Source organism: Rhinopithecus roxellana, chromosome 10 (assembly GCF_007565055.1).
Source record: "Rhinopithecus roxellana isolate Shanxi Qingling chromosome 10, ASM756505v1, whole genome shotgun sequence".
NCBI classification, from domain to species: Eukaryota; Metazoa; Chordata; class Mammalia; order Primates; family Cercopithecidae; genus Rhinopithecus; species Rhinopithecus roxellana.
The window spans coordinates 98,656,905-98,728,993 of NC_044558.1; the positions used below are offsets into that span (position 1 = coordinate 98,656,905).

Consider the following 72,089-nt stretch of genomic DNA (forward strand, 5'->3'; position numbering starts at 1 on the left):
TCTAGAGATCCTTTTTAGAATGCATCACCCTGGTAGAAACAGGCTTAACTGACCAGCAGTGCAAATTCCAACTAACAAAGAAGAGGAAAAAATCAGTCATATTTGTGGTCTTAGGGCTGACCAGCATGTGGCTTCTCTCATGTGTCTTTTTGATGGGGCAATGTGCCAGTGAGATACTCTTGCCGGAATTTTACATTTTAAATGAGTAGCACAAATTGCAGAGCTAGTAAGCAAACATTCATGGTGGAGGTAGTATTGGAGTTTGCGAAGTCATCAAAGCTGATCACAAATATAAAAATTCTCCTTGGGGATACTTAATAGATTTGTACTTTCCCACCCCTTATGAAATTAGGCATGGCTATGTGCCTTCATTAATGAAATGTGAGAGGGAGGTAGCGTGTGGTACATCAGAAAGAAGCTTCAAGAGCTGATGTACAAATGGCCTCATGCTCTTCATTTTTCCAGCCTCTGGGATCACAAACACCTGAGTTGAGCTGGAGTCTCTATCAGTCTGGGATCTTGAACAACTCTGATGATCAGAGTCATCCTTCCCACCGTGGGAGACAGATAATGGGAGTAAAAACTTAACTTTTGTCGTTTAAGACATTAACATAGGGCTGTTTGTTACTGCAGCATAACCTAGCTGATACAGTAATCCAGCAGTGAACATCAGCATTCAATATCCAGCAATGATGGACTGAGTGTCTAGTAGGGGTAGTGTCAGTGGTGGCAGCTTAACCAGCCATGACTTTGGTTGTATTCTTGCCATGTAACCTCTTTTAGTTCCTGTCAACATTATAAAACTGATTCTGCGGGCTGTGTCACTCTAATAAATCCCTTTCCTGCTTAAATCACTCAGGACAGGTTTCTGTTGCTTGCAGCCAAGATCCCAGTCTCATACCAATTCTGTTTCATCCAACAGGAATCTATTGAGCTCAGTGTGTCCATTAATGTCTTAACTCCAGGCAATGCAGGCAAGTTTAGGATTGGAACTCAACAATGGATAAGACATATTCTCTAATCTCAAGTAATTTACAATCTCATTAAACAAATTAAAATGCACGTAAATGATGCTAGTTGAAAAATTTAAAATAAGCATGTGACAATAAAGGTACATGGGTGTGTTCTTTACCTGGAAACTTTCAGAAGAAAACATACAGATAAAAACAGATTGGACATTTATATTTTAATTTATTTGTCTTAACATTTAACTATTTTGATTTGAGAAATATTTTCTAAATGACAGTGCCTGGCACACAGTAAGCACCAAGTATACATTTGTTAAATGACTAAATGAATGATTGTGATCACGGGTACATAGGCTTTAGAGTCAGTGGCCTAGGGCTTTGAGTCTTATCTCTATCACTTATTAGTTCCTGCAAAGCTTCCTTAAGGTTACTGAGCCTTGAAACGGAGACTTTTATAATTCTCACCACAAAATGGGGTGCCAGTCTTGGCTTCACAGGGTTATTGGCAGAATTGAATAGACGTTATACGACTAATATAAAGGAAGCATGGAATAAATGGAACATAGGCATTTAGACACCCACATATAGGTACCTATGTGTGTATGTACACACTCCCCATAATGAAATTTCACTTTGCTTATTATAAGAATAGTTCCTGAGCATCTACCACAGGCTACATGCACTGCTAAGGACTGAGAATCAATGGTAAGCCTGATGACAGAGGAAGGTCATGAGAAGTGATGAGACGACACTGCAGAGAAGTTTGGGCTGACCTTGGAAAATTAGCATTTCTGCTTTTTGTGCTTTTCTGGAGTCCTAGGAGTTCTCCAAGTTCTACCCTCTAAATACTTGTCCCAGTTGAGAACAAAATCAAAGGCCAGATGTGGCTGATGGTATAAGTCACCTATTTGATATCCATTTCCCCTTTCACCTTACTACCAGAATCTTGATTTCCTTTGGGGTGTTAATGCATCCTTCTATGAGACTATAATTCCTATTCTCCCCCATAGCTTGGGGTGACTCATTTCTGGCTAAAGATACACATGCAGAAATGTGCTAGGCATTTCTAGAAAGTTTTGCTTTCCTGATGTAGGTGGAACCTCTTCCTCCCAGTCACTTCCTTCTTTATAACCTGGAGCATTAAGGGGAGCCAAGAGGTGAGGCGAACATTCCCATGCTCATGAGAACACCATGAGGAGAAAGAAAGCCACCTACCAAAGATGGCAGAGAGGAAAGCTGGATGGCCAGGCCCCCTGATGGCCTTGTGCAGCCACCCTATTGGCCTGAACAGGCCCCTGTTGTTTGAGTTTTCTGTTGTGCAGCAAAATTCTAAACCTATAATGTTATATTCATTCATTGGACATACATTTATTGAGCACCTACTATAGCCAAGGCACTAATTGAGACCTTGGGGATATAGCAAAGAGCAAAACAGACAAAGATACCTGTATTCAAGATGCTTACTTTGGGGTGGAGGAGTAGAGACAAGATAAGTAACTAAAACATACATTATGTTAGTGAAAAATCCCTCAGCAAAACACAAATCATGGAAGCAGGATAAAGGCTGTGAAGGATGGGTTATAATTTAAATAGAGTGACCAGGGAAGTCCCTGGGAAGAAGGCAGGTATCAAACGAAGCCCCAAGGGAAGGAAAGGAGCAAGTCATGAGGATACCTGGGGAAAAACATTCCCAGCAGAAGGACCAGCCAAGCCCAAGGCCAAGATGGAAGGGTGTATGATGCTTTAAGGAAGGGGGGTCCAATTTTTGTCTTCCTTAGACCACGTTGGAAAAAGAAGACTTGTTTTGGGTCATACATAAAATACACTAACACTAATGATAGCTGATGAGCAAAAAAAAAAAAGAAAAGAAAAATCTCATAATGTTTTAAGAAAATTTACATTTACATATTTGTGTTGGGCCACATTTGAAGCTATCCAGGACCACATGTGGCCTGTGCATCATGGGTTGGACAAGTTGCTTTTAGGAGAATAGCAGAGAGCCTAGTGTGGATGCAGCAAAGTAAGCAAGGATGAGGTAGGGTCTGAGAGGCAACAGTAGGGAGTGGAGATGGGGCACAATGTAAAGGGCTGATAGCAAATACTTTAGGCTTTGCAGGATGCAATGGTCTCTGCTGTAATGGCTCAACTCTGCAGCTGTGGCAAGAAAGCAGCCCTAGACAGTAAATAAACAAATGGGCATGGCTGTGTTCCATTTAAAAAGACTTTATTTTTTAAGTGGACAGCAGGCAGCCAGATTTGGAGCATGCTTGGGAGACCCCTGATGCAGGGCCTTGTAGATAAGTGCAAGGACTTTGGGTTTTACTGGGAGTAATTGGTTAGGTGTTGGAAGGATTTGAGCATACTGACATGATCTGAATTGCATCTTAACAGAATCACTCTGGATGTTGGGTAGAGAATAGAAAACAAGAGGAGACAAAGGTGAAAGTAGGGAGGCCAGTTAGGAGGCTACTGTAATAATCCAGGCTTATGTCACATAAAATATTTCCTTGGTTTCCAAATCCTGGGGAAGAGTGTGACGGTGTTACCAGAGTGATTTATTCAGCCCCGCACAGCTCTTGTATAATTAACAATACCTGCCTCCCCTCCAAATCAGGAGGACCCCAAGTGCTTTGCAGCCTGATTTGCCAAGCAGAACATGAAGAACACTTCATCTAATTGAAACAGTGGGGGTAGATTTTAAATAGGCAACATGCAGTTAACCAAATAAGGACAGACACAGGACACCAAGACTCACACCCCAACAGAAATAAAAAACAAAAGCAGTCTAGCCCCAAGCTCAGGAGATTGGCAGAGAATGAGACCTGGAACCAAGCAATTATTGGTATCATGGCAGAACAGGTTCATCAAGAATATTGAGACTGGGACAGCAATAATGGAGCTATTTTCTTCTCTTCTACCGCAGACATGGTGCTGGCCCTGGGATCAGGGAAGGCTCCTATTTAGAGAGCAGCCGTGTCTGCGTGAATTCGGGCTGAGATGAACTTGCTCAAGGGCCACCTGTTGGGGCAAGAGCTTTCTTGAGGGGTGAGCTTTCTTGAGGCAGTGGGACTGACTTGGCCTATGGGCCACTGTTTGATGACCCCTGTGCTATGTCACCACACACTTGCTTCTCCTATTAGTACTCCATGGATTCTACCACATCTGCTACTGCTGTGCCCATTCCCAGTGAAACAGAGTCCAGACGACTAGTTCAGTGTGACGGCAGAGGCTGATTACCTACCATGAAGCTATTGAAGCTTTAGCTCCACAGGCTCACTTGAACAAGCTCCTGCTAAAGCCCTGGGTGGGTCCCCAACAATGGGATTGCATGGTTTTATTTTATATATATATATATAATTTTTAAAATTTGCATAGGGAAGGTATTTTAATAATATCTCCTCTCCTTCTTGTTCTCATGTTGGTGGCACTGAAATGGTCCAAGGGTATTTTGGGGGATGTGGTGGAAGAGAAACTTGAGTCTAGAGAAGCATCTAGTTGAGGTCTAGTGAGATATTTGTGGGATCACAGTCAGTTGTGTGTATCATTAGGCTACTGCTTGCTGCCCTAGTGTGGGAATGGCTTCCAGGATGTTCTTACCACCCGCTGTGACACCCACACACTCTTCTAACCATGAAGGTGCAGGGTAGAGATCCCAAGGTGCTATGACAGTGTCCTACAATGGCTGGCACTGGGGGGAGGGAGGAAGAGGAGAAAGAAGGCTTGAAATATGGGAAGGCAGAACTCCAACTGTGAAAAATTCCTTTAATCATCAGACATGTAAAACTCTAAAGGGAGGATTGGGTTCTCATCCATGCCCAATCAAAATAGTTTCTCTCTTTTCAGGCCCATACTTAATAATGCAGCATCTGCTATTGTGAACACACTACAGATTTTTTACGGGTATTGCACAAGGCAGTAAGGTGCTTAATGAATATTAGCTGTTTTATTCCATTTTGCTCTCACTGTTCTATAAAAATGAATGGAAAATAGAAAACTGAGAATGTTGATATGAGCACTAAGAAATGCAGGTCTCAGAAATGTAACACTATTAAGAAACAAGAGAAAGCACATTGAGCAGATGAAATCGGTGAATTGTTAGCTTCAATTTGATCCTTACTGATGTAAGCTGAACAACCCATAGTCATTCAAGAAGGAAAAGAACAAAATGAAAGACCATGTACAAAACATACGAGGCATGTCCTTGAAGATGATACATAAATAGGAATTCCACAGTGTTTTTGTAACTGGGAAGCAGTCTCCCTTCCTTAGTCTCCTATGACATTTGACACACACACATTTTGAGTAGCTCATTTATATAAAAATCAGGCACTGACTAAAGACACTTCATCTCCCGGAGCCTCAGTTTCTTGATCTGTAACATGGGGTTTGATAACATGACTATCGCGAGACTTCCACTAGGAAGTGTTCGTGAAACTGCCGAGCAGAGGGTGGGGCCCCCTGTGGGTGCTCAATACATTTAATTCTCTTCCCCATACCAGGTTGTTGAATGTGGAATGAAGACTTGGGAAGCTTTGAAGGCCTTGTTTGCCAGTGTCCACATCATTTATTAGTCCAACACTTGGCTTAGGCATGATGCTGAGTAATATCCTGCATTTGTTCGGAAATGATTTAAATCCTCTGCAGCCGATGCAGACCCCTGGTCTGAAACAAGAATGTCTGGCAACTCTGTGCTGCTAGGAGTAGGCCCAGGGCAATGAACACTTCAGAGGAGGTGTGAGAAGGAAGAGAAACACCTGTAAACTGTTTGGGAAAGAGGAGAGAATGGAATTCCCTCCTTTGTAAAACTGCCCCTGCACTTGATCCTATGAGAGACGCACTGAGCCGTGTGCATTTCACCCTCACGTCTATCCTAAGCTGGGGATTATGACCTTCATTTTACAGATGAGGAAACTGAGGCACAGAAATTCCAAGGGTTTGCCCAAGGACACATGGCAGGACAGGGCTGGGGCTCCAATTTCCTGAACCCATCTCTAGCGCTCTGTGGCACTTGCCTCTCCCCCCGTCACAGATTCCATGGCTCTTCCACCTGCTCATGGTGAAGGCTTTGGGATGGCTTCTCTGGTCCTGCTCCTCACCTTCCCACCAAACAAGAAGAAAGACACCATGTAATTTTGCTTTGGTGAAATTGCTCTCACTGATAAGCCAAATTTTGTCTACAAATTCTAAGGTCATAGGAGTTTTTCCGAGGATGCAGGACATTGAATCCCAAGTCCAGAGAGGTTGATCTCTATCTTTAAGAGTTTATCTGAGGCTGGGTGTGGTGGCTCATGCCTGTAATCCCAGCACTTTGGGAGGCTGATGTGTGTGGATCACGAGGTCAGGAGTTCAAGACCAGTCTGACCAACATAGTGAAACCCCATCTTTACTAAAAATATAAAAAATTAGCTGGGTGTGGTGGTGTGTGCCCATAATCCCAGCTACATGGGAGGCTGAGGCAGGAGAATTGCGTGAACCCAGGAGGCAGAGGTTGCAGTAAGCTGAGATCGTGCCATCGCACTCCAGCCCAGGCAACAGTGTGAGACTATGTCTCAAAAAAAAAAAGTTTATCTGGAAGAAAACACTCTATCCCAGATCTTCACTCACTCACTCACTCATTCATTTACTCATATGTGTATTGAGTGCCTACTCTCCTGTTAGGTGCTATGCTGGGCACAGGCACACAATGATGGACATGACCAATGATGTTCCTGTCCTACTGGACCTGCACCCCAGCAGGGAAGACAGACCAAAAGAGAGAAAAACAAGTAAAAAGTACTACTGCAAATGGTGATGAGAGTTAAATAAGAATGCAAACAGGAAGCTGAGGTAGAGGCTGCCACTTTGGGTCAGGTGGTACAAGAAGGTGACATGTAAGCCTCACCCAAAAGGATGAGAGGAAGGCAGCCAGATGAAGGGTGAGGGTGGGGTTGGGATGCTTTGCAGGTAAAGGGAGCATGTGCCAAGCCCTGACCTGGGAAAGTGTAGCCAGTGTGGCTGGAGCACAGGGAGAAATGGAGAGAATGGCCAGAATTGAGTTTGGAGAAGTCATCAGGGACCCGCTAATGGCAAGCTTTGTAGTGACAGTAAGGAACCAGTGTTTTACTCTGGTTGCCATAGGAAGCCACTGAACTTCAAAAGCATTGCTGTCTAACTGTACTTTAGTGGAGTAGAAAATGGATAGAAATAAGGTTTTGATTTGGACATTCACCTTGAGGTAGGCTGATTGCATTAATAGCTCCCAGTCTTCACCCTGTCTATATCCATTTGCCATGTGACTTTCCAATTCCTGCCAGTAAAGATTCACCTAGAATCTAGGCGTGACGTGTGACTCATTTTGGCCAAAGGACTGTAGGCAAATGTGATGCAAGCAAAGATTGAACAAGCACTTGCATGTTTCTGTTTGTTCTGCCATCACCATCAAACATCCAGCCTAGATGGAAGAAGAAAGACATGGACCAGAGCTGGGACCTAATCATCTCATTCGATGAATAGATGACCAGCCAGCTCTCACACCAGTGAGTAAGCCTGGCCAGGTCAGCAGAGCTGACTAGCCGAAATGCAACTGACTGCAGGCACATGAGTGAGCCCAGCCACGCCCAGAACAGCTGAACCATGCAGACTTGTGAACTAGTTAAATGTTTATTGTTATATGCCATTGAAGTTTTGTGGTTGGTTATTACATAGCACTGTAGTGGCGATGGATAACCAATTCATGCCTCAACCTCAAACTGCTTATATCTAAACCCCTGAAACTTAAAAATCAAAGAGTTCAGGTGGACTGTTTGGATGCTTTAGCTCCTTCTAGCATGAGCTCTGGAGTCATGGGGACTGCTCTGCTGTTTATTCCTGGTCAACACTTGAGCAAGGTATTTTGCTTCTCTGAATCTTAACTTCTTTATCCATAAGATGCATTTAATGACCATACCCACCCAGTGAGGTTATTAGAGGAGTCAAAGGAGAAAACACTTTGTAAATGTTAAATTCTGTCTTTGCATTTTCAAGTTACAATCATCGACATCTTCATGTACAGAGAACAGGGAATCAAAGTGAAAAGGAAATAAAAGCAGCTATGGAAAGTGTGGCACAGAGAAGAGATATAAGAACTTGTGCAGAGTTGTGTGTTGAGTATGCACCCTGGTTAGTAAGAGGACTTCTTAGAGCAGGATTCATCTTTTTTTCGGGGTTTTTTTTTTTTTTGGTTGGTGTTTAGTTGGCTGGTTCCTTGATTGGTTGGTTGGTTTTTTTGAGACAGGGTCTTGCTCTGTCGCCCAGGCTGGAGTGCAATGGCACAATCTTGGTTTACTGCAACCCCTGCCTCCTGGGTTCAAGTGATTCTCCTGCCTCAGTGTTCTGAGTAGCTAGGACTACAGGTACATGCAACTATGCCCAGCTAATTTTTGTATTTTTTGTAGAGACGGGGTTTCGTCACGTTGCCCAGGCTGATCTCAAACTCCTGAACTCAGGTGATCCACCCACCTCGGCCTCCCAAAGTGCTGGGATTAAAGGTGTGAGTCACAGCACCTGGCCAGGATTCATCTTTGTATCGCCACAATACTTAGCACAGTACAATGTACACAGCAGCTATCCAATTACCATTTCCTGAACAATAAATATACTTCAAATTATTGGCATAAAGATGGTTGCCATAAGTCATAATCCTAAACTATTTTGCCATATGGTAAAGTCATGTTTATCATACCAGTTAATCTAAGGGTTGTCAACCCAGATGATGACAGGGGCCAGGCAAGTAATATAAATGGTAAAATAGCTGAGTAGGTCCTGTGGCTAATGTTATAGTCCCTGCCACATACAACAGGAGCAGCAGCTACTTAGTACCAGCCAATTGTCACCATTTGGAGATGTGGGTCCAACATTACCAGGTCATTTGATTATTAGAGATGCAAGAAATCTGAATATTATGTGAAATTGTTCTGTTTTTAAAAGTTGGCAACTAGCTCAATTTTTAACAATTGGGCTGCCAATTTGCAAGTACTGGGCTAGAGAATGCTGCATTCTGTTTAAATGCTACTTAGTTGACTTACCAGATAAAATATAACCAGGCAAAGATGGTTGACTCTCAAGAGAATCAGAGCATCCTGTAATGCAGTTAATGCTGGCTCCATGGTTGATTCAGAAGCCACTTTGTGGCTTTGCCATGTCTTGGCTTCTCATTTCCAACATCAGTCATCATCAGGGAGAACAGAGAGCTTTCTGGGAACTGGAACTCTCTGCTATCTGTATTCCGGAGACAACTGCACTGCTTTCTTCCAACTGCATCTATTTCTGAGACTGCTTTCATTTTCCCTGTCTTCCGCACTGAGCAACCACTTTGTGGGCCTCTTGGCAGGTGTATTAGGGTTCTCTACAGGGACAGAATGAATAGGACAGATGAATATATGAAGGGGAGTTTATTAAGGAATATTGACTCACATGATCACAAGGTGAAGTCCCACAATAGGCTGTCTGCAAGCTGAGGAACAAGAAAGCCAGTTCAAGTCCCAAAAACCTCAAAAGTAGGGAAGCCGCTAGTGCAGCCTTCAGTCTGTGGCCAAAAACCGGAGAGCATCTGGCAAACCACTGGTGTAAGTCCAAGAGCCCAAAAGCTGAAGAACTTGGAATCTGATGTTTGAGGGCAGGAAGCATCCAGCATGGGAGACAGATGAAGGCCAGAAGACTCAGTAAGTCTGCTCTCTCCACCTTCTTCTGCCTGCTTTATTCTGGCCATGCTGGCTGCTGATTGGATGGTGCCCACCCAGCTTGAGGGTGGGTCTGCCTCTCCCAGTCCACTAACTCAAATGTTAATCTCCTATGGCAACACCCTCACAGACACACCCAGAAACAACACTTTGCATCCTTCAATCCAATTAAGTTGACACTCAATATTAACCATCACAGCAGGTATCAGAGAATTCCAAGTTCAGGTCTCTGATCCTCTCCAACTCCAACTCCATGTGATCTCAGTGGCTGGCAGGGCCCAGACTCAAGGAACTGGGAGTTGCACAGGAAACAGCCTGCTCCCCCACCCCTGAAGCCCCAGATCATTTTTTTAGCACCATTCCTATAGGACTTACTTATATTTTTTATGTAACAGTGACCATATATTGAGCACCTAAGCTAGGCATTTCCCCAAGTATGTTGAATTCTTATGATACTGCAAAATAGATAATTGCATTAACCAGGATAAGTTAATGGCTATAACAAGACCACCCCAAAATTTCAGCAACTGGACACAATCCCACATGATTTGTGTTAGGAGGGAGAGCTCTGCTCCATGCAGCCATTCAGGGACTTAGGATCCTTTTGCCTTGTGGCAAGAGCTTCCTATAGGATCTAAGGATTCGCTGTCTCTCTCCAGGTGGCAGATGGAGAAAGAAAACAAGGATTGCATATGGGAGACTTTTATTGATCACACCTGGAAGGGGCTCACATCACTTCTGCCCACATTGTGTGGACCAGAACTTTATCATGTGACCATACTTAACTGCAAATATAGTCAGGCTGTATGCCAGGGTCAGAAAGAACAGGGGAACAAGATATTGGTGAGCTCTAGTAACCTCTACCATAGTGGTCATTCCCATTTCCCACATAAGGAAATTAATTTTAAAGAAGTTACTTCATTGTCTAAGGTCACATATCACTAAGTGAAGAACTGGGCCTAAAACCTAAGCTCGTCTGGCACTGACATCCACCTTTTCCCACTGCTCCACTTGGTCCCTTTGGCATCTCCCGTTGTACACTTCCGGCATTAATAAACATGATGTGCCCACTCCAAGAAGAACATTTGCTTCAAGGGAGTGTTTTATTGGCATATCTCCATAGGACTTTGCCTAAAGATGCTCTCAATCTTTGACCTTTCCTAAAGAGGTACACATTACCTTCTTCTGGTAGAGAAGGAGGACAGAAGCAGGCCACAGTGATGTACACCTCACTTGCTCATCAAGGCCACTCTCAGACTGACAGTGTGCCACTTCATATCGTTGATTAGCTTGTATTGTGTTTGTATATTGCTTCCCCCACCCCCAGTAGCTTGAGAACATGTTGAGTCTCAGGCTTCCAGAATGTTCCATAGTCCCACCATGGACCTGTGTATATCATAAATACCTATTAATACATTTTGGTTCATTAGTTTCTTAGAGTTAAGGTGGCTTACAAGGTCCATACAAATGCACAGCATTAACTATGTGAGAGAATTTGGGAGTACAATTAGCTGCAGATAATTATAGATAAATTAAAGATAAACTTGGCTGGGTGCTTCTGTTCCACACTCTGCCAGCACTCTAGATTCGTATAGACTTCCTTCATGACTACTGATCACAATTACATTTTTGAAAATTGTCTATATAATTATTGATTTAATGTCTGCCTAACCCCCTCAGGCTATAAACTCCATGAGGGCAAAGATCATGTCTTTGTCACTTGCCACTACTTGAACTGGTCAGTCGATGTTGCATGATAAACAATCCCTAAACTCAGTAACATAACAATTATGTATTCTCACTTGCATATCCACAGGTTCGCTGGAATTTCACTGATCTAGGCTTGTTTCCACCGAACCTAACTCCAAGCTAACAGTGTTCTTATCCTTCAGAGATCTGCTGTCATGTTTTTCTTATGGCAATGACAGAAGTGCAAGAGGCAATGAAAGCAGTCTTTTACAGCCTGGTCTAGGAACTGGCATACAGTCACACCTGCCCACACTCTGTAGGCTAAAGTGAGCCACATGGCCAAGCCCAATCTCAGTGGGGTGGGACAATATACTCTGCCTCTTGTAGGAGCAACTGCAAAGTCCTACAACATAGGACACAGATGTAGATAGGAGTGAATGATTTAAAGCAATAATGCAAGGTATTACATGGCTGTATCTCCATTAGCCAGCACACTACATTGTACATCAGAGCTGTGAAATAAATATTTGAATAAACATATAGGATATTCTAAGAAAATTAATCTCTCTGGGTTGAAAAAAAAAACCCAACCACTGGTTGGTAAGGATTAACTATGTGACAGTATAATGTATTAAGAGATTAATTAATTGTATGTTTAAATTGCACTTTGTATATTAATTATATTAAGAGATTAATTCCCCCCTTCTGTTTCAAGCAGGAAGCCAGGTGGAGTTTGTGTGCCTGCTCACAGGGCAGGAGAGCAGAAGCAACCTTGGGCCAAGAGCTCCTCTGATGTTTTGTTTAGGTCTCAGTAGATGCAGAGAGAATGTTGGTCTCCCTGAAAGTGAAGGTAGAGAGACTATTGAGAGAGGAAGACTTGCCCAGCTAGGAACGGGGGAGCTGACCGTGGATTTGTCATGCAGCAGACACACACACACTGCTCTGTGCCCTTCTTCAGCACTTTGAGAGGCTGAGGTGGAAGGATACCTTGAGGCCAGGAGTTTGAGACCAGCGTGGCAAAGAAAGCAAGACCCCATCTCTACAAAAATATTTTTTAAAATGAGCCGAGCATGCTGGTGCATACCTAAAGTTCCAGCTACTGGGGAGACTAAGGCAGGATACCTTGAGCCCGAGTTTGAGGTTACAATGAAATGACTGGGACACAGCCACCAAACTGGGTGACAGAGCAACACTCTGTCACCAAAAAAAGGAAAGTGACTCTTGTGTCAGGGGAACAAAAATACTCAGACACAGACACACTACTCTGTGCCCTTCTTCTGGGAAAATGCCTCATAAGAAAGGCAGTGAGGAATCTTCAACAAGGATAGCTGGTGGGTGTGCCTGAGGCAAGGGAGACCCTGAGCCCACCTGGAAAAATTTCCAAACCCTATGAATGGCCCAGAAGCAGAGACCTGCAGACATTGAGGGCCCCATTGGGCTTATACAGTGAGAACACCCAACCACTTAAGCCTCCCAGATCCTGTTAAGCCCCTGGGACATGAAGGAGTCCCCAATATGGTTTGAGATTAAATTTCCCACATCCCAGTGGCATAAGGGTACAGTGTCATAATTAAGCTGATTTAAAGAAAGGAATGAGGCCAGGTGCAGTGGCTCATGCCTATAATCCCAGCACTTTGGGAGGCCAAAGCAAGCGGATCACTTGAGGTCAGGAGTTGGAGACCAGCCTGGTCAACATGGTGAAACCCTGTCCCTACTAAAAATACAATTAGCCCAGTGTGGTGGCAGATACCTGTAATCCCAGATATTAGGGAGGCTGAGGCGCGAGAATTGTTTGAGCCCGGGAGGTGGAGGTTGCAGTGAGCGGAGATCCCACCACTGCATTCCAGCCTGGGCGACAGAGTTAAACTCTGTCAAAAAAATGAAAGAAAGAGAGGGAGGGAGGGAGGAAGGAAAAGAAAGAAAGAGAAAGAAAAAAAGAAGAATGTTATTTCCTATATATACACCTGAGTTACAGGATAGTCATCAACAACTATTAAACTATAAACATTATAGCTGGGAATCAGAAAACCAAGGCTTTCTGAGAACTTATAATAGTATTTAAATGTTTTGGGGACATTTGTTCACATTTTCATGGGAAACCTTATAAATCCATATAAAGGCCTGCACAGTGCACCAGGGGAGAGGTGCCCCGGTAATAAAACAAAGACCTTTCCCCTGTATTCCAGGTTTTGAGTACTCTCTTATAAAGCCCACATAATCCCAGATTGTTAAATTAAATTATCAATAATGTTTAAATTATGTGGGTTCCCAACTGTGCTGTGATGTTTGCACACTTTATAGGAAGTGACTAATTATAATTAGTGCTTCAATACAAAAGAGCTGCTGTCATTAAAAGAAAAGGAGAAAAATTCATCTTATGTATTTAGATCTCAGTCTCCCAGCACAGGCTGTTTGCTTTCCCTTAGGCTGGGGTTGCCAGCTGAAGGACAGGCGGGAAATGAATGCTGGTTTCCACACGATGTGTGAGAAGATGGATTTAGATATCCATGGGTCAAGTGAGGATGCCAGACACAGAACAACTTGTAACACTGAGAATCTGATGTCAGCAAGCCACCTCATCAGAAAGGCAGTGAGGAGTGGAAACCGGCAGCAGGTCATCAGCATCGCTGGTTCTTGTTCCCGCTCTGTTCCTCATTATTTGCAGAAGGTCATTTAAATTCTCTGGGTCTCAGTTTCCTGAGTTGCAAAGGGGAGCCAACAATGCCTGCCCTACATCTTTGACAGGGTTTTTTTGTTGTTGTTGTTCCCCGACACAATACACTATTATACAAAATAATACACAAAATAGCCACTATTTTTCTTTTTCTTTTTTTTTGCAACAGAGTGTCACTCTGTCACCCAGTTTGGTGACAGTGGCCCAGTCATCTCACTGTAACCTCAAACTCTTGGGCTCAAGGGCTCCTGCCTTAACCTCCTCAGTAGCTGGGACTATAGGCATACACCAGCATGCTTGGCTCATTTTTAAAAATATTTTTGTAGTGATTGGAGGAGGGGGGCTGGTCTCCAGCTCCTGGCCTCAAACTCCTCAGCCTCCCAGACTGCTGAGATTACAGGCATGAACCATGGGCGACTATTTTCTGAGTGTTTGCAAGGTCCCAGGACCTGGGCTGGATCCTGTGGGGTTGGGGGTAAAGAATAAACACAGAACCTTCCCTCCTATGCTCCCCAGACTTCCTGACTAATCATTATCATGGTGGTTTTCTCAATTGATCTCCCTCACTTGCCTTTGCCCATGAAGGATAGCGTCCAGGTCTTATTCATTGTTTACTGTTGCATCCCCAGCACCTCCCATAGTGTCTGTACATTGTAGACATTTGAGAAACATTTGGAAGAAGGAAAGGAGATGCCTTGTCTTATATTAACAGAAAATGATTTGAATGTATTAGTCTTGCTTCATTTGCACCACAAACTCCTTGAAAACAAGGAGTGTGTCTGACATTCCTTTTGGTATTTACTACAGTACTCAGCAATTCTGAGCTCCTCTTTCAAAGAGGAAGACTCTTTGGTAGGTGTTGAGGGCACAGCACAGAACAACACAGCCACACATCTTGCCTCATGGGAGTTACATTGGAAAGGAGAGTCAGATCTTAATGAATCATCAAACCAACAAATACTCAACCACAAATTGTGAATAGTACTGCAGTAAACACTGCAAACTGCCAAACACCATCACTCCCACTTCTTTCTTTTGCTAATAGAACCCTGATTTGATTTGTGAGGTCATATCTCCAGTACCAAATGATTCATCACGATTTAGTTGACTTGGACTAAGCAGTCATGATACTGCTGTTTCTCTTTGCTAGCCATTGGTCTGGATGGACATGTGACCCAGCCTGGCCAATTAGACAGTAATGGCAGCACCGGGTAGGGGGAGCATTCTGCTAAGTGGCTTCTGGTGAATATTTCCCTCCTTGATAAAAGAGAAAAGCACCTTTGCCTCCCAGTCCTTCCAGCTTGGATGTGTCATGTGATAATGTGATAGTTGCTGCTGTGGCAGCCATCTTGCGATGCTAAGGGGACACATCTCCCAGGCACAGTGGGCAAATTGAAGGTATCTGGGCTCTTGATAGTGTCTGTTGGAGTCTCTAAAGAAGCTTAATGAGTAGCTTCTCTCCCTTCTGAGTTCTGAGGAAATTGAGAACTCAGGCTTCCAGGTCATAGGTAGATTCAAAGATTTTCTTTCTTGGCCAGGTGTGGTGACTCACACCTGTAATCCTAGCACATTGGGAGGCTGAGGTGGGTGGCTCACTTGAGGTCAGGGTTTCGACATCAGCCTGGCCAGTGTGGCAAAACCCTGTCTCTACTAAAAGTACAAAACTTAGCCAGGCATGATGGCACATGCCTGTAATCCCAGCTACTCGGGAGGCTGAGCCAGGAGAATCACTTGAGCCCAGGAGGCAGAGGTTGCAGTGAGCCGAGATCACACCACTGCACTCCACCCTGGGTGACAGAGTGAGACTCTGTCTCAAAAAAAAGATTTTCTGATTGGCAATTGGTTGAAGAGTTGAGTTATTGTCTAAAGACCTAGAATCAATAGAAAGGAATGTCTGGGTTAATATAGAGGTTGTGGAAACCAAGGTTCCCATTGTGCAAAGGAAGCCTTTGGGTAGCAGGCTTCAGAGAGAATAGATTGTAAACATTTCTTATCGAGTTGATTTTCTCCTGGATCAGGAGAAAGGCCTATAGCAGGAAGGGAATTCTCTTCACAATGTAGATTTTCCCCCAGGAGACAGACTTGCAGGACCGTGTCAAGATATGGCAAAGAAGCATAATTTGGGGTAAAATACTTTGATTTCCTTCAGGGGCTGCTGTCTGTTGGGTGATGCTATCCTAGAGTGAGGTTGGAATTTGGTATCTTATTGCTACAAAGAGTCTGCTTTGTCATTCTTAAGATCTGTTTTAGTGTTAATGCTGCACAGCTGGTCCTGAATTCCGAAAGGGAGAAGGGTATAATGACGCATGTCTGACCCCCCTTCCCATCATGGCCCGGACTAGTTTTTCAGGTTAACTTTGGAATGGCCTTGGGTGAGAGGAGGGGTCCGTTCAGGTAGTTGGGGAGCTTAGAATACCATTTTTATTTACAAGACCAAGCACATATTCTCTGAGTCTGAATTAACACGCATTGTGCCAACTTCTGTTCCTGCAGAGAATGAGCCATCCACCAGCTTTTTCTTTTCTGAACCATTGCCTCTGTGACAGGATGAAGCTCTCAGAATCGTAAGGAATGCTTGAGAGTACAGACATTTAGACACTGGAGGCTGGGTTCTGTAGCTGGCATCTCATGGGGATATTTGGGTCTCCAATAGCTCTCTCCTTCAAATAATAACTATTCCTCCCATCTCTTAGGGAGCCACTCCTTGGTGGAAGCTACAGGTCCTGTTCTATCCTCTGGTCTCTCAGTTGCCACTGTCACAGAAGATGGACCAATAAGAGGGCCAAATTCTCTGGTCTTATTGTTTGGTTCAATGATAGGCATGTGACCTCAGCTGAACCAATCACCGTTCAGCTCTTCTTTCTTTCTGGGCACAGAGTTGGATGGCTCAGGGGTTGCAGGTATCAGCTACTCTGCCAGAGGGAGAATAGAGCTCACACAAAGAAATAGCAGAACAAGAGACAGGGAGTCATAACAGCATTTGAGACCTCCTGTGGCAGAAGTTTTAGAGGCCAGCCTATCTGTCTCCTTGATTATGCAGAGCTAAAAATTCGATGTCACTCCACTCTCAACATCTTTTAATTTTTTTTTTCTTATACTAGTTCGATTTGGATTTCTGTTTCTCAAAGGGAAAAATTCCTGACCAATACAGATTAAGTCACAACGCTGTATCTATAGCAGTATGGGATATTAGGACAGAAAGGGATAGTTTTGTTCACTTACTCATGTGATCACTCAACAAATATCTACCTGTCTACTGTTTCAAGACAGTCTAATAGTAGTTAAGGCTGTAGCTTAGGAGTCAGAACTTTGGGTTCAAATCCTGACTTCATCTCTCTGTGACACTGGGCAAGTAAACTGGCTGAGCCCTAATATCCTCATATCTTCATATCTTCAAATAGAGGTTAAAAGTATCTATATCAGGTTGTTGTGCAATTTAAATAACCTATTTAAACATGTTCAGCATTGAGCCTAGCATTTTCTAGGTTCTTGTAGAATAACAGTTCTAAATGTAGATAACATATCCTGCAGAAAAAGCAGGGAATTTCCCAAGGTCACGCAGCTATCCAAGGACTTGATTTATCCCTGTTTTACTCAGACTTACCAAATTCCCTTAAAGAACCAAATAATATAGATCTAGTTCACCATCCATTACTTTTAAGGGGTTGTCATTAACTTAAACTTAGTCAAGTAAAAGGTGAGGTTAAGAAGGCTTCTGAACCCTCCAATACCCTGATATCAATCAGTTTGTATCAGCATACACTGATGCAAACTCCAAATTGCAGTAGCTTAAGCACATAGGGATTTATTTTTCTCACATAATCAAATATAGGAGAAAGGCAGTTCAGGTCTGAATTGCTCCATAATTCAGTTCAGACTCTGCAATGCCATCAAGGATCCCAGATCCTCCTGTCTGTCTTCTGTGTCATCCATGCATTGTGGCTTTTGTCCTCATGGTCACACCATGGCTGCTGCACCTCAAGGCATCACTTCTACATTCTAGCCAGGGCAAAGAAGACGGAAGCAGGAAGAAGTGGTACCTATATAAGAAAAATAAAAGCTTTCCCAATAAAAGCTTGCCCATCCAGTGTCCAAATATAGCCACAGGAAGTCTAGGGAAGTGACTATTTTCTTCTGGGTACATTACCCCCCTAGAGAAAACCAGGCTTCTTTAGAAAGGAAGACAGAGAATAAATGTTAAGTGGAAAACTTGCAGTGTTCACTGTATTCCTATCTTCCACTTGGCAGCTAGGTCCACCTAAGCCCCAAAGGACCTCACCTTTTATATCCTATCAAGCTCTTAGTTACAGACAGATAGGAATTAATTACATTGTTTATTCATTTTTTTATTCAGCACATTGTCAGATACTAAGTTAAGCAGTGTGACGTGACAAATAACAAGAGATGGTTCTTGCATCAAAGGAGCTCTCAGGCTAATGGAGAAGATAAATAAAAACAAACGATTACAATATAAATACAATAAATAGGGTATTAGAGGTAGGTTCACAGAGCAACTGGAGCACACTCCAGGGAGTGGCGTCTGACTCTGTCTATACAGGCAAGTAAGGGGAAGCTTCACCTTTGGCCTGGGCCTTGAAAAGTAAGTGAGCATGTTAGTTAGGATAGGTTGTGCTTTGCTATGGTAACAAGTAAATCTCCAAATCTCAGAGGACTAATAGTAAAATTGTATTTTATACTCATACAAAGTTGAATGCAGACACAAATTATCAGGAGGCTCTCCTGGCTACCTCTACACTAACTGGTGACTTGAGGGATGCAGGCTCTTCCAACTAGGGGCTCCACTGTCACCTGGGGGCCTCAGAGTCCTCTCCAGATACTCTAAATCCAGCTGGCCATTGAGTGAAGAGAGACTGTGTGAGGAGGATTGTGAACCCTAAACTGAATGACATTACCTGCAAGTGTCACGTGCCAATTCTGCTCACATTCTATTAGTAGGTGCTGGTTACATGGTCCCACCTACATGCAATGGATGCTGGGAAATGTGATCCCTGATTGAGCAACAACTCTGCAATATGGAAGGGTTATACTGCTTTTGTTGACCAGCTAGCCATCTCTGCTACTGTAGAGTTTGGTAGGCAGAGAAGGGAGATAAAAGGCATTATTTGAGAAAGAGGGGCTTATGCAAAATCTTGGAAGTATGGTTAAATTAGAGACACCCAGAGTAAGTTTCTGTGACTGAGTTTCAGGTTACGAGGAAGGTAGGAGTAGTGTGTAAGGAAGAGACTGAGAAAGTAGATATAATGGGGAAGGTCCTTGAAGGAGCTGTAACTACATGCTAAGAATTTGGCCCTGTCTTGTAGACAGTGGGGAGACATTAGAGGTCTTTGGTATGTGAGCAGGACTTTGGTGGCTACTTGAAGGATGAATTAGAGGATGCGGAGAATATAGGCAGGGGCCACATTTGAGAGACAAAAGCAAAAGCCCAAGTGAGAAATGATGAAAGTCAGACCTATGCCAATGGCTGGGAAGTGGAAAGGAGAAAGCTTTGGGAAACACTGTGTAGTAGAGTTGCTTGGACATACCCACAATGGAACAAGGAAAAGGGAAGCTCCAATTTAGTACAGGGTGCACCACTCAAATACTATTCTGTTCTGTGCTCCCATCTTATTTCCTACTATGGTGATCTACATAGGGTCTAAAGGAAAACAAATAACTCCTTTCTCTCTCTTGTCAATTTGGAACATATCCCTGCAGCCTGGGCATCACCCTGTCCCCTGTCCTCAGAGTGAGCTACCCTATCCCAGTGCTCTTTTTGCTCCATAATTCAATAACAACACAAAACATCATGGGGCAGTGATATGGTTTGGCTGTGTCCCCACTCAAAATCTCATCTTGACTTGTAATCCTCATAATCCCTACTTGTCTTGTCAAGGACAGGACCAGGTGGAGGTGATTGGATCATGGGGGAGGTTGCCTCCCATGCTGTTCTCATGATCATGAGTAAGACTCATAAGATCTGATGGTTTTATAAGCATCTGGCATTTCCCCTACTTGCACTCACTCCATCCTGTCATCCTGCAAAGAGGGTGCCTTCTTCTTTTCCTGCTTCTCCTTTGCCTTCCACCATCATTGTAAGCTTCCTGAGTCCTTCACAACAATGTGGAACTGTGAGTCAATTAAACCTCTTTTCTTTATAAATTACCCAGTCTCACGTATTTCTTCATAAGTGTGAAAATGGACTAATACAGTAAATTGTTACCGAGCTAATTAGGCACTGCTATAAGAATACACACAAATGTGGAAGCAACTTTGTAATTGGGCAACAGGCAGAGGTTGGAACAGTTTGGAGGGCTCAAAGGAAGACAAGAAAATGTGAGAAAGTTTGGAACTTTCCAGAGACTTGGAGGGCTCAGAAGACAGGAAGATGTGGGAAGGTCTTGAACTTCCTAGAGACTGTTAAATGGCTTTGACTCAGATGCTGATAGTGATATGGACTGTGAAGTCCAGGCTGAGGTGGTCTCAGATAGAGATGAGGAACTTGTTGGGAACTGGAGTAAAGGTCACTCTTGCTATGCATTAACAAAGAGACTGGCAACATTTTGCCCCTGCCCTAGAGACCTGTGGGACTTTGAACTTGAGAGAGATGATTTAAGGTATCTGGCAGAAGAAATTTCTAAGCAGCAAAGCATTAAAGAGGAAGCAGAGCACAAAAGTTTGGAAAATTTGCAGCCTAACAATGCAATAGAAAAGAAAAACCCATTTTCTAGGGAGAAATTCAAGTCGGCCTCGAGAAGAGAGCTACCATCCTCCAGACCCCAGAATGGCAGATCCACTGACAGCTTGCTCCATGCACCTGGAAAAGCCTCAGACACTCACCACCAGTCTGGGAAAGCAGCCAGGAGGGGGGCTATACCCTGCAAAGCCACAGAGGTGAAGCAGCTCAAGGCCTTGGGAGCCCAGCTATTGTATCACTGTGACCTGGATGTGAGACATGGAGTCAAAGGAGATCATTTTGGAACTTTGAGGTTTAATGACTGCCCTATTGGATTTCAGACTTTCATGGGGCCTGTAGCCCCTTTTTTTTGGCCAATTTCTCCCATTTGGAATGAGCGCATTTACCCAATGCCTGTACCTCCATTGTATCTAGGAAGTAACTAACTTGCTGTTGATTTTACGGACTCATAGGTGGAAGAGACTTACTTTGTCTCAGATGAGACTTTGGACTTGGACTTTTGGGTTAATACTGGAATGAGTTAAGATTTTGGGGGACTGTTGGAAAAGCATGATTGTGTTTTAAAATGTGAGGACATGAGATTTTGGAGGGACCATGGGTGGGATGATATGGTTTGGCTGTGTCGCCACCCAAAATCTCATCTTGAATTGTAATCCTCATAATCCCCATGTATCAAGGGAGGGCCCAGGTGGAGGTAATTGTATCATGAGGGCAGTTTCCCCCCATGCTGTTCTCATGATAGTGAGTGGATCTCATGATAGTGAGTGAGTCTCATGAATTTTGCATACCATAGACGTTAAAAATGAAGGTAACAGAATTGCCGGGCGTGGTGGCTCATGCCTGTAATCTGAGCACTTTGGGAGGCTGAGGAGGGCAGGTCACTTGAGGTCACGAGTTCGAAATCAGCCTGGCCAACAAGGTGAAACCCTGTCTCTGTTAAAAATACAAAAATTAGCTGGGTGTGGTGGTGTATGCCTGTGATCCCAGCCACTTGGGTGGATGAGACACGAGAATCACTTGAACCCAGGAGGCAGAGATTGCAGTAAGCTGAGATTGCACCACTGCACTCCAGCCTGGGTGACAGAGCAAGAGTCTATCTCAAATAAATAAATGTAACAAAATAAACAGATAAATAATAAAATAAATACATAAAAATTGAATTGAAGAATACATAGTCACTTAGGATCTGACATTTAGCTCTGGTACAGCACAAATGACAACCCTAAACATTCACTCTATTATCAACACGTTAAGACTCCGGAGAGATGCTTCTCTACATTTTCTTACAAAAGGTGACTGTGTTCAAATGCCATGAGGGTTTGTAAGCTGTTGTGGCAGGTGATGTCAGAGACGGACAGAGATGGAGTGTAGAAAGAACAGAAAGGATGGAAGTGTTTAGGTAGGAAAAAAGAAAAATGAAATAATTTATCAAATCTTTCCTCTCAGAAAATAATGCAACACATTCTTATATAACGAAGTTTTGTTTCCTAATAGTGTCAAATGTCTGGTTGCTGCCTCTCTTCTTGCTCCAATTTGGAGTTACAGGAATACTCACGATTCAAAGTGGCCCTCACAATAGCTGCGTGTGGAGGGTGAGGGACATTTTACATTAATTCGTATTGCTCTTACAATTGCATGAAATTTATGAAGTGAGATGCCAGTTATTTCCACTGGCATCTGTGTAGATATTGAACAAATAAAATTTAATTAGAATTTCTCCCTCCCTCCCTCCCTCTTTCTTTCTTTCTTTCTTTCTTTCTTTCTTTCTTTCTTTCTTTCTTTCTTTCTTTCTTTCTTTCTTTCTTTCTTTCTTTCTTTCTTTCTTTCTTTCTTTCTTTCACAGAGTCTCATTCTGTCACTTAGGCTGGAGTACAGTAGTGTGATCTCAGCTGACTGCAACCTCTACCTCCCGGGTTCAAGTAATTCTCCTGCCTCAGCTTCCTGAGTAGCTGGGACTATAGGTGCATGCCACCGTGCCCGGCTGTTTTCTTTCTTTTTTTTTTTTTTTTTCGTAATTTTAGTAGAGATGGGGTTTCACCATGTTGGTCCGGCTGGTCTGGAACTCCTGGCCTCTTGTGATCCACCTGCCTTGGCCTCCCGAAGTGCAGGGGTTACAAGTGTGAGCTACTGCACCCAGCTTAATTAGAATTTCAAAACCTTAAATAACAATTTCAGCCATTTAGACAATTAAACAATGTTGATTTAAGTTTTGATATCATTAACATTAATTTGTATTCTGTCTTTGAATTTCGATAGGTACTTCTGATATTTTAGAAGAAAGAGCTGTTTTAAACATGTAAAATATTTCTAATTTTTGTTTTGTACATTGTACTAGCTTTCTATTGTATAACAAATTACCACTAATTGTGCAGTTTAACATAACACATTCATTATCTCACAGCTTCTGTGGGTCAAGCAAGAGTCTGAGTCTTAGGCAGGTCTTCCACTCAGGGTCTTACAAGGTTGCAATCAAGCTTTCAGCAGGAGTTGCATCCTCATCTGGAGTTTGGGGTTCTCTTCTAAGTTCATGTGGTTGTTGGCAGAATTTAGTTCTTTGTGGTTGTAGAACTGAGGTCCTCAGCTCCTGAGACCACGTGTAGTTCACTACCATGTAGCCCTCTCCATTAGTACTTCACAGCATAGCAGCTTGCTTCTTCAAGGATAAAGGAAAATCTTTCTCTTTAGTCTGCTAAGGAGTCTCATATAATGTAATCTAATCAAGAAAGTGATGTTCTGTTACCTTTGCCATATGCTATTGGTGAGAAGCGATAATAGGTCTAATAACAATAAATAAGTCCTGCCCAAACTCAAGGGGAGGGGTGGACTAAGATAAAAATCACTGGGGTCATTTTAGGGTCTGGATTCCATGCTCACATAAATCTTTTTAAAAAGCAAGAGTTAAATACTGCTATGTTCATAAATTTTCTTCGTGGAAAATGCAAACAGGCAAAAAGAAGAAAAAGAAAATTCATAATCCCATTCATCAGATAGAATTGGTTAATATTTTGGTGTACGTTTGCTTCTAGACTTTTCCCTCAAGTATTGGTATATTGACCCATTACTTTTAAAAAAGCAAATATAAGATCCTGCAAGTATTTCATATCCATTTCAAACATTTAATAATACCCCATGACTATTTCTCATGTCAATACATTTATATGATTTTATATATCCCATGTCAGGATATGCCGTAATTTATCTACTCAATCCTACATTCTTGAACATTTAGTATTTTTCCTTCTTTGGTGTGTGATATTTTAGACAATACCAAGATGAACATCTTAATAGCTGAAACTCTGGACACATTTTAAACTTTTCCTTCAAGTTAAGTCTTAAAAGAACAACTGTTAGGTTAATGAATACCTTAGGTTAATGGTATCTAAAAGTGTATCTTTTTAAAGGTTTCTGGCATATATTGTCACATTGTCATCCATACACTAATCTTCCCTTTCCTTCTTTCCTTCCTTCCTTCCTTCCTTCCTTCCTTCCTTCCTTCCTTCCTTCCTTCCTTCCTTCCTTCCTTCCTTCCTTCTTTCTTTCTTTCCTCCTTCCTTCCTCCCTCCCTCCCTCCCTCTCTCTCTCTCTTTCTTTCTTCTTTTTGACAGAGTTTTGCTCTTGTTGCCCAGGCTGGAGTGCAATGGCATGACCTCGGCTCACTGCAACTTCTGTCTCCCAGGTTCAAGTGATTCTCCTGTCTCAGCCTCCGAAGTAGCTAGGATTACAGGCATGTGCCACCACATCCAGCTAATTTTTGTATTTTTAGTAGAGATGGGGTTTCACCATGTTGGCCAGGCTGGTCTCAAACTCCTGACCTCAGGTGATCCACCCACCTTGGCCTCCCAAAGTGCTGGGATTACAGGTGTGAGCCACCATACCCAGCAGACTAATTTTCTTAAATATTGCTTTCTCCTTGTTATTCCATTATTTAAGAACTTAACAGTGAATTAATTCCTATGACCAAGTGTCTGTTTGTGGCATTCGGGTGCCTCCATAAATTGGCCTCAACCTTTCTTTTTATATTTATTTTCCACCAGACCTTACAAACACCCTTTCTGCCACCCAGATGTTCCATGTACTTTCTCCTCTGGACTTCTATTTATGTTATTCTTCCTGGCCCTCCCCTGAACTAAATCCACTTCAAGGACTAACTCAAATGTCACTTTTTAGGAAGTCTGATGGCTTCGTCTCCAAATTTCTATTGGACTTATGGCTCTTCCATTGTATCATCTGGGTAGTTACGTTTCCCTAGCTCAATTGAGTCACTATGAGCAAATGCCAAGATTGTTATACTGAAAACTAGTATTCCAGAAAGGGAAGTGCTGCTCACAGCCTGTCAGTGTGGGTTCACTATGATTAAACTTAATATCGTTTCCTCTTTTGAAGGGTTTGCTAGAAAGACTAAGGGAAGGAAGGAAGAATACTAATATTTCTGTAGTGTATAATAGATACATATATGTATCAGGAATTTTTTAGCTCATTTTTTTCAAGTGTTTATTCCAGGCACTCCGCTAAACTCTCTGTGAGTACTATTTAAGCTTCTGCTTATAACAGCACTGTGAAGTGGATATTAGTACTATTCCCATATTCTAGATGAGGGAACTAATGTTCTGAGAACTTCAGTGAGTCCATAGTCACAGATTAAGTGAGCCGTAGAACTGGAATTTGAACCCAAGTAGTCTGTCTCTGCAAAGGGTAATTGTAAGCGCTACATTCTGCTAACCTCATGAATGAATTATATACGTATTCCATTTAATGCTCACAATAATCCTAAGAGGGAGGAAATATTTTTATCTTCAATCCACAAATGAGAAATCAGAGACTGAAAGGCACTAAGACATTCATCTGAGGTCACAACAGAAAACAAGTGGTTGTATTAGAATCCAAACCCAGATTATTTGATTTCCATCTCTACTGTAATTATGGTGTGGATGGATTATCAGGGTCTCCTTGAATATGACATATTAGATAGAGATGTAAGGTCTGGATTAGGTGAATGTATAACTGGCTAAATGGCCATGTGTGAAAGATATTGGGCATGCAGTCCTTCCTTTGAGGAAGATTTCTAATGTGGTATCATAGTGCTTTGGCTGTAACTCTTTCCTAACTAAGGAGCCTGCACAGTCCATATCTAGTCTGGTTTCTATGTGGATCTCCAGGGGGTTGTATATGGACAGAAGGGCTGGGCTCAGAAGATGCATTCTTGTGTTGAATTTCTCAGTATCTGAGGAATGTCAAAGCTATAAACCAGTGTGGTCTGCTGGAGAGATGAGAAGAATGTCAGAACCAGCCTACCATGTATGTCTCTAGCTCTGTAACTAAGACCAATCATGAGAATTACAAAGAGACCACTGATATTCAAAGTCAGGAAGAACTTTCCTAAAGTCAGGACAGTTTGTTGATAGAATGGGTGATTGTGGATCCACATAAACCCAATGTCAGGAGATTTGCAGGGAGAGTGTTTTTCCCTCAATATTCCAAAATAATGTCTGAATATCCCAGAAGGAAAATAAATCATAAAAATTGGAAATGTCATAGACCTGACAAAAGAACATGAAAGCAAAAAAGTAAAGTTTTAAAGCAGAGGTCTATTTGTTCCACAGTCATATAGAATTGCAAAATTTTCAGCAAAATGGAAAGTAAAAACAAAGAGTATAAGCATCAGATTATAGAGAGCACTGCCCCGTCTAGATTAGCATCAGCCATTTGCTGTGCTGTGCTGTGCTGTGCTATGAGGGATAGTGAGTTTCTTGTCAATAACACATCCAAGCAGAGGATAAATGGCCATTTTGCAGGGAGAAGATGCTGAAGCTATTCTCAAGCACGGGTGGAGAAGCAGATTCAATGGGTTTCTTTCAGTCCTAACGTTCTAGGGTTCTACAAAAGGAGGCAAGAAATTTTCAAGGAAATGCTAAAATAGAAGGTAGGGAAAGAAGAGGTGCTTTTTAAAGGTTCTTAATGTCAACACCTGCTTAATAGTGCCACCTTGCCCATCCTCTTTCCCTAAGAGAACTTCCTCCAGCAGCAGGTATGTTCCCTGCCATTATGGGCTGTGACAGGGTTGTATTTGTGTTCTCACTTCAATAACAACCATTGTGAGGAGGGGCAGATGGTCATATTGTTTTAGTCAGAATAAACATTATGCTAAAGAGAGGCCTTTCTGATGAAAGAACAGTGTCTGGGTGATATTAGAAGTGAGACTATCTCTGAGGAGTTCTGGGTATATACAATGCTGTTTCTAAAAATTCTTAATGTTAAGAGCTCTGTCCTTTTCTCGTGAACAGCAAGCACTGGGTACAAACGGCTCCCATGTCTTTTTACCTACTCTGTTAGAGAATCTTCCCAGCCTAATTCTGATTCTGTCTGGTTCCAGTTGGTGGAACCAGGGCCTACTGCATGGCAGTGTGCAGTAGGTGCTCAGTAAGTGGTGGATTTGTATTAGGTAGGAACTTCCTTCCCCTCTTGCTTCATGTTCCAAGTGGAGGGACCACCATTAGAGTAACACTTCTGTCCTCTCTCCCCAGAGGAGGAGTGATTTATCTGCTTGGTAAATTTAAGATAAGGAGGTGAGCTGGCTCAGCTCTCTCTCTCCCCCACCCTACCCCGCTTGCTTCTCTCAGGGCCAGATGCTTGTAAAGCATTATCATCAGCTCTAAACCTATCAGCCCTTGTAGGAGAGGCCTGCATTTTGGGAATTAAGTTCAGTACTGGGAAGTGTTAGCAAGCAATTTGGCTAAATCTAAGCCATGCTTATTGTTTTATCAGTAGTAAAACTGACATTTTAACCTCCATCTGCCTGACTCCTTGGGGTTCCTCTCAATTAAGAACTCAGGCAGGGAACGGGGTGTCATTTATTAGCTCCCTCAATCCCAACAGTTCAAGTTCCCAACTTGAAGACAAGACCTTCCCAATGTGGTTCACCCATCTCTCCAGGCTTAGCCCATACTACCGCCTGCCTTTTTTATCCTTGAAAAACATCAGGGTGCTAGTCATTCTTTTGTACCCCTTGCTATTTTATGTTTTTATGCCTTTATGTTACTTTTTTTCTGTCTGCATCCTCATTGACCTCCACTCCACTGCCCCATCTGCTAATGCATATCCACTGATCTGTCCTAATGCCTCATTTCAGGGAACACATCCAGGAAGTCTTCCCTGATTGTCACCTTCCCACCATTCCTTACTCAGTTTTGGTCTCCCATAGGAATAAAGCTCTGAGATGAACACGCTTACCATATTGTTTTAAAATCTCTCTCTCACCACTAGATTGTGAGCATATTGAATAGAGACTAAGTGTTCTTCATTCAGAAACTTTCACAGAAGACATGTACAGTAAATGTGTGTTAAATCAATGCATGAATTAGTCAAGAGTAGGTGATACCCAGTGCTGAGACCAGGCTGAACTGGGAGAGGTATTTACACCAAGAGATGAGGAGCAGAACGAGGAGATAGGGCCAACTATATAGTCCACAGAGCAAGGACAAAGTGAGCAGAGGTAAATACAAATGGACAGGAGAAAGAAGAAGCTGAGAAGGAAAATGGTGGACAGAATGATTAAGGACAAATGATATAGAGCTGAAACCGTGAGGGACAAATGAACCCTAATGTCAGGTGCATGGTCTAGGGAGGAATGGAAGCTTAAAGCAAGAATTTGGTGACAGTGGAGTACAGAAAATAATCACAGGAGTGAGAAGAAAGAAGTGTGGTTCCTAGTCCCAGCTTTACCACTAAAAACTTGGGTGATCTTGGATAAATCTTTTCTTTTTCCTGGGAGAAAGTTTTCTCATCTGCAAACTTAAACTGCGTGTCTTATGTCACTTCTAAGTTCCCTTCCAGCTTGAACGTATCATGATCCTCCAACAACCATTCCACAGTATGATGGGGGAGAATTCTTCTGTTACACAAATAATATGTAATTTTTATAAATATATAAACATATATTTTACATGTAAATATATTATAATATTGAATTTCCATTTTATTCTTTCTATTTCATCAACCAAGGGTGTTTCTTCTATATTGACCTCAGTTCTTCTTCTGAAATCAAGGAGATGAAGCTTCATTATTTTTTGAGATCCTTTCTAGATATAAAATGCTTATTCTGTAATTTTCTTTGTTCATTGAACACTTACTCTTTGTTCCTCTTTGTGTGTGGCACTGTGGCACTCTCTGTTCTGAATAAATCTATAATCCAGTTGAAACAACATCTTCAAAGTGATTGAGAGAAAGTTGTATAACTTAGTGCTAAACTGTGTGTTATAGACTCTAACAAATTGACAGAAATAAGGGAGATGAAGGGTAGCTGAAGATATTAAGGGTATAAGGAAGATTTCCTGGAGGAAGAGGGCCTGCCAGGGTAGGAAAAAAGATAGAGATGAAAGGATGGATGGATGGATGGATGGATGGATGGATGGATGGATGGAATAGGAAATATGATATTATTTTCTTTCTTTTGTTCTTTTTTTATTTTATTTTTTATATATATTTTTGAGACAGGGTCTTGCTCTGACACACAGTCTGGAGTGCAGTGGCACCATCTCAGCTCACTGCAACCTCTGTTTCCTGGACTCAGGTAATTCTCCCATCTCAGCCTCCTAAGTAGCCACCATGTTGGCTAATTTTTGTATTTTTAGTAGAGATGGGGTTTCTCCATGTTGTCCATGCTGGTGCTTGGACTCCTGTGCTCAAGTGATCTGCCTGCCCTGGCCTCCCAAAGTGCTGGGATTACAAGCGTGAGCCACCGCACCTGGCCATAACAGGATATTCTTTTTTTATTTTTCCAAAAAAAAAAAAAAAATCTTTATGTTCCTTTACTAGAGCAAGATTCCTGATCAATATACAGTGATGTATTTACTAAACGGAGACCTGTGCAGAAATTACATACTATCTAGATAGGTTGTTACATTTTTGCCTATTGATGGAATAGTTCCATTTATCAAGTTCTATACATCAAAAAGCTTTTGAATTTCACCAGACTGTCCATTAATTCACCTCTGAAAAAGTGGCATTTAATTTCAGCTACTATATTTACAGCATTAAAAAGCTTATGCATTAAGGTGCTTCTCTGCACAATGGCACTGAGCAGACTGAGCTGAGTCCATTATCCCACCCAGATTCATATAGTCACATTTGAGAGCTTTGTACCAGAGAGCAGGGACAGTTACTGCTAACTATCACAGACTTCTTACTCTGAGAGCCTATCTTCTTGGCCACATTTTATATAGCCAGTGAAGACATGCCAGCAACCATCCCATGTATAACTTGGCATTAGAGCACCAGGTCTGTTGGATGGTGGTGGCAGGCACTATTATTTTATATTCAGGTAAAAGGCCAATTTTAAAAACTTACACTTGGAAATAAAAATCAAGGGCAGAATATACTCAGAAAGTATTCAGCAATCTGGTATCTCAAATGATGTGAATATTTTCAGAAACCAATGGCAAATTTTACCCACATGTCCCAGCTATGGAGATATTAATACATTGATTCAAATCCCGTTACTCAATTCACATAACCCTGAGGTCATCCTCCAAAGTGCGTATCAAAAATAGGAAGTTAGAGTGACAGAGTTTGAAAGTGATGTTATACAAGTCAAACTTGGAAGGTCATAGTAAGCATACCTATGCTGAGAGAAAAGCATCAAATCCTTTGTGTACACATTTAGTTTTATTGTAACAAAGCAACTTGTACACTTCTAACGTTTAAAACTGAGCATCCCAGCACTTTGGGAGGCTGAGACGGGTGGATCACGAGGTCAGGAGATCGAGACCATCCTGACTAACACGGTGAAACCCCGTCTCTACTGAAAAATACAAAAAAAAAAAATCTAGCCGGGCGCGGTGGCGGGTGCCTGTAGTCCCAGCTACACGGGAGGCTGAGGCAGGAGAATGGCTTGAACCCAGGAGGCGGAGCTTGCAGTGAGCTGAGATCCGGCCACCGCACTCCAGCCTGGGCAACGGAGCGAGACTCCGTCTCAAAAAAAAAAAAAAAAAAAAAAACAAAAAGAAAACAAACAAAAAAAAAAACCTGAGCATCATCTTTCCTTTCCAGTGAAACAAAAAGAAAATTTAAAAATAAACAGGAACAACATTTCAATAGAGAATGTCAATTCCAAAGAAGATCCTACAGGTTCTGCTGATTCTCCCACTGAGTGGCAGGGCTCAAGTCATCATCAGGAGATAATTTATTTTAAAAGTGTCATCTTAAACTGCAAGGATATCTGTCAAATATCACAATTAAACATGCCAAAGGAGAAGCCATGTTGTCAAAATGCCCACTTAACTCACCCAAACATCTCAAACCCATCCTTTGCTGACCTTCTATAACCCCACTTTCTAAAGTTTCTTTTTCTTTTTTTAAACAAGAGAAAGTAGACAGATATATGTTGGTAAATGCTACCTGTCCATATTCACATAAAGACACAGTGTATTCTCTGAGTCCAACAAACAGAGAAGGGAGGAAAAAAGCTAGAATGATACGCACTACTACACAGGGGCCTAGCACCCTCCAGCTTCCAGCAGAGCGAAGGGAGCAGGGTTTTCTTTTTTCCCGCAGAGCTCGGTGGTGTTGATTCCATACAGTTTTTAATCAGATAGTAAGCAATAAAAATGAATTTCGAGCAGAAAGGGGTAGAGACTTCCCATTGTATTCTGCTCAAGGTATTTCCCCCAAAATAAGTTGAGGAAAGAGACCTCAAGAACAGGGTGACTGAGCACAGGAGGGAAAACAACAACAACAACAACAAAACTGCAACTTGCTCCCAGGGACTGGAGAAAATTTTTAAAAAGGGAAAGTTGGAATCTATCAGTGTTCTATTAGTTATCTTCTCCTTCATCCTCCTCTTCTTCCTTTCCTTCATCATCATCATCTTCACCTTCATCCTCACCCCTTTCTTCATCAATATCTTCTAATCCTTCCTCGTCTTCATCATCATCATCTTCTGCTCCTTCTTCTTCGTCATCCATATCAGGAACCAAGTAGTACAGTAATGGTTTTGGCCAAATACCATCTTCAATGACCTCTCCTAACCCATCAGCACTTGTATCAGAATGGTCAATAAACCAGGTAAAGAAGCTCTCTGGTTCTTCATGCTGCCTCTTTCTGCTGTCTTTCTTCTGCATTTGACTTGAATGTTTCATCAAATCCTTTTCAGATTTCCATTTGATTGCAGTGGAATTTGAAGATAGATCACCATTCTCATTCAGATGAAATTCTTTGGAGAGAACTTTATTTTCAAAGTAAGGATTTTCATCCACCCTGAATGTGCCCGATCAAGTGTGATCTCAGAAGCTAAGCAGGGTCAGGCCTGGTTAGTACTTGGGTGGAATTAGGATATTCTTTTTTTTTTTTTTTTTTTTTTGAGGCGGAGTCTCGCTCTGTCGCCCGGACTGGAGTGCAGTGGCCGGATCTCAGCTCACTGCAAGCTCCGCCTCCCGGGTTTACGCCATTCTCCTGCCTCAGCCTCCCGAGTAGCTGGGACTACAGGCGCCCACCACCTCGCCCGAATATTCTTAATAAGAGGTATAGCCCAAGCAAAGGTAAAAATATAGTACAATCGTGCTTGTGTATGGGCTCCTCATGGAAACCTGCTCTGCTAGAATTAGGAGAGTGGGGAGGGATGGAAGCTAATATTTGTTGTGCTCCTACTTGTGCTAGGTGCTTGCAGCTCATATGTTTTGGGGTGTCTGCTCTCCTGCAGGCCCTCTCTCTAGGAATCATCCCCATACAGGGCTGAAAGGTTGGGCCTGTAGCCATGTTTGTGCCATTTGTCCAGTCTCACATCCTGGTCACGAATCACTGGACCATGGGTGAACACTGGATCAAGCTCAGTTGATCCAGTTCTTCTCCCAGAAACATGGCACTAGGACACAGAAAAACTAACCCAGTGGACTTCCTGTGGAAAGGCTGGAGTGTAGAAAAGTCCAGAGTGGGAAATAGTGAGAGGTAGAAGGGAACCGAAGAAAGCTGAGATCAGTCCGCACAGCGTAGAGAAGGGAAAATGTACACAGAGAAATACACAGGATGTTGTAAGAAAGATTCAGTAGCTCCTGGGAGATGGCACATGTGCCTGGATTCCAACAATTTGGTTCCTGGTTTCTCTCCTGAGGATGCTATATTTCATTTCTTATTCCTTGATTTCAGTTGAATTAGTTTAAGTGCTTTCCTGTTCCTTACGATAAAAATAGCCTTGGCCAAGACAGTTTGTTCACATTTTTTCAGATTATCCTCTTAACAATTCATTGAAATAGATATCACTTCCACATTATTAATATGGATATCAAGGCTTAGAGCGGCAATGTGACCTGCCTATATGCATTCGGTTGATAATGGTTGAGCTAAGAGTGAAACCCAGGCCTGCCTGGCTCTAAACACCTTACACTTCTCCCTAAGGGACCTTGGCCAGTGTTTGAATCAACAGTTGATCCCAAAACACTTTGTCTGTAACTGCACAAGACACCCTCACTTCTGATGCTGTGTCTATTCAGGGCCAATTTGTTAACTTTTAGTCATTCTGAGATTCTCCTGTGGAGGTTCAAGCCCAGAAAGCTTATTTAATACATTAATTCAGAATTTGTAAGAAGTCAGATGCTGTATTCGTGGCTCTTACTGAGTCAAATTCAATGCAATCCTATCCTTAAAAAATACCCAGATTCTAGTGAATAAAGAGAAACTGGTCAAAATTAGTAGAATTTTTCCAAATCAAGAAAATTAAGAATGTCTTTAATTTGGGGGCCAGCTAAGTAATTTATTCATCCTAAACAATACTCACTGAATGGTTGATATGCCTCTTATATTTTAATAACCCATTACAAATATACCTTCTTTGCGCAATCTATATTCTAGTCATAGTCAATTCTTACAGTCCTTTCAAATGCCATGCTACTAGAACCTGTATGCCATAATATGTGTAAAAATTCATTTCCCTTCCCCTATGTGTCTGGAAAACTTCCACTCTATAGTATTCAACTGAAGGTGTCGCCTCCTCCACAAAACTGTCCACTAACTCTTAGCCTCATGAGGTTAGTAATCTTTCCACTATGGCCCCAGGAAACCCCTGACCTTAACTCTCATCACTACATTGTAATTGTCTCTTTGCAGTTGAAGTGACATGTTCTTCTCACTCTCATGCCAGGCCACTCTCTTTCCTTTCTAATTTCCACTTCCTCCTCATCTCTCATCTAGTAGGAGATGAATTGCTAATCTAATGAACTTGAGATATTGATTAGACTACATTTCATTAGTGAGTAAAGTTGCCATGGTCAAGACCACTCTATCCTTCCTGTAGAAACTCAGGACTTTCCTACCCTTCCCCCACCATCAAAGAAGGTCTGGGATGTGACTCATGCAACCCCCCTTTCCTTCTATTTCTCTTCTGTACAGTTGGTAAAGTAAGAGATCATGTAGCCATGTGTGTGATGGAGGTGAGGCAGCTCTACCCCACAGGCCCAGCCATTCTCCCCACACCTTTGTGCCAGCATCTTCACCTGTGCATGCCTAGGTAAGTCAGGTGCGTTACATACTACCAGCTATGCTATCTTTTTGGAGGGAAAGAAATGGGAAACCCTACTTCAGTTTCCCAGCTGAAGTCAAGTGGTCCAGCTCTGGGTACCAGGGATGAGGTCATGAGTGGTGATGAGGTCATTGAGTACCTGCCCATCCACTAACAAAGTGGAACTTGCTTTTCATTTAGATCTGTTTCCTTGTAAACAGACTGTTGTAGTCAGCATTCTGGGCTAGGAGACTCGGAGCAGAGTTTGGCACTCAAACTCCATCCCACAACCCCCATTACACACTTTTTAGTGAAATATTCTAACCCAGTGGGTTTTGACCCTGGCTATACATTAAAATCACCTTCTATACCAGAAATCCAAATGACTCTAACACGTGGCTAAATTTGAGAGCCCTTGCAAAGGAGAGCTTCACAGTCTCCCCCATCCCACCCTAACCGAGGGCATGAGTTCTGCTATAAGGTGGTGGAAGGAAGCTTCAGGCATCAGTAGATTTGACTAGAGCTCAGAGTGAACTTGAGTTCAGCTCTCTGTGCCATAGACCCATCATCTATAAAATAAGAGGATTCACTGAGAACTCTTGACATTTTGGGAGTCATAGACACCTTTGAAATTTTCGTGAAAGCTATGTGCATCTCCTCAAAAAAATGAACATTTGCCCTTATTCAGACATTCACATTCAGCTTCTGGGATGCTTGGATGCTCTGACACCCTGGCCTACAGGATCACTGAGATTCTGTCCAGCTTTCAGGTCCAAAGGCCAATCTCTGTAATGTGCTAGAGAGGACCATTGGGCGGGCCAGGCTTCATTCCTTTTTCAATATTGTTCAAAATACACGTGCTTTGGACACCAGCACCAGCAAGATGCACATGCTGTGAGAAGCAGGGGGCATCTGATAACTGAGGGAACAGTTATCAGGGAGTGATTTATTAGTAAAATATTTATGGAGATGTTCAAGGCACCAGGCTCTAGGGATACCATTGTGAGAAAAAACACACACACACAAACCCCACATTCATGATAAGGATATATTCTGATGGAGGTTTTTAGCTTTCATATCACACTTAGTACAGGACATATGTTCACTGAGTGGAATTCACCCATTCTACTTAAAAATCTCTCTGTCTCCCTCTGTCTCTTTCTTTTTCTAATGGCCAAAAGTGCATCGTTGACTTTTTAAAAGACAATGCAGAATTTCCTTTGAAATTGGGCAAAAGACCCTGACCCTTGGTCTGCTCTGACCCTCCATTTCCTGTGTCCTTCCACCCAGAGCAAGGACTCTTTGAGGCTAAGGACATGTCCACTTGGGGCCTGCACTCCACCCTTTCACACCATGCTCTTGTCATCCGTGACCCCGTATTCCCTGCCCAAATGTCCCTGAATCTGTTCCTAGAGCTTGTGCAGGCTGCTTCTTCAGATGTCTCTTCCCCAGGCTGGGTCACACTGCTGGTTTATGTGTCCCTGGACCCAAGGGGTGGCCACAGGGCAGCAGTTTGCTGGGGATGTGAAGGGGCTTGCACATGCAGGATGGCATATCCACACAAATGCAAGTGAGGCCCATTGCAGAGAGCCAGAACTGGGAAGAGAGGGCCATGGGCTGGGGCTAGGGAACTGCCTTTCTCCAGGCCATCATTTTACAGCTCTGAAACTGAGAATTCTAAATTCAAACTTGGCCTTCCAGGGTATTATAAAAGTATATTTGTCTAAGTAGGTGGATAAAGACATATTTTAGTGAACAGTCTCTTAGCCTGAATGATAACTTTAAAGTATTTTTATAGATGGTATTTGGGCCTCCGTTTGTACACTTGTTCCAGGCTCCACAAATAATTGCGGGAGAGTCTAAGGTAGTAGGATTATGGTATGGACCCACCCAAGTTGCTTTGGCTCCTGACAGCTTTCCTTCATAGTTTCTTATAACAACCAAAGTAATAATAGCTAATTTTTTAAAAATAAAACTCTTATTGAAGTATAATATACATATATTAAAATGCATAATCATAGAATAAATACATCCATGTAACAGCCAACTGGATCAAAACAGAACATTGCCAGCATCTCTTACACACCCTTACAATAATCACTCCCTCCCTCCATCCTTCTCAAAGGTGACAAGTATCCCATATTAATTTGCCTATTTTTGAACTTTACATAAATGTAGTCACATCATATATATTCTTTTGCATCTGGCTTCTTTCCCTCAATATTATGTTTATGATTATCTGTTTTATTGCATGTAGAAATAGTTCATTCACTTTCATTGCTATATAGTGTTCTATTGAATCAATTTACCATTTTTCATTTACTTATTTGGTTGCTGATATATGTTTGGATTGTTCTCATTTGCTACTAAGAATGATGCTGCTATGTTTATTCTTGTACCTGTCTTTTGGTGTCCATATACTTTCCTTTATGCTGAGTATATATTCCTAGAAGTGAGACTGCAGGATTTTAGGGTGTGTGACTACATTCAGCTTTACAGTACTGCAAAAAGTTTTCCCAAGAGGTTGTATAGAAAGACTTTTAAATTTTCTTTTATAGATAGAATGCTTTTCTGATTTCTCATTCTCTCATGTGTCAGTTTTGTTAAGGTTTGATTTCCTAGGGATTTATTCATTTTCTTTAAATTTTCAAATTTAAAAATAGACTTATGTTGTTTCTAACAGTTTCTAATTTATTCTTAATACCCATAGGACCTATAATATTTCCTTTTTATTTCTAAAATCTGTGTCTTTTTTTATTTTCCTGTTTTTATTCTTCTTTTGCAAGTGATTTATTGATGTTATGAGTCATTTCAAAAAATAACTTTTGGTTTTGTTGATTTTCTTTATTGTACATTTGTTTTCAATGTTATTAATTTCTACTTTTATATATATTACCTTTTTCCTTCTACCTTCTATAGGTTTTACTTGCTGGGTATTTTTCTAATTTCCTAAGAGATACTTAAATAATTGAGTTGCAGCCTTTCTTCTTTTCCAACATATGCATTTTAAACTATACATATTCTTTAAGCACTGCTTTAACTGTGACCACAGGTTTTGATATGTCATATTTTCATAACCATTCCATTCTAAAAACTTTCTGATTTCCAATGTGATTTTATTGTTGATTATTTGGAAGTATATTGCTTAATTTCCAAATATTTAGAGACACTGTAGTGGCCCATCGTTATTTATTTCAAGCTCAATTCCACTGTGGTCAGAAAACATGTTTATTGCAATCCCTTAAAACGTGTTGAGATTTCCTTTAAGGCCCAGTACATGGTCAATTTTGGTAAATGTCCATGTGCACTTGGAAACAGTCTGTATTCTGCAGTTGTCAGGTGTAGCGCTCTATATATATCAACTAGGCCATGTTTTATAATCATGCTGACTTTTTGCCTGCTTGTTCTATCAGTTACTGAGAAAGATATGTTAAAATCTCCAACTATGCTTCTGGATTTGTCTGTTTCTCTTTTTAACTCTGTCTTTATTGCTTCATATATTTTGAGGTGTTGTTAATAGGTTCATATAAACTTAGAATATTTCCACTTTCCTGTGGATTGACCTTTTAATCATCTTAAAACACTTCTCTTTATCTCATAATTCTTCTTGCCTTAAAGTCTACTTTATCTGATGTCAATATAACTATACAGCTTTCTTTCGGTTGGCATTACGTGATATGCTTTCTTTTATCCTATTACTTTCAATTTTCTGTATCTTAGTATTTAAAGTGTATGTTGTAAAAAGAATATGGTTTTATTTCATTTTTTATCCAGTTTGACAATCTTTGGCTTTAAATTGGAGTATTAGGTCTTTTTGCAAATCATGGAATTATCTGCATATTTGGGTTAATTTTGTTATTTTGCTAATTGTTTTCTCTTTATTTCATCTGTTCTATGTTCTCTTTTGTACATTTTTTGCCTTATTTTGGATTAATTATGTATTTTAATAATTCCATCTACCATGAACAAGGTTTTACCTATTGTTATTATTCTTTTCAGTGATTGCCCTGAAGACAACTGCACAGATAGACTCAGCCAAGCCTAATATCAGTGAATAAAATTTGCCAATTCCTGGACAACTCAAGGAACATGAATACTTCATTTACCACCCTCATATGTTTTAATTCTAAAAATATTTTAAACCACATAGATATTAATATAGCTGTTTTATATTCAATATTAATGTGGATATACCCACATATTTATGCTTTCCATTAATCTTTGTTCTTTCCTGTATTTCCATGCTTTCACAGTGTATCATTTACTTTCAGCCTCAAGAACTCCCTTTAGTATTTTTTTAGGAAGCATCTGCTGATTATGAATTCTCTCATATTTTACTTGTCTGTAAATGTCTTCATTTTACTTTTATTTTAAAGGTTATTGTCAGTGGATACAGAAATGTGAGTCATAACTACTACCTTTCATCACTTTAAAGATATCACTCACTTATCGTCTTCCTTTCTTTGTGTGTGTGTGTGACAGAGTCCCATTCCATCATCCAGGCTGGAGTGCAGTGGCATGCTCTTAGGTCGCTGCAACCTCTGCCTCCCAGGTTCAAGAGATTATCCTGCCTCACCCTCCCGAGTAGCTGGGATTACAGGCACCTGCTACCACACCTGGCTAATCTTTGTATTTTCAGTAGAGACAGGATTTCACCATGTTGACCAGGCTGGTCTCAGACTCCTGGCATCAGATGATCCACTCACCTCGCCCTCCCAAAGTGATGGGATTACAGCCATAAGCAACCCCACACGGCCACCTAGTTATAGTTAAACCCCTATTTTTTTAATCATATCAAATTAGTATTTCTTCTTTAAAGGTAATATGTATTGTTTTCAGTTGACTTTAAGATGATATGTTCTTATTTGATTTTTGAGTAGTTTCACTACCATGTACCTATGTGTGATTTCTGTTCCATTAATTCTCTTTGGAGTTCATAAAACTTCTTGAATCTGTGATGCAGATCAGTTTTGGAAATTTTTCCGCCTCTATCTCTTCATATATCATTTCTCCCCCATTCTATTGATCTGTTTTGGAGAAACAGATCAGTTTGGGAAAATTTTCAGCCTCTATCTCTTCATACATTATTTCTTCCCATTCTATTCCTCTTTTTCTTCTGGGGCTCCAACTACTTATTTGTTCAAACTTTCACTCTGTCCCACATGTTTCTTAGGTCCTTGTCCATATTTTCCATTCTTTTGTCACTCCATGCTTTAGTCCAGATGTTTTCTTCTGACAAATTATTCAGTTCACTAATCCTATCTCAGCTCTTTCTAATCTAATGATAACTTCGTATGTCAAGTTTTTTATTTTGGATATTATATTTTTCAGTTCTGGAATTTTCATATGATCATTTTCAATAGTTCTATATTCCATGCTGAAAATTACCATACCACCATCTAATTTCTTTAATACACTTATGACAGTTATTTTAAAGTCTATTTTAACTCCAGTATCTTTATTTTTCTATCGGTTTCTTTATACTGTCTGGCTTTCTCTTCCTCATGGTTGTTGGACATTTTGTCTTATCTGCAGGTGAATCTGGTAATTTTAGATTTAATATGAGACATTATACATCAGGCTGTTGATTATGTTATCTTCCTCCAAAGATTATTAACTTTTGCTTCTGGCAAGTAACTAGGTAAAGGCAGATTGACTCACCTTAATTAAGTCAATGAATGAACAGATTCAAAACTGGGCATTAGTCTTTATGAGGGTTGTTGCATTTCTAGTTAATCCATATTTCTAGATTATAACCCTTGAAAGTTCCACCTGAAAACACTGAGTAAACGTGATGATTCCTTTTTCTTGACCCTAAACTCCAATTTTTGTCTCCTTTAGCTCCATAAGTGTGCCAATAGAGATGCTCAACTCTTCACCTTTCAATCTTTTCTGTCCAGATTCTGGGTATCTAAGGTAATCCTTGTCAACTAGCAGATGCCTTGTGGGGAAAAGCAACACAGAATGTCAGGTTCACAGCTCTTTGCTTCCTTCCCCTCTCTCTGTGATCTTAGGCTCTTAAGTCCTCTCAGCCTTGGCAGTTCTCCAATGTCTTTAAAATTATTTTTATTTTTTATTTTTATTTTTTATTTTTGTTTTTGAGATGGAGTCTTGCTCTGTCACCAAGGTTGGAGTGCAGTGGCAGAATCTTAGCTCACTGCATACTCCATCTCCCGGGTTCAAGTGATTCTCCTGCCTCATCCTCCCTAATAGCTGGGATTACAGGTGTGCGCCACCATACCCAGCTAATTTTTATATTTATAGTAGAGACAGGGTTTCACCATTTTGGTCAGGCTGGTCTCGAACTACTGACCTCAAGTGATCCATCTGCCTCGGCCTCCCAAAATGCTGGGATTACAGGCTTGAACCACTGAGCCTGGCCTAAAATTACGTTTAAAAATTTCATACAGCTTTTCTATTTGTCCTTAGTGGGAAAGTTGGTCTGAAGTAAGATAGCTATTATGAAAGTTTTGATAGCTAACATTTATGAAGAGATTAATATGTTTCAGGCACATTTGGCACACTTTACGTATATATACTCACTTTACAACAATTCTAAGATGTAAGTTCTCTTATTTTCCCTGCTTTACAGAGAGAAGAAATGGATCATAGAGTGATGAGTAGTTTGTCCAAGGTCATGTAGTGTAAGTGATACATCCAGAATTTGAAGCCAGGCAACCAGGGTTTAGGACCCTACACTTAGCCATAGAGATCTAAACCTCTTAATTCTCAGCTGTCCTGTATGCATTTGGGATCATGAGGTATACCTAATGCCTCATATTAAATACGCATTTTACTTGAATGAATTTGAGTGGGTTTCTGTTACCTGCTCTCAGATGATTTCTGACCAAGCTCTTTGGACAAGTTGCCTCTCCCACCAAAATGCTTCTTTAGAACAAAAGTGCATATTACTAATATCCTTTCCTCAAATGGGTCTTATTTATCTTCCCAGAGCTTCTCATTTGTTATTATTCTCATGATCTCATTTACTTTCCTCGTTTTTAAAAGGGCACTCACTGGGTAATTCCCTCACACCCATGGTTCCAGCAAACCCGTCTATGAGAGGTAAAGGATGTATTCAAGCTAAAAGTAGGCAGCCTCAGTGAAGGAACAAAGTCCTCCAGCAAGGTTAAAATTCCACCAGGCTTGTGTTTCAAGACCCAAAGCACAGCTTGAACAGGAGAGGTAATTGAGCCAGCTGCTGAGAGGCAGCAGTCATGTCCCCCCAACTCATTAATCTGCCTCCCTCTGCTATGAAAGGGACCCAGGGCCTCGATTTTAGCAGCGTGAGGAAACACGCCATTTTCATGCATGGTTCCGTAAAAACTGCCTCCTGGAGCTCTTATCTTAAAAAAAAATAAAGAAAAATACTCAAGAGAACAGTCTTTTGCAGCTTCACATCGCTTTTTATTTAGCAATCTTACTTTATAAAATTCAACCAGCTGTTTATTTTTTCCACTACTGGCCAAACATGTTACCCAGTGGTGGTTTATTTGGGGTCCATTTTGGCCCACACCATGGTCTAGAGTTGGGGGAAGTTCAAAGGAGGGTGCTTGTCTTGGGGGGAATTGGAAGTAAGAAAAAAACAGTCTTTTCAGGGAAAATGGCCCTTCAATCATGATGGAAACATTTCCTCTTTATCAGGACAGAATGGGGAAAAGGATAATAGAAATTCATCTTATCCAGTGGATATGCTGTTGCCTGGCATTCAGAGAGAAATCTAAAAACTTAGTAAGAGCACCAAAAAGGGGTTAGGTTGCTCATCTCAGAGGATTCCAACAGGAACTCCCACCTCCTACATTAAGATAATGATGATGATCATGATCATGGTCATAATCATGATCATGATGATGGTTCATTTTATTGGCTATCATGTGTGAGATGAATTATATACCTTATCTCTGAGCAACATGAAAGGTAGTTATTTGTATCCTATTTTACAGATGGGAAAATGAGGTTAGAAAAGTTGTATAATTTGCCTACAGTTTCTCCGCAAATGGTGAAGTTGGGATTCTACCCTAAAGCCCTTGCTCTCCTCAAAACACCACCTTATCTTCTGACTTCTCTGTATTGTCACACCAAAATGATAACGATTTTTTTTTTTTTTTTTTAGATAGAGTCTTGCTCTGTCGCCCAGGCTGGAGTGCAGTGGCATGATCTCGGCTCACTGCAACCTCTGCCTCCCAGGTTCAAGCGATTCTCGTGCCTCAGCCTCCCAAGTAGTTAGAACTACAGTGCCACCATGCCTGGCTAACTTTTTGTATTTTTTAATACAGACGGGGTTTCACTATGTTAGCCAAGATGGTCTCCATCTCCTGACCTTGTGATCTGCCCGCCTCAGCCTCCCAAAGTGCTGGGATTATAGGTGTGAGCCACCACGCCCGGCCAGTAATGAGTATTTTAAAATAAGGTCAAATCAATGTTGTGACAGAATAACTACTCTCCCACAAAGAAATAAAAAATACTGCAAAACCATTAAAGATTATTTTACAGTAATGAGTGGGAAAGTTCCTAGCTCCAGGAAAAGACAACTAACACTGAACAAAGGTTCCAAATATCCAGCCTTCTAAATAGACCCACAAACAACTGAGTCAGACATTCACCCAGGACTTCTTAAAAGCTGCAGAACTGGTTCTTTATCAAGAGGAAAGAGGTTGTGGGAAGTCTGGGTAATTAGTCACAGGCCTAATGGGTCCTGCCGTATTTGGGGTCTGAGCCTCTTCCTTCTACAGTGGATGGGAGGGGTGCTTCTCCACCTCCTAGCACAATAGTTCTCAAATATTTTAGTCATAAGACCCTTTTACATGTTTAAAAATTACTGACAGCTCTAGGGAGCTTTTGTTTACAGCACCTGTGAACGTTCACAATATTAGAAATTAAAACTAGAACTTTAAAAATATTTACTAATTTATTTAAAAATAATAAAAATAAACCCATTACATGTTAACATAAATAAGATTTTAATGTAAATAACTGTATTTTCCAAACAAAAAATTAATGAGAATAGCAGCATTGTTTTACAGTGTTAAAAACCTCTTTACTGGTGAAACCCCGCCTCTACTCAAAATACAAAACTTAGCTGGGCATGGTGGCATGCACCTGTAATCCCAGCTAGTTGGGAGGCTGAGGCAGGAGAATCGCTTGAACTCAGGAAGCAGAGGTTGCAGTAAGCCAAGATGGCACCTTTGCACTCCAGCCTGGGCAGCAAGAGTTAAACTCCGTCTCAAAAAAACAAAACAAAAAACAAAAACAAAAAAACCCTACTGTCCAGTTTCATCCCAAATTGCTAGATTCTTATATCTGCTTCTTCATTTTATCTGTTTGTATTTACTTTGATTGAAGAATATGAAAAACACTGACCTTGCACAAATATGCAATTGGAAAAAAATGAATATTTTAATAGCTGTTAATGTAGCTGTGGATATTCTTCTCTGATATTACACAAAAACTTAACAAATAGTTATTTCTTAAGCATTACAATGTAGAATCTGAAACCATGTTAATCATTTCTGGTCTTTGCTATTCATATGTTGAAATCCATTGGTCTTTCTTGTACTCAGAATGGATCTTTTTACCCATTTTTTAAACATCATCCATTGGTAATTGGAAATATTAGTTATTTGAGTTATGCAGATTTTTTAAATTGATACATTTCATTACACTAGTCAGAAACCATACTCTTTGTCATCTATGATGTCATTAGAAAAGTGTTAAGTATGGGAAGCTATCAGGCTTATGGTTGCAGATGCAAATTTTGAAAAATTCTAACTTCTGCTTGAAAACCCATTGTTTTTTCAAGTGACAACAATACTGTCAGTTACTTTTTTGGAAGTGACAGGCTCTCTTTGTACACTTTCAAGGAAATAGCTGCTAAACTCTCAAGTTGATAGAGCAATAATTTGTTTTTTTTTGATATTGTTTCAAGTAAAAATAGTTTCCATGAAACAAGGGGCCAGTTCAGCTTACAACTCAGTTGCAAAGTGTTTTTTTCTTAGGACCGCCATCATACTTTTGCATGCAGTAGAAGTACCGTATGTATATTTCCCATTCCATCACAAGGAATATTGTTATTAGGATGTATACATCCAGGCACAGTGATTCACACCTGTAATCCCAGCACTTTAGGAGGCCAAGGTGGACAGATCATGAGGTCAAGAGATCGAGACCATCGTGGCCAACATGGTGAAACCCATCTCTATTAAAAATTTAAAAATTAGTTGGGCATGGTGGTGCACGCTGTAGTTCCAGCTACTCAGGAGGCTGAGGCGGGAGAATTGCTTGAACCCGGAAGGTGGAGGTTGTAGTGAGCTGGGATCGCACCACTGCACTCCAGCCTGGCGACAGAGTGATACTCCGTCAAAATATATGTATGTATGTATGTATGTATGTGTGTGTGTGTGTGTGTATATATATATATATATATATATATATATATATATATATATATCTTGAAGGGTTGAGATTTACAAAATTTAATAATTTTTACTGCTTCATCAAAGCATTCTTTTTTTTTTTTTGAGACGGACTCTTTGTCACCCAGGCTGGAGTGCAGTGACACAATCTTGGTTCACTGCAACCTCCACCTCCTGGGTTCAAGTGATTCTCCTGCCTCAGCCTTTCTACTAGCTGGGATTATAGACACCTGTCACCACACCCAGCTTATTTTTGTTTTTTAATAGAGGTGGGGTTTCTGCCATGTTGACCAGGCTGGTCTCAAACTCCTGACCTCAGGTGATCTGCCCACCTCAGCCTCCCAAAGTTCTGGGATTACAGCCATGAGCATTCTTAATGGAAACTGGAATTCTTTTTTCCTACTGGTGAGTGTGTGGTGGTGAAGAGTATATTTGGGTACCACTGCCTTCATTCATGCTGAGCTGCTAGCAGTTTCATCTACCATTATTGTACCATTAGTGCAAAAGTCAACACAGTCAGAAAGGCAAATGTTTTATTATGAAAATGATTTTAAGCTTGTGAATCCCCTGAAAGGGTCTTGAAGACCCCCAGGAGTCCATGACCACACTATAAGAATAGCTGTCCCATCAAATTGAAGGAAGATGAAGCTTCAAGAAAATCACTGAGGGGGTTGCTTGCAAGAAGTGGAGATTGGCACCCTCCCTGGATGCTTGTGAAACTTCCGAGTCAGTAGGCAAACCCTGGGCTGCCATCATAGGTGAAGGGATTCTTGGAAGAACTTGGCATGCCTATCCTGGAATCTGGGGGGGACCACAACATAGGATTGTGCATTTTTACTGTTCATTAAGATGGCTGGCTGAGGGCAAGAATAGGGGCTGAGGAACAAGGGAAAAGGGTAATTTGTCCATTCAGATGAGGTGCTCTTTTACAGCCTGCACAAGGCATAATGTGTATCAGTGGCAGCTCCAGGTTGGGAGCATGCATGCACCCAAGGACTTCCTACCTGGAGATTTCTAAAATCATGAGGCTAGCTGGAGTAGCCCTCAGTAGTATGGAGAGATGGGATGGGACTGTGGATAATGTGTGTCTTGGTCCTCTGAGACTGCCGTAACAAAAATACCATAGACTGGGTGGTTTATAAACAACAGAAATCTATTCCTCGTGGTTCTGGAGGCTGGGAAGTCCAAGATCACGGCAGATGTGGTGTCTTGTGCAGGTCTGCTTCCTGGATCATAGATGGCTGTCTTCTCACTGGGTCTTCATGTGGTGGAAGGGGCAAGACAGTTCTGTGGGGCCTTTTTTATAAGGGTACAAATTCCATTCATAATCACTTAGGAAAGGCCCCACCTCATTATACCACCACATTGGGGATTAGGACTTCAACAAAGGATTTTTGGGGGATGCAAGCATTCCATCTATTGCCTTGTGCCTAGGAAGAAAATGAGGCATCTTCTACCCAGCCTAGTTCCCCACAGCCGTTTGAGAATGTTAAAGAGGATGTCAGAGGTTCTCAGGGCTTCATGCAAGGTAGCAGAGTGCTAAAGGAAGGGGCAGGGGACAGAAAGATGTCCAAAGCTGATAAGAGGATGGATCCCCCACAAGGTAAAGGATCATTGAGAGAGATTAGAGGGGTCAGGGACATCTGGGGCAGCAGGCGCCAGGATGAGGCTCAATATTACCTCTAGAAAACCATGCATGTCATCAACACAGAGAGGACCACATCAAACAGAGCAGACCAAGGGCATCTCCTCACCCTCTGCCAGCAAATAACTCATCTCTTCTTCCTAACTCTCAATTGCCAGCAAGGATAGACCCAGGTAGGGGAGGGGAAAGGAAGTGAGCTAGTACTGCTTATGTCCTCCCCTGTTTTCCCCATTCCCACCATACAATGCTTTTCCCCATTCCCACCATACAATACCCAGAGACAGAAGAAGGAAGAGCAGCAGTTCACAATCCCCTTATTCAAGTTGGGACAGCCTGAGAGTTTGAAATGGACATTCAGAACCATAGTCTTAAACTAGACCGAATTGAGTTTCAATTGCCTGATGTGTCAAGAAAATAATTGGATCAGTTTATGTTCTTGATAAGGTATCTGCTACACTGTGAGGAAGATTTAATACAATATAACTAGAGGTAGTGAATGAAATAAATGGAATTGTTATGTGTTTATTCCCCCAAAGAGCTGAGGCCACAAATCAATCACGTTTAAACAACTAAAACTGGCTGTAAGGCACAATGACCAAGATTCCTTTCAGCCACCTCCCTAAAGTATCCATGGAAGTAAAAATAAGTGTTGTCTGTTTTTCTGCCCATCATTGGCTAGAAAACTCCATGGAGTAATGAAGGGAGCATTGGGTAGAGTGAAGATACACAGCTTCTATCGTCCCAGAAACCTCTATCCATTGTCACTGTATCTCCATCCCATCTGACACCAGTGGACTGCTAATTGCATTACTTTGCTTGTCCTCTGGCCACAAAGGTGGACATGTAGTTAAGGCTTGGCCAAACATGACTCCCCATCTCCTTGCTTACAATAATTAGTGTATTGGGCAGACTAAGACCAAAGCAGGCCAATCAGACTGCCATCAAGTGAATTAATCTATGGTTGCTAGGGCGGGAAGTTGTTTTCTGTTTTTTTCTGAAATCATGGTGCTGTAAGGATGAACTAAGCCTCTTGCTGGTAAGGATCCTCTTTAGTGGATAAAGGTGAAGAGCTGAGAAGAAAATAGGGCTGAGGGGTAGAAAGAGAGACCGATGGTGATGTTGTCATTGGACCCTCTGGGTCCACGTTGGACTGAAACTCTGAAAGATGCCCCTTGGACTTCCAAGTTCTGGGCCTATTGCTCTTTTGTCAAATTTTTTTCTGAGACAGGATCTTGCTCTGTCATCCAGGCTGGAGTGCAGTGGCATGATCATGGCTTACTGCAGCTTTGACCTCCGGAGCTCAAGTGACCCTCCCTCCTCAGCCTCCCAGGTAGCTGGGACTACAGCTTCATGCCACTACACTTGGCTAATTAAAAAAAAATTTATAGAGACGGAGTCTCCCTATGTTGCTCAGGCTGATCTCAAACTCCTGGGCTGAAGCAATCCTTTTGCCTTGGCCTCCAGCAGTCTTCCTGCCTTGCCCTCCCAAAGTGCTGGGATTATAGGCATGAGCCCCTGTGCCTGACCTTTTGATTAAGATAAGAAAACTTGAGGTTTTATTGTTCTTTATGACCAAAAACAGTGTGAATACACTGGACTCTAGATTCAGCTATTTCAGTTACATAGGAGTGTGGGCAACTTATTAAACTTTATTAATTTTTAAATTTATTTATTAATTCACTTATCCAATAAACATTTATTGAACATATACTAAGTAAACTCAGCACCAAAGATGAAAGATGAAACTATTTGATTCCTGTCTTTAAGGAGCTCACAGTCTTTGGAGAGAAAAAAAATGACCACAAAACAAGGAAATATTGTTTTAAAATTCAAGGTGAGTACAGAGAAAGCATATAAACATAAGTCTGTCTGGAAATTTCAGGCAAGGCTTTGAGTTTGAGACTTGCTGCCAGAGAGGCAAGGGCATTCCAGATAGAGAAGAGCACCTGCAAGGCATGCAGGAGACGGGTGGGCATAGGATAGCTCTAGCATAGTGTGGGAGACAGGGAGAGGCAGACCGTAAGTCAAGAGAGGTGAATAGGGTCAGATCAGAAACTATATTATGCAAAAAGGTTTTGCCTAAGGCATGGAGAGCCACTGAAGGATTTGCAGTAGGAGAGAAAGGTTGGATAGGATTTGAAAGATTAAAAAACCCAAACAAACAACACAATTCCAGATGATTGAAACAGGGCAAGATTGGAGACAAAGAGAACTAAGAGATCAAATGGTGGTAAGAGTAGGAGACTGAGGAAGGTGGCTGTTGAAATCGTTTGTGTGAGATGCTGCGTGGTCGGGCTAGGTCATATATCTAAGTGGTGAGCAGATATTCTAATTGAGTAGCCAGAACATGTTGGCTCTTTGGATGTGGATAAGCAGGGAGAGGATTATATGTTACTTAATGGGTTTATGATAAGAATAGTTCTTACATTTCTGAGATTCTTAACCTTTTGGGAGTCATAGATCCCTTTGAGAATTTTATGAAAGCATAAAATTGTCTTCTCATAAATATGTCTTCCCATAAATATAAACATATATAAATATGTCTTCTCATAAATATAAGCATGCATAATAATAATAGCTACCATTTGCTAAACACTATGTTCCAATTACTGTTCTAGATACTTTACTTATTTAATTGTCACAGCAAACCTATGATTTGGTACTATTTTTTATCCCCATTTTATGGTTAATAAACTTGGAGAGGTGAAATAATTTGCCCAAGTCACACAGTAAACAGCAGGCCAGAAGTTGAACCAGGTTGTCCAACTCAAGCTCTGTGATTTAATGACTATGTTTCACCAGCCCTCATACACAGGCACCTGTATTAGTCCATTTTCACACTGCTGGTAAAGACATACCCGAGATAAAGACATATCCAAGACTGGGCAATTTACAAAAGAAAGAGGTTTAATGGGCTTACAGTTCCATGTAGCTGGGGAGGTCTCACAATCACAGCAGAAGGCAAGGAGGAGCAAGTCTTGTCTTACATGGATGACAGCAGGCAGAGAGAGCTTGTGCAGGGAAACTCCGTTTTTAAAACCATCAGATCTCATGAGACTCATTCACTATCATGAGAACAGCACAGGAAAGACCTGCCCCCATAATTCAGTCACCTCCCACTGGGTTCCTCCCACTACACGTGGGAATTATGGGAGTTAAAATTCAAGATGAGATTTGGGTCGGAACACAGCCAAACCATATCAGTACCTATGCTGTGCCTACAGTTTAGGAAGTCAGAGATTCCTCCACCCAAAGTCCATCCACTGCCCCTTAAAAGTCCAGATCTGGCAGTAAGAACACCTGCTATAAATGAAAGCCATTGGTCAACTCTAGGGAGTGAGATCAGTGTAAGGGATTCCCATCAATGATTTTGAGTACCCTCAAACCTGCCTTCCATCACTGTGGTTGAAAGAGACCAGCTTTCTGGCCTAACCCAGTGATATTATGTCTCTCCCTAAAGGAGCATTTGAAAACTTTTTTTGTTAGATTCCTCATGAAATGTTAATAATAGATACACTGTTTATCAGTTTATGTTCTCTCTCTGTATGTGTGTGTGTGTATGCTTTATACATAAAAAATAAGGTTTTTTCAGTCTCTCCTCCCACTTAAAGTCAATTTTTCCTGGGTGGGAGTGTCATGTTACCATTGAGATACACACTCTAACCCTAACCATCTATCTATTAAAATTGTTTTCAATAACTCTGTGTCTTAGCCTACTAGAAAGAGACTTACCTCGCTTGATGGCTTGAAGAAGCTGCTCTGCTGTGAGAGGACTTATGGAGACTGCCTTTTGGTAAGAAAAACCTGCAGGCAGTCTCAGAACTGACAGTAATTCCCAGCCAATAGCCAGCAAGAGAACAGGACCTCAGTTCTACAATCCCAGGGAAATGGATTCTGCCACCAACCCGAGGGAAGAAAGGAGGAAAGGGTAGGGAATAGGGAGAAGGGAAGGAAGGGAAGGAGAAAAGGAGGAAGAAAAGAGAAGAAAAAAAAGAAAGAAGTAAAATTGAAGGGGAAACTAGATTGGATGTTAACTAATATGTATTGTAGAGAAATAGAAAATTGCCATTTTGCAACAAACTTTGAGGAGATGCCAAAATCACTGAGTGAAAAGTTATTGAGAAACTGGTTATTTATACCATCTCAAAGGATAACTCCATGAATTATTTAGTAATTACAAAAGGTTAAAAGGAACCTCTACAATGGGAAAATCTGGCACTATCACCTTAATCAAGTGATCAGAATTACCATCACTAATAATGAAAAAAACAGATATTCTGTGTCTACAGAAGTGATGTTCTGGAGACATCATCGTTTATGCAGTATTCCTGTCTTTTACGTCAGAATCTAATCATAAGGAAACAATCAGACCATTCTGCAGAACAACTGTCCTGGGCTCCAAAACCTCTCAATGCCATGAAAGACCAAATAAGAAGGAGAAATAAAAAGTAGCACCTTTCTGGATTAAAGGAGACACAATGGACATACAAACATAGCAACTAAAAGCAATAAAACAATGGGTGATCGTGGTTTGAATCCTGGATCAATTAAAAAAAAAAACCTATTAAAGACATTTTGGGGCATCTTCAGGAAATTTGAATTTTTGTTACTATGCAACATCATTGCAGCAATATTAATGGCTCAAGTGTGATACCTGCGGGAGAATGTCCTCATTCTTAGGAGATTCATGCTAAGTAGTTAGAAGCAAAGCGTTGTGGTATTTGCAACTTCTTTTCAAATGATTCCGTCAAAAGAATGTGTGTGTGTGTGTGTGTGTGTGTGTGTGTGTGTACACATGTGGAAAAAAGCAAATGTAGCAACAATTGATAGGTGTGATGGTTAGTATTAAGTGTCAGCTTGATTGGATTGAAGGATGCAAAGTATTATTTCTGATGTGTCTGTGAGGATGTTGCCAGAGGAGATTAACATTTGAGTCAGTGGACTGGGAAAGGAAGACCTACCCTTAATGTGGGTGGGCATCATCCAATCGGCTGCCAGCAAGGCTAAAAAAGGCAGACGGTAGAAGGTGAAGTAAGCTGGCTTGCTGAGCCTTCAGATTTTCATCTTCCTCCCATGCTGTATGCTTCCTGCCCTTAGACATCAGACTCCACATTCTTCGGCCTTTGGACCCTTAGACTCAACCAGTGGTTCGCCTTTAGCCACAGATTGAAGGCGGCACTGTTGGCTTCCCTACTCTTGAGGCTTTGGGACTCAGATTGAGCCACTACTGACTTCCTTGCTCCTCGGCTTACAGAAGTCGTGGGACTTTGCCTTGTGGTCATGTGACCCAATTCTCCCTAATAAACTCCCTTTGATAAATACATCTCTCCTATTAGTTCTGTCCCTCTGGAGAGCCCTGACTAATATAATAGTTTAGGTGAAGGGCGAAGTTCGTTGTACTGTTCTTTAAATTTTCTATAGTTTTGAATTTTTTCAAAATAAAATTTGGATACAAACAAAACGGTTTCCAAATGACACGACCGCTCATATTTGTGAATCCCAGAGGCTTCCAGTGATAAGCATGTCACTTCACACACATTATCTCAGCTAATGCTCACCAAATTTAGAAGTTGTGGAATGAATAAATTCATCATTTATCAGGTACTTGCATGAATGATGAATGAATTATTATGCTAATTTTCTAGCTGTAGAAAACTGAGGCTCAGTGATGCCAACATTTCTAAGGTCTCACTGTTAAAAAGCGGCCAAACCTCCCCCAACATGGCCCCATGACTCCTCCCCAACAGACAAACTTCCCACACAGACCAGACTCCACCAGTTGGTCATGGGTGCATATGAGATGCCCTGTACAGAAGTTGGTGCTCCTGGAAGTTTCTAGAAATCAACAGGGAGCAGCAATTACAGGCTGCTTTTGAAACATGTTGACTGCCTGGGAAGCCCTGTCATCCATTCTTTGGGCTTATTTGCACCTTCCAGTTACTGTTAACATCTTTTGCCCCTTTGCGGTAATTGAGATTGTAAATCTTAAGAAGCATAGCCTTTTGTACATGTAATAAACGATTTTGTTGCCGGTTACTGCTACCCAAAGCAGTCCAGAAATTTTCTCCAATGGACTGTAGCAAGGGCATACCTGCACTACTCTGTAGGTTGCCAAAGGTATCCTTTAAACATTTTAATCTCACTGAATGTTTGAATAAACTAAGGCCAAGTAGGTAAAGTGACTTGGCCAAGTCGATGTAATAAACTTGGTAACAAATACCATTTCCCAGAACTGTGGGCCATAGTTCCACTAGACTCTTGCTTCTCAACTGGTAGACAGAAGGAACACCAAGGAGGCTTGTTAAAAATACAGACTCCCAGTCCCCGTTCTTGGAAATTGTGATTCAGTAGCTCTTGACAAGGCCTGGGAATCTGCATTTTGAAAAAATGCCCCAGGTGAATGTAATGTTGGAACTTACCAGACTCCACTTTGAGAAACATCACTCTAAACTCTCCACTCCATGCTGACAAGGAGCAGGTCTTCTCATATCTGTTTCTCCAGTGACTCATAGAGTGCCTGGCACATGGCAAGTGCCTATGGCATTTCAACAAATATTTGTCGAGTTCCTGTGAGATGGCAGGTTCTATTCCAGGTATTTGGGATATGTCAGTGGAGAGACAAAGATAGAAAAACTCTTGCCCTCAAGGAGCTTAAATTCCAGCAAAATGTAGAGAACAACAAACCAAAAATGTTTAAATAAATTAATATGTTATGTTAGAAAATGATAAGAATGTTGGGGAAAAGAATAGCAGGGGAAGGATCAGGAGTTTGGATCAGTGCTGTTTACAGTTCCGTTTGGTGGTTTTGGTGAAGGTGGGGTTCATAGAGAAGATGACCTTTGAGCAGTGGCCTGAGGGAAAGGCGGAATGGACCATGCAGGCTTCCAAGGGGAAAGTGTTCTAAGCAGAGGGATCAATGAGTGCAAAGACCCTAAGAATGGAGCGTGCCTCATGTGTTCAAAACAGCGAGGAGGCCTGTGTGGCTGGAACGGAAAGAGGCAGGAAGGAGGTAGTTGGAGGTAAGGTCAGAGAGGTTGTTAGCTGTGGGTGAGAGGGTGGGGAGCGTTGGTGATGGGGAGCGGAGAGGTCATGAAATACCTTTAGGTTTCTATGATGACTTTGGCTTTTACTCCAAACGAAATAGGAGCCATTGCAAGGTTTCAGGTAGAAAAGTGATGTAATCAGATTTACATTTTAGAAGGATGCTTCTAGCTCTAGCATTAGTGTGGCAAGGGAGTAAGCTTGAAAAGCAGTGAGGAAGATATTTTAATATTCAGGCCAGAGACGATCATGGCATGAACCATGATAACAGTAAAAGAATGGTAAAGGCTTGGAGGGTTCTGGGCTTATTTTGGAGAGGAAGTAGCAGGGTTTCCTGGTGGACTCGATGTGGAGTAGAGAGAGGGAAGTCAAGGATGACTCCATGTTTTCTGGCCTGAGCAACTGGAAGGACTGAGTTTTCATTCACTGAGATGGAGAAAAATGCAGGCAGGGTGGGTGTAGGGGAGACCCACAAGTCAGCTCAGGACATATGAAGATCAGGGTATCTATTGAACATCCAAGTGTAGGTAGTTGGCTATATGAGCGGGTACCAAAGAGAGCTCTAAGCTGGAGATATGTACTTGGGAGTCATTGGCATAGAGTTGGTCTTTAAAGCTATGAGACAGGACAAGGTCACTTCAGAAGCAAATGTAGAGAGAGAAGAGGACCAATGGCTGAGGCCTTCCTTATGTCAAATAAAAAAGGAGGAACCAACAAAGGAGACTGAAAGGGCAGAAGGGAAATCAGAAGAGCATGGCATCTGAGAAGCCAAGGGAAGAAATTCTTTCAAGGGGAAGAGAGACTGGAATGCAGCGTCAACTGTGTCAGATGCTGCATTCTAGTCAAGTGAGATAGACTTTGCACTGAGAATGGACCATTGGCTTTAGGAATGTGGAGGTCACTGGTAACCTTGAGAAGAGCAGTTCGGCGGCAGAGTAAGGCCAAAGGCTGACCAGAGTAGAGAGTGACACAGATTACTACAGCAAATATAAATAGCTCTTTGGAGGGGTCTGTTAGTTTTCTATTGCTGTATAACAAGTTAGCACAAACTTAGTGGCTTAAAATACATGCAGTTATCATCCTACATTTTCCATGGGTTGGGAGTCTGGGCAGGGGTTAGCTGGGTCCTCTGCTTGGGGTGCCACCAGGTGAAATCAATGTGTCTGCTAGGGTGGATTCTCATCTGAGGCTCAGAGTTCTCTTCCAAGCCCACTCAGTTGTTGGCACAGTTAAGGTCCTTGCAGCAGTTATTTTTTTGCAGACTGGCAGCCAGCGGTCACTTTCAGCTCCTAGAGGTGACCCTCAGACTTTGCCATGTACCCCCCTTCATAGACCCTCTCACAGACTAGCTGTTTGCTTGGTATTGGCCAAAAAGAAAGCATCTCTAACACTTCATCTTCTCATAAAGGGCTCACCTGATTAGGTCAGGCCCACCCAGGATTATCTTGCTTTTGATAAACTCAAAGTTAGCTGATTAGTAACCCAATCAGAAGTGTAGTATTTCATCTGATTCACTGGCCCCTCCCATACTCAAGGAGAGGGGACTATACAAGGTGTGTACATGGCAAGTGGGAGAAATCCTGGGGCTTAGAATTCTGCCTGCCACAAGGGTTTTTGGGGCTAGGAAAATGGGGTGGTAGAGTCTGGGAGTGGTGCCTCACACCTGTGATCCTAGCACTTTGGGAAGCCGAGATGGGTGGATCACCTGAGGTCAGGAGTTTGAGACCAGCCTGGTTAACATGGTGAAACCCCACCTCTACTAAAAATACAAAAATTAACCGAGTGTGGTGGCAGATGCCTGTAATCCCAGCTGCTTGGGAGACTGAGGCAAGAGAATCACTTGAACCCAGGAGGTGGAGGCTGCAGTGAGCGGAGATCATGCCACTGCACTCCAGCCTGGTAGACACAACGAAACTCTCTCTCAAAATAAACAGGAAAAGGAAAAAAAAGAAAATGGGGTAGTAAGGGCAAATGGGTGTGGTAGGTGTCTCCAAGATGCCCCCAATGATCCCTGCCTCCTGCTATTCATGCTTTCCCTTGAGTGTAAGTTCACTAATTTTTTTTGCTATAATTTAAAAAAATATAAAATATGCTTAACAAAAAAAAAAATTTACCATTTTAACAAGTTTTAAGTATGCAGTTCAGTTGTATTAACTACATTTGCCTTGTTATGCAACCATCACCACTATACATCCCTTAAACTTTTTCATTTTCCCAAGCTGAAACTCTGTTCCTATTAAACAATAACTCCCCATTTCTCCCCCCAGTCCCTGGGAACCACCCTTCTACTTTTTTTCTGTCTCTGAATTTATTCCAGATGGCTACAAGTAGAATCATACAATATTCCTCTTTTTGTGCGTGGTTTATTTCACTTAGTATAATGTCTTCAAGGGTCATCCATGTTGTAGCATATGTCAGAATTTCATTCCTTTTTATGGCTGAATAATATTCCAGTGTATCTATATACTATATTTTGTTTATCCATTCATCTTTCAATGAACACTTCAGTTGTTTGTACCTGTTGGCTATTGTGGATGCTATTATGAAAATGAGTATACAGATATCTGTTCGAGTTCCTGCTTTCAGTTTTTTTGTGTGTATACTCAGAAGTAGAATTGCTGGGATATGTGGTAATGTTTTGAAGACCCACAGTACTATTTTCCACTGTACCATTTTACATTCCCAGCAGCAGTGCACAAGGGTTCCAATTTCTCCTAGCCTGACTTACTTCTAATAAATAGAATGAGACAGAAGTGATGAGATCGGACAGGTTGTCAAAAAGCTTATCTTGGGTACTCTCTTGGTTTGCTGGCTCTGAAGGAAGCAAACTGCCAGGTTGTGAACTGCCCAGTGGAGAAGCTCAAGTGGCAAGGAACTAATGTTTCTAGCCAATAGCCACCAAGCACCTGACCCCTCCCCACAGCTGTGTGTGTGTGTGTGTGTGCGCGCACGCTTAGAAGTGAATCATCTCCCCATCAAGCCTTGAGATAACTGCAGCCCTAGTTGACATCCTTGTGAGAGACATTGAACCAGGGCTTGAGCTGCTAAATTTTGGGTATACATAGCATAGATAACTAATACAGTGGGGCTGGATAAAAACTTATTAAGAAGAAAGAAAAAAAACAGGTTTGTTTGCTGCTGTCAATGATCTTGTAGAGGAAAAATTCCAGGAGAGAGAGGAGAGAATTGCTGAGGGGATACCCTTTGGTAGGCAAGAGGGGATAAGATCTGGCAAATGAGAAGAGGGATTGACTTTAGATAGAAGCAGAAGCTTATCTACACAGTGAGAGAGTGGATTCACCGGAGAAATCCATATGAATTGAAGTCTGGTCAGGAATTTAAAGTAACACCAGCAGGAAGTGGTGTGATTTTTCTCTAGCCACTTTCAGCTGCACAGGTTTGAGTATAGAGTAGGTAGGACTGCATTTAACCAGGGCTTTGTTTTGCCAAGAGAGGATGGTAAAGCCAGAGGGGGACAAAGGAGTTGGAGATAATTTACAAGGCAGTTATTTTAATGGTTGGCCATGAATAGCGACATGGTAGGATTGAGCAACTGGGGGTCCCAGTTAGGACAAAAGATTGTCGGAGTTGGGGTACTTGAGAGCACAGTGTTTAGCAGGTGGACACAAGAAATCAAGATTAGTGATGGGGTGAAGTTGTAGGGTGTGGCCATGGGACAGAGTGACTGAGAGAAGGTAGAGGAGAAGGTCGTTAAAGGAAAGAAGTTCAAGGAACCAAAACACCAGTGTGTCAGGTGCTGTGGAGGGATCATCTTTAATATCATCACTATAGAGTTCACCTATATTGAAATTACAACATTGAGGGTTAGTAGGAATAAATGCATACATTAATAAGTAAAGAGGCTATTGAACATGTGTGTCATATCTGTGAAGCCATTTTTTAAAATCTAGGACCAAAATAGCAAAAAATAAATCTTGATCATGGCAAACATGTGTTTACTCCTTATTTTCTGCTAGGCACTATTTTAAGTGCTCTATGTGCATCAACTTGTTTGTTTAATCCTCAACAAACCTGTGAGGTAGGTACTGTCATCATTCCCATTTTATAGATGAGCCAACTGGCACAGACAGGCTTAAGTAATTTGCCCCAAATCGCATTGCTGATAAGTGGAAGAGCTGGGATTTGAGACCTAGAGTCTAGGTCTGGTGTCCTTACTTTTAATCACTAAACTCTCCTGCTTCCCTTTTGTCCCTTTATCAATTTGCTCTTCTCTAGAAAGTTCTCAAGGCACTAGGGTCAGGGCCATGTAACTTGTCACTTAATCATATTTCATGTTGAATTAATCATGGTTTCTTGTGTGTCAGTCTTCCTTCCACAACTAAGAGCAAAGAAACATCTGTAATGCTCACTCTCTTCCTCCCCTGATCCCAGTTCTTGCACACACACACGCTCACAAATATGCATGTGCGTGTACGCACACACACACTCTTGCACCTCCCTCTGCCAAGCACAGAGCTGGACACACAGTTGAGTGTCTTTCCGGTTAGGGTAGAATAGGGCAGTGATTATGAATGAGCTCTGGGGCCATTTCCTGGGCCCAGATCCTGGCTCTGAAGCCTCATATTGGTTATGTGACCTTGGGCAAGCTCCTTTGCTTTGATGGGTCTTAATTTCTCAGTTGTAAAATGGGAACTTTGATCGCCCCTTCCTTGTAGAGCCTGTGAAGAGAGTGAGTGGGAATTACCTAACCCTAAACAAGTGCTCAATAGAAGTTATTATTGTCATCATTATTACCCTCCCTAAACTCCCATCACTCTCCTACTTCCAGCTCATTGTCTTTCTGGTAATTCCTTGAATATATTAAGCGATTCCTTGCCTCCTGGCCTTTACATTTGTTATGTCCTCTGCCTGAATCATTCTTACTCTATATTTGCATAAGATAAGCTTCTTGGTTCAGATCTCTGCTCAAACGTCACCTCCTCAAGAGACAGCCTCATCTCATGATTTTATCTAAAGTTCACATGTGCACATGCATGCACACACACACACACACATTTTACTCTTATTATCTGCACAGCACTCACCACTGTCTGGAATTATTACAAATATTAATTGCTTATTGTCTGTCTCCCTCCCTAAAATATAAACTCCAGGAGGACAAGAACTTTGTATTCCTTGTTCATGGCCATAATCCAGTGCCAGGCATTAAAAAAACACTCAATAAATCTTTTTTGAATGAATGTTGAATGAACAGCCATGACTGCTTATAATCAAGATCACTATTAACTGAGTGTTTACTCTGTGCAAGGCATTGCATTAAGTTCTGGATATGAATTGCTTCATTTAACCTTCACCAGTAGCCTAAGAAATACCTATGATGGTTCTCAAATTTACAGAAGACACACTTGAGGAACAGAGCAGGTGAGTGACATATTGAAGATCATACTGTAGGTACATGCAAGAGTTGGGCTTCAAATCCATGTTTCTTGGGCAAAACCTGCAGTCCTGACCACTGTGCATTTCAGGTAAAAGACTTCTCCTCTCTTCCGGCCATAACTTTTTCCTCTCATATTCCAACCCAGCTGCTGTATCTGGCACTCAGACAGGCTGCCTTCAGGTCCACCAGGGAATATTCTGGAAAAGACCCAACTCAGCTCCTTGGAAAGGAACCCCAGCTGGGCTGGGAGCATCAGGTCTGTGAGGCCCCTGCTGGCTCACCTGCTGCCTGCTGACAAATCCACATGTCCATGATTGGTTCTGAGGGGAAGCCACCAGATGTGGGAGTTGCTGAGCCAAGATCTCAACAGGCTCCTCACCCTTCATAGCCTACCCCTGCCGGCCCCCTACCTTCTAGCTGTAATAGAGTATGTGGTATTTCCACAAGAGTCCAACCTGTCTCTCCACCCCTTGCCTCAGAATATTCTGCTCTCCTACTGTCATACCCTTCCTGCCTCCTTGTCCTCAAGCAAACTCCTGCTTATGCTTCAAGACCCAGCTCAATAGTCACCTCCCACATGAAGCCTTCTCTGATCTTCCCCAGGCTGACTGGACTACCCTCCTCTGTTTCCTGCCTCTGCACTGCACTGCAGAGCAACTCAGCAGGTGGGCTTGGAGCCGGGTCATTAGATTCATACATTTTCTCCTTTGCTAGTAAGCTGTGTGACCTCAGCAAATTAAAGTCCCCAAGCCGAAGTTTTCCCATCTGTAAAATAGGGACAATAATAGCACTTACCTCATAGTATTGGTGTGAGGCTTAAATGAGATAACCCATGGAAAGTGCATGTGCCTGATACATAGTGAACCTGCAAAAATATTAGCAATGATCATTATTAACTCTACCTTTCTTAGAGAACCTGTGTGCCACTTTAGACTAATCTTGGGACGTTATCTTGTACTCATGAGCTTTGTGCTGTGACTGGAACATACTAGTTGCTCCATAAAGGTTTGTGGAATGGATCTGGCAACTTTTTAGGAAGCATGAATTAAGAGAAGAGAGGAGAATGCATTTCTCTTTGTGTCTCTGTCTCTCTCTCTCTCTCGACAGGGTCAGAGTCTTGCTGGGGTCAAATAGTAAGGATGTGGATGAGGTGGTAAACAGCCCAGCCAAACCCTGTGGCTTCTGTGCTTACTCTCAGCTTGTAGCCTCAGTTTCCTTCATCCTCTTAATCATTGTATTTACAGTGGGAAAATCTTTTTGGAAGACAGTTGCTTCAGGCATCTCAAAAAACCTAGGACCCAGAGAAAATTCTTGGCCTCTTTTCACCGGGCTCATGTGCTCAGGTTATTTCCTGAGGATTTCCTGAGGATCTATGTAACCAGATCCTTTATTGCCCTGGTGCTGGGAGAAAGCAACAACATAACCTTATAGGCTAATGCTGGGGAGGTCAGGTTTCTTCTCAACTTCCCGTGCATTTGGTGGGCATGGCCTTACCAAGTGATGAATGATTCCATGACTCAAAGTGCCACATTACAGAGGGGTTCCTTGGGTGTAGAAAGGTGATCCCTCTGCCATACCCCTCTCCTCATCTTTCTTTCTATAAGGGTCTAGTGCCCTGACTACAAGGGGGTACCTCCTTCCTACCATTTCCTCCCATTTCATCTTTCCATTTTCCCTGCCTGTCCTCATATTTACTTCTACTTGATAAGAGTCATGCTTTCAAGAGAATTTCTTATAATAAATATCCTACATTCACATAGCACATTATTGCATCTCTATTCTTTTAAAAATAGTCATTTTATTAAATAAGTAATGCATGATCATTATAAAAGATGTCGAAAATGCAGGGGCATTTAAGAATATTTAAATCAACTGTAACCTCATAGCCCCGAGAAAAACTGCAAAAAAAAGTTTGCACATTTCCTTCTTGACTGCATGTGTGCTTATGTATACATTTGTACATACTTAACACCACCCTACATATTCAACATAGATGCACACCATACACTTTGCATTTACTTAGATCTTGCAACTTTCCATGACATGTTCCCATGATGTCTTTTTTTCCTGGCCACCATCATAAAAAGGAAAGCAGATGCTATTGTCTTGGGATTCTGGATACAGGAAAACTAAGACCCAAAAAAGGAACACCCTTTCTCAAGGTCTTGCAGCTTGCTGGCACAGTTGGGATTGGAGCCCAGGTCTCATGGGTCACAGCCAAGTCTTCTTTCCAGTGGCCTGAAAGAAAAAATAATCTGCCCCGGCAGTACCAAGGAGAAGAATCTTAAGTACCAGTGCCAAATTTGTAAAATCTAGAATCAGAGTTCTTAGGTTGTTGACACTTTACCCAAAGTCCAAAGCTAGCAAATGCTGAAATGCTTCCATGAAGCAAACTGGAAATGTCCTGTGATCACTGAGGGAGGTGAGAGATACCTTATGTGGCCTTGATTTTGATACTCTCCCATCCCTGGTGACCCTCTCTTAGCCAGGGTTTCAAGTTGCAAACCAAAACATGAGTTACCCCTAATATATGCAGAAAGTTAATTTATTCAAGGATATCAGGTATATCACAGAATCTCCAGAAAGGCTAGAGAATCAGATATGGTAGCCACATTGCCAGAAACAACCAAACCTAAGGACAACTGTCAAATATTTGACAACTTCACGACACAGGCTCTAAGTAATCAGAGGAGTGGCAGGTGGTAGATAACCTCTGCAACTGTTCTGGAACATACTCGCTGAACATCAGCCCTGCCCAAATATACCTCAGAAACATGCCAGTAGGAAATGGTATTAGTCAGGTTTCTTTGGCAGTAGTGCCACATAGCAAATTATTCTCCGGTCTCAACAACGAGCATTTTATTCTCTGTTCATGGATCTGTTATGGCTTGGCTAATCTCTGCTGGGCTCAGCTGAGCAAACTGGAGTTTGGTTTAGAGTTCAGGTCCGTTTCAGGTCTGTTTCAGGTTTCTTCCTTCTAAGACCCAGATAGAAGGAGCAATGGTTATATGGAACATAGTCTTCTCATGGTGAGGAAGGAGGCTCAAGTGGGCTGATGGAAACTCACCATGCTTCTTAAGGCCTCTCTGAGATGCTGTCCCTTTCGTCTACTGTCCACGGCTCAAAACAAGTCACACAACCAGGCCCTCAGTCAACGGTCCAGAATGTAGACTCTGTCTTCTGCCACGGGAGGCACTGCAGAGTCACATGGTTAAAAGCTTGGATTCTAATACAGGGAGAAAATGAAGAGTGGAGACAGTTATTCAATCTACCATAGCCCTACAGATGCCATCCTTGGGCATAGCTTCTTCAGTTTACACCACCAACACTGAGCCCTGCTACCACTGGAACCTCTGTTCCTACTGCCTCTTATAAATGGAGGTGTTTGCCACCATTTTCATTAGAATGGATTCTACCCAGAAGCTGCTTTTCTGGTTCACTGGTTTCTAGTTCATTATGTAGAGCAGATACAGCCTCTTGACTGTGTCCTGGCTACCAAGGAGGCTCAAAAACTCAAGTTTCTGGCTTCTATCTAGGTGGGGATGGGCAAGTTCATTTATTAAGGGGTGAATTGGTTAATTTAGTGAGAAATCTCTCCGACACAGGAAGTGTGGTCAGGGTATCGGGTGACCAGAAAGGATGGCAGATGCCCACTGCACCCACCTTCACAGCAGACCTCTGGGAACAGGGAGATCTGGCACAGCCCATAACTCAGCCATGTGTCTACCACTGTCCTCTTGCTGTCTCCATGCTCTCACCTCCCTGACTCCTCTGCTCCCTGAATTTATCTTCTCCCACTCATAACATCTGCCCTGCCTCCTTTACTCTGATGACTGTCACAGAGATTGCTGGACGCACCCAACACCCATTCTCTCCTTCTTCCTTTAAGTAAGGGACCCTTAAGCTTTAGCTGGGTGTAAGGACAACCACCTGAAGACTACGCTTTCCACTTTCCATGCAGTGAGGTGTGGTTCTGTGCCTATCTTAGGGCCAATGGATGTGAGTGGAAGGGAGGTGTGAACAAAGGCAGGACCATATTCTTAAAAGGAAGTTGCTTGCCTTTCATTTTCTACTTTTCCAATCCCACAGATTGGAATGTAGATGGGGTGAACTGCATCGATCCTGCAGGAAGGGCAGCAGCCATGGAGATTTTGAAACCACAGGATAGAAGGACCCAGGTGTCTGAGAGACCTTGGGGAGCAGACCCGCCTCCCCTGCTGGACTGTCAACTGATTTATATTAGTACATAAGAGAGAAATGAACTTCTATCCATTGAAGCCACTAAAATTTTGGTCACTATAAAAAATAAAACCAGCTGAACCAATATTCTAGCAAAAACAGAGATCCACCCAGTCTTTCTTTGGTGTGAGAGTAGATAAGGTTAACTTATTGGCTTTGGAGATAGGCATATCTAAAGTTCGAATCCTGACTCTGACAATTCTTAGCTTTGTGACTTTGGGCATATTATCGCAACCTCTGAATCCTCATCTGTTTTCATCTGTGAAATGGGATTATCCTATCTACTCATAAGATAGTAGTATGGTTTACTTTTTTAGATTGGATATAAAGCCCTTAGTACAGTGGCTGGCATTTAACTGTTCAAATAAAAGGCATGGATTACTATTATTTGGGAGTAGAGTTTGGACTTTGATTGCAAACATACATCTCATATATGTGACAGCCAAAGGCTTAGGTTTAATGAAATTTTCATTCACTAACTAGAATAGTTATTAATTCCTACTGTGTATAGGACATTCTCCTAGATGATGTGGAGGAGATAAAAAGATAATATAAAAATATAAAGATAAATAAGGAACAATTCTGCATTCAGGTATCTTACAATTTAGTGAGAAAGGAACTCCACGGCTAAATAAAATAAATGTGAAACATAAAGTGCAGACAAAATGTCAGGAGCAAGAAGAGGTTATACTTAAACCCAACTAGGGTAGGATTACCAGATTAAAATGTGGGACATCCAGTTAAATTTTATAAGTAACAGGTAATTTTTCAGTATAAGTATGCTCTATGAAATATTTAGGACATACTTATAGAAAAGATTATTCATTGTGCATCTGAAATTCAAATTTAACTGGGCATTCTTTATTTTGTTGGCTAAATCGGGCAACTCAAAACTTGGAAGGATTAAGGGAGACTTAAGGGACGAATTGGCATATGAACTGTGCCTTAAGGATAATGAACAGCATTTCAGTAGCTGGATTATTTAAGGCTATTCCAGGCTGAGAAGACAACAAGAATAAAGGATGAAAGGTTGAAAATGCCTGGCATATCTTGGTAACTATGCGTTACAGTCTGGTGATTCATCTAACTTGGCCATCATCTTGGTGGATCTAGCTAATGCCGAGCCTAGAGACAGTTACAGAAAAATGTGCCGCCATGTTGCAAAATTCAAAAACTAGGATCTGGGATCCTTAGCATTGTGTCTGTCTAACAGTACATGTCCCAAATTCTGAAAGCACAATTAAGCCAGAAAGTGGAGAATTTAAAGAAGGAGTGCGTAGTGCAATAGGGACATTCGATTCTAGGAAAAATAGGAATCACTACCCAGGTCTTCTTTCTCTGCAAGACAACTGTAAGACACACTACTTATAGGTTCTGGCAGCTTACAAGGACCCTAGTCTGTCCCCTCACCCAGGGATTGGCCCCAGGTAGCCATGTATGTTCTATGAGGCCCAAGTCACGTTACCCAAAGATGGTTGGGCCAATTGTGAGTATGTGACTCAGACTGAGCCAGCTGGACTCCATTTCCTGGGTGTTTGGAGTTAAGACTAGAAAATTCTAGTTCATTCTGAATCAATTGCTTGCATGGAGGAGTTGCAGTTATTAATAATTGCTGACAGGTAGAGCAAAGTCTTGTCCTTGCATTGGCTCAGGAACTCCGCTTGCTGAGGGCAATGAGACAGGAAGCCTGGAGACCCTTCTCTTCTGAGTTTGCTGATCAAAAGTTGGAAAAATTCTTTGCCAGGTTCTAAAAACTGATATGGTTTTTATCATATCAGTTACTGTGAAATTACAGATACTGTAAAATGTGCAAACAGGCCAATAATTGAGCTTTAGCTGGGTGGGTGGACAACCACCCAGCTAAACCATTTCTTTTTGTTCTTCAGTCACTATCCTTTAGCCAGCGTCAGGGTTGGCCTGGGCACCAAGGGCCCAAGGCGAGGGCCTGGCTGCCACCTGCTCTCTGGATCCCATGCTGGCCCTTCTCCATATGTATTCTCTGGAACCACAGTAAGGATGTATCCTGATCCCTAGGATTTTTCTGCTTTGTGCCCGCTCTAAACTCTGAGGGCTGCTGTTTGCATTATCGATAAGGAAGCAGCGAATCCGAAAGGTCAGCACCGTGTGCCTGCCTCTAATACCTCGTTCAAGCATGGGCTTGCAAGCCACGCCTGGTCTCATGATTCGAGCTTGGTGAGCTTGGGATTTAATGAGACTCATCTTGGGTTTGAACTGGTTTTGCTTTGGTCCTTGGGAATTCCCACAGAAAAGGATTCATCAGACCTATCAGGTGAGCTCTCTCCAAATAAAATGAAAATTAATTGCTTATGGTGTCTTGCACTCATGAATCAGGAAATGAGTCGGGGGGAAAATGCTAAGGAGTTAAAGCTGAAGAATGGTTTGTCTAACCTTATTGCCTAGATGTGGCTTTGAGCCCTATCAACTTCAATGCTAACTGTGGAAGGAGGATGCTTTGAATGGAGAAACAGGAAAAGACTTGTTTCCTGGGGCAGGGGACAGGGGTATAAGGTGCAGGGGATGTGGTGTCTTTCCCCTCACACTCTCAGGCATCCCATTGAAACTGGATCCCATTTCAAAAGTCCTCATTAAAGACTTCATTCTAGTATTGTTTACAGTAGAAATACCGAAGTGGGGAGGATGTAACCAATCTTCAAATAACCCGAGGTGCTGGACAGAGATGATTTTCACAGCTGGAGGATAGGAAGATGGAATCACACAAAAGCAAAAAGTAGTAAGCCTGTTACATTTCCAGCTCAACCAGACTTGCCAAGGTTACCCAGGCTCCAGGGAAGTCCTCAATGATGAGCTCACCTCAAAATTTTTTTTTTTTTTAGAAACTGATGTTTATTTTTCATCAACCATTTTTCCATGTTGCTTAAGAACCCGTGCAAGAACAGCTTAAGACCATTCAGTGGTAGCTCCTACACATTCAGTGGCCTGAGCAGTGGGAGCTGCAGACCAGTCTTCCGTGGCAGGCTGAGCACTCCAGTCTTCAGTAGGGAACTGCTGAATAGACGCAGAGGGCACCTGCCCACCTTCAGACCAGTCTGCAACCTCAGGCTGAGTAGCAGTGAACTCAGGAGCTGGAGCAGTCCATTCACCCTGAAATTTCTCCTTGGTCACTGCCTTTTCAGCAGCAGCCTGCTTTTCTTTTTCAATCTCTTCAGGATCTCTGCAGAAGTAGAGATCAGGCATGACCTCCCATGGGTGTTCATGGGAAATGGTGCTACGGATGCGCAGAACTTTCCGAGCCAGCATCCACCACATCAAACCCACTGAGTTTGTTGTTGCATGGGATGGCAATGTCCACATAGCGCAGAGGAGAATCTGTGTTACACAGAGCAATGGTAGGTAGGTTAACATAAGATGCCTCCATGAGAGGCTGGTGGTCAGCCCTGGGGTCAGTAACCACAAGAAGCCATGGCTCCCGGAAGGCTGCCTGGATCTGGTTAGTGAAGGTTCCAGGAGTGAAGCAGCCAGCAATTGGAGTGGCTCCAGTGGCAGCAGCAAACTTCAGCACAGCCCTCTGGCCAGTATTCCTGGAGGATATAACACTGACATCAGCAGGGTTTTCAATGGCAACAATGGCACAAGCTGCCAGCAGAAGCTTCTCCCAGGTCCTCTTCAGATTTATGATGTAGATGCCATCACTTTTCCTTTTAAAGATGTACTGTTCCATCTGGAAGTCAAGATTGGTGCCACCTAAGTGGGTTCCTGCTGCAAGGAACTTAAGGACATCCTCCTCCTTCATTTGCAGGACATCAAGGTCTCTGGACATTGTGAAAGTTTCCCTTTAAATTAGGATGGAAATCCAGAACAACGCCATATGGACCCCTCTGTAGGTAGCGCGGAAAGGGAGCTCACCTCAAATTTAGTCCTTGCCTAACTGGCAAAACCTGAGAGTGGATTTGTGCTTAAAAGGGTAAAGTATCTTCTTGCCAATAATAATGATCTCTGTTGTGAGGAAAAAGCCCCAGTTCTCTGAACCAATGTAATCTTTCATCAATGCTCATGTTTAATATCTTTCTGGAATGACAGTAATTGTTAATATACTTCTTACTTTGTGTGTGAGATTAATCTGATGTTTCATTCCTCACACCAGGCTCAGGGGAACCATAGTAATTTTCCACTTTGTAAAGCTTTCCTTCATGTTTTGTCCCACTCAAAGGCAGCTGTTCTCAATTTTGAGTACCTTTTGAATGACACGGGCATTTCTTGGACTCGTATGGATGGCTTTTTAGAAAAAGGTATCAGCAATTGACTCTGGCTACACCAGCGAAACAATCTTACCATGTGAGGTTGCATTTCTTTCTTCCCAGGGCCCATACTCAGCGTTTTATAGACGTGACCACTAGCCCCGCTCTTAATCAACTACCCATGATCTGCCCATTCATTAGACAGTAAAGCCTCTAAATTGTCAATAAATCACCAAAACAGAGCAACGCAGAAATGAACCACATGTATTTTATTCATTCATGAGTTTTCACAAGAGCTTTATGAGAAAATGGCCTGGACAGACTCCCAGAAAGAGAAAACCGCTGGATATCAAGAGACACCTCTCCCCAACTTTGGTAGTGCCTTAAAGAGTAAAAAGAGGCTTCTAAAAGCTCAGCAAGTAAGTAGATAGCTATTTTACCTGATTGTGCACATCAGGAACTAGACTGAAGACAGATTTGGGTTCATATTCTGGCTCCACCACTTTGCGATTTGAGACAAGTTACTTAATCTTCCTCTGCTCAGTTTCCCCATCTACAAAAGGACAATAATAAGGGCACCCACCTGATAGAGCTGTTATACAGTTAAATGAGATACTAATACTAATATTAGCAGCTAATTGTTTTGAGGGGGACAAGGTCTATCTCTGTTGCCCAGGCTGAAGCACAGTGGTGTGATCACAGATTACTGCAGCCTCAACCTCCTGGGCTCAAGCAATCCTCTCACCTCAGCCTCCTGAGTAGCTGGGACTACAGGACTTCACCACTATTCCTGGCTGATTTTTTATTTTTTATACATATGGGGCATCTCACTTTGTTGCCCAGGCTAGTCTCGAACTTCTGAGCTCAAGTGATCCACCTACCTTGGCCTCCCAAAGTGCTGGGATTACAGGCGTGCCCAGCCTGAAGCTAACTCTTTCAACAAGAAATATGAACCACTTTAGGTGTTTTAATCTAGGGAAATTTAATACAGGAAAAACTGATTCAAGAGACAATAGAGATGAGAAAGCAAACTGATGCTCATAAGGCAGCCTTGAGATTAGAAGTAGTGGGACACAGTTCCTAGGGCTGGAGGAAAAGCAGGAAGCTGCCCTGTGGGAGCTGAAACCACATCAGGATCTGAGCTGGAGCCATGGAGGAGATGCCACAGGATGCAGAGAGAAGGGGGAGAATATTCTGCCTCTCTCCAAATTCTGTCTTCTGGTCTTCCACTGGTCTTCCTCCAAATGGTTGACCCTTCCTGAGAGTTACAGGGAGCCCAGGGAATGTAGTTTCCTGAAATACAGAGCAGAGCAAGGGAAGGTCCAGGACTGATCTGAGGGCAAACAGGCAGTTAACCAGCAAAGCTGACACTCATTGAGCCCTTACCATAAGCCAGGTACTGGGCTAAGTTTTACATGGGTTAATTCATTTAAACCTGTTAGGAAGTGGTAGAACCAGGGTTTGAAGTGCCCAATATATGTTATATCAATTACTGAAGTAATCAGTGTGCAACCTAAAGGAAACAATGGCTTGTGGGTGCACCCCCCAAATTAAAAATAAATTGAAGGGAGGAAGCATGTCTTATTCATCTTTAAATCTCCAGCACATGGCATGATACCCTGCCCTTAATGGTCACTCAATTCATATGTGTTAAGCTAAGTGAAATTGACAGCAGTAAAGTCAGTGAAGTGAGTTCAAGTAAAGGACTGTCTCCCACCCTTGCTACTGACTTCCAAGGCGAATTCATAAAAGACTCCTGCCTGGCTCTTTATCTTAAGATAGATTTGGAGTCCTGAGCCACCATGTAGAGCCCATCATGTCCCCCTTGAAGCCCAGGCTGAAAGATCACATGGCCAGACTACACAAAGAGAGAAAGATGCCCTAGGAATACCCAAACCCAGGCACCAGACTTGTGAATGCAGAAGCCTTTGAGAGGAACCCAGAGCTGGCCACAGCCCCAGCCTGACCACAGCTACAGAAACTAGCTGGAGCCAGGGGTCCCAGTTGGCTGCTTCTGAATTGATGATTCACAGGTAAGAGATGTGTGTATTGCCACTTTCAGGCACCAAATTTTGGTGTGATTTGTTATGCAACAATAAATAATTAATATACAACTATAATACAGCAATATAAAATGGGAAAAATCCATTAAAAAGACAGGAATAATATGTCCCAAAATAACAGTGAGTCTCTGATAGGATTATGTGTGTGTGTACATGTGTGCATTTCTTCCTTCTCCTTTCCAAATTTTTTTGAATGATCAACTATTTCCTTGAAAAACTGAAAAAATACATTTTGTATTGAAAAACACTTAACTGTGACGTTTTTTGGCATCCAGGCTCCTTCAGCCAAGCTCAAGGCTTCCCACCAGGGATTCCTGAGGATCACAGGCAGTATATGAAAATGAATACAGCTGAAGCCTTAAGGGGAACCATAGCCCATCTGACCCAGCCCCCAGCTGCTCTAAACCCATATGCACACCCATGAGATGGTTGTTGTCCAGCCTTTCTGTGAATTAAACCTCTCCATGACAGGGGATTTATCCCATCCAGAGCCAGTTCTTTCCATCTTCAGGCTTCACTGACAGAAAGTCTTTCCTCCTAATGAACTGAAAAGTGTCTCCCTGGAGCTTCCACTCACTAGTCTTGCTCATGAAAGATTCATGAAGTCTTCATCGAATGCCTACTATGAGCCATTGTTCTAGGCCCTGGATACAACTGAATACAAGATAAATCAAGTGCTTATGCCCAAGGAGCTTAGATTCCAAAAGGGAAGATACACAATATTTTAAAAACTATATAGTTTAAAGACGTAGTACTAACTACTATGAAGAAAACAAGGTGAGATGATTTAATTTTTTTTACTTTTTACTTTTTTTAAATAGAGGTTAGTCACATTATGTTGCCCAGGCTGAAGTGCAGTGGCTATTCACAAGCATGATCATGGCACACTACAGCTTTGAATTCCTGGGATCAAGCAATCCTCCTGCTTCAGCCTCCTGAGCAGCTGGGACTACCGCCATGCCTCACTGCATCTGGCTACAGCAAGAGGATTGATGAGAGCATGATTTTAACATGTGTGGTCAGGGAATGCCACCCTAGGGAGATGACTTTGAGTAGAGATCTGACTGAGCAAGAGAGGGCACCTTGTGAATATCTGGGGAAAAGAACATTTTGGATAGAGGGGCGGCTTTTTCATTCTTCCCTGACTTCATTTTCCTTCCTTTCTCACCCGTCTCCACCATTCTCCAGCCATCGTGGCCTTCACACTGTTTCTCAGATTTGCCAGCTTCCGGACTCCATCCTTGACGCCCCCTAGAGGGCCATGTTAAGAACTTTAGATTTTATTCCAAGTATTATGGGGAACCATTGGAGTATTTTGCCACTGGGGTGACAGGAGCCGATTGATGTTTTCAAAGCATCACGCTGGCTGCTGTGTGAGAACAGAAGGAGGGTGGGGAACAGAGCGGGTAGGGAGACCTGTAATTGTTGTCCAGGCAGAAAATGGGTAAATGGGTGCGAAGTGGTTGGATTCTGGATCTATTTTAAAGGCAGAACCAGCAGCACGTATTGGATTAGATGTGCATGTGAAAATGAAAGGGGAGTCAGAGATAAGCCTAAGCTTCTTTTTAAATTAGCAATTTTACATTAACAAATATTTGTGTAATAAGATGGTGGGGACACACCTCTGAATAAAACAGCTGGTTGGTAGCCCGATGTGGTGGTGCACATGTGTGCTACTCGGGAGGCTGAGGCACAAGAATCGCTTGAACCCGGGAGGCAGAGGTTAAAGTGAGCCAAGATCGTGCCACTGCACTCCAGCCTGGGTGACAGAGTGAGACTTTCTGTAAAACAAACAACAACAACAACAAACAGCTGGTTGATACATGTTTTCAAAAGAGAGACAAACATATTTAACACATTAGTGTTTAATACATTAAATACACTATAGTTAGGCTATGTTAAAATGTACATCCTTGGGAACCCAGAGGAGGGGCAGTAAGGGCTTCCGAGAGGAGAAATCCCTCCATGAGTTGTGGGTGAGAAAGGCAGGCAAACATCTTCCCAGCAGGTGGCCCAGCCTGGTTGAGACCCAGAGGCAGGAAACTAAGGAAGGTGTTGAGGAAAACACTAAATGCTTGGGAATTATTGAGCTTAGTGTGCAAGATGGAAAGGAAATGAGTATAGGAAAACCCACAGAGACCAAGCTCCGGGGAGGAGTGGTCATTCTAAGGAGCGTGGGTTTTACCCTGAAGACAGTGAGAGCCATGACTGGGTATGGAACCAAGGGGCTCTGTGATGCTGTGGTCCTCAGAAAGATCATTCTGGCCGCCAAAGTGTGGAGAAGGAAATGAGATTGCAGTCTGGTGTGAAAATTATAATAGTAATCCAGGTTTAAAAAATGCTAAAAGATTGAACTAACACAAGAGAGGCAAAGAAAGAAGATGCACCCAGAAATAAGAGGTCAAGCGGACAGGTCTTCATGACTGATTGGATGTAGGGATGACCAAGTGTGATCTAGAATGGTTCCAGCTTCTGTGAGATGGAAAATAGGGGGAAAGGCAATGAGTGCTTCTGCACATGTGGAGTTTGCGCTGCTGATGGACACGCCAAGTGGGCTAGTCCTGCAGGCAGTTAGATATAGAAGTCTGAAGCTCAAGGGAAAGGTCGGGGCTGGAAAGAAAGATATATCCATGTCATTCTGTCCCTGGGGGTTCTATAAGTCAAGTCTGATTTGTTTTCTACATGGAGGCCCTTTAAATATTTGAGGACAGCCATGACGTTCTTCAACTCCACCCTACTGAGCTGCCTTGAGGTGAAAACCCTTGGTTCTTCCCATCACTGCTCACGTTATGGGTAGTGAAGCAGAGTGACTGGAAGTCTCACTGCTCAGTGTGGTCTGTGGTTCTGCAGCATCACCTAGGAGCTGTTAA

The 72,089-nt window shown here is 42.1% G+C and overlaps 1 protein-coding gene and 1 pseudogene across 1 annotated transcript; both read right to left on the reverse strand.

Moving 5' to 3' along the window:
• Window positions 1–31,529: 31,529 nt before the first annotated feature.
• Window positions 31,530–52,350, reverse strand: LOC104676549 (protein SET-like). Its single transcript, XM_010381397.2, has 3 exons — window positions 52,203–52,350; window positions 45,357–45,417; window positions 31,530–31,971 (listed from the first exon to the last, which is right to left on the reverse strand). The coding sequence occupies exons 1-3, from the start codon at window positions 52,348–52,350 to the stop codon at window positions 31,530–31,532; spliced, it is 651 nt and encodes a 216-aa protein (XP_010379699.2).
• A 13,508-nt stretch (window positions 52,351–65,858) lies between these two features.
• Window positions 65,859–66,738, reverse strand: LOC104676570 (annotated as a pseudogene).
• Window positions 66,739–72,089: the final 5,351 nt, after the last annotated feature.

Excerpts from the sequence above, each read along its gene's own strand:
- LOC104676549 (XM_010381397.2), bottom strand. The coding sequence starts at position 52,350 with ATGCCCTTGCTACAGTCCATTGGAGAAAATTTCTGGACTGCTTTGGGT. Across the intron at positions 45,418-52,202 it reads AGGGGCAAAAGATGTTAACA|ATTCCAGGATAGGCATGCCA; the intron begins GTAACTGGAAGG and ends GGTCCCCCCCAG. Across the intron at positions 31,972-45,356 it reads ACCTATGATGGCAGCCCAGG|GGTGGATGAAAATCCTTACT; the intron begins GTTTGCCTACTG and ends GGGCACATTCAG.